General features: G+C 44.2%; 3 protein-coding genes across 4 annotated transcripts; all 3 read right to left on the bottom strand.

The window, feature by feature from the left end:
• Positions 1–10,392: 10,392 nt before the first annotated feature.
• On the bottom strand, positions 10,393–21,408 carry LOC139001976 (leukocyte elastase inhibitor-like). The gene is made up of 8 exons (XM_070403458.1): positions 21,359–21,408; positions 20,703–20,776; positions 19,958–20,132; positions 17,656–17,793; positions 17,005–17,122; positions 12,581–12,723; positions 12,327–12,494; positions 10,393–10,885 (listed from the first exon to the last, which is right to left on the bottom strand). The coding sequence occupies exons 3-8, from the start codon at positions 20,123–20,125 to the stop codon at positions 10,478–10,480; spliced, it is 1,143 nt and encodes a 380-aa protein (XP_070259559.1). The 5' UTR covers positions 20,126–20,132; positions 20,703–20,776; positions 21,359–21,408; the 3' UTR covers positions 10,393–10,477.
• A 16,348-nt stretch (positions 21,409–37,756) lies between these two features.
• LOC139001975 (leukocyte elastase inhibitor-like) lies at positions 37,757–47,394 on the bottom strand. The gene is made up of 8 exons (XM_070403457.1): positions 47,326–47,394; positions 46,730–46,803; positions 45,986–46,160; positions 43,677–43,814; positions 43,026–43,143; positions 40,333–40,475; positions 40,079–40,246; positions 37,757–38,662 (listed from the first exon to the last, which is right to left on the bottom strand). The coding sequence occupies exons 3-8, from the start codon at positions 46,151–46,153 to the stop codon at positions 38,255–38,257; spliced, it is 1,143 nt and encodes a 380-aa protein (XP_070259558.1). The 5' UTR covers positions 46,154–46,160; positions 46,730–46,803; positions 47,326–47,394; the 3' UTR covers positions 37,757–38,254.
• A 12,967-nt stretch (positions 47,395–60,361) lies between these two features.
• On the bottom strand, positions 60,362–70,253 carry LOC139003674 (leukocyte elastase inhibitor-like). Of its 2 annotated transcripts, XM_070405817.1 has the most exons (8): positions 70,230–70,249; positions 69,617–69,690; positions 68,874–69,048; positions 66,349–66,486; positions 65,702–65,819; positions 63,354–63,496; positions 63,101–63,268; positions 60,362–61,305 (listed from the first exon to the last, which is right to left on the bottom strand). In XM_070405817.1, the coding sequence occupies exons 3-8, from the start codon at positions 69,039–69,041 to the stop codon at positions 60,898–60,900; spliced, it is 1,143 nt and encodes a 380-aa protein (XP_070261918.1). In that variant the 5' UTR covers positions 69,042–69,048; positions 69,617–69,690; positions 70,230–70,249; the 3' UTR covers positions 60,362–60,897. The 2 variants fall into 2 exon arrangements, with proteins under 2 accessions (XP_070261918.1, XP_070261919.1); XM_070405818.1 differs by lacking the exon at positions 69,617–69,690 and having other exon boundaries at positions 70,230–70,253.
• Positions 70,254–70,948: the final 695 nt, after the last annotated feature.

Below are 70,948 nucleotides of genomic sequence, written 5' to 3'. Positions count from 1 at the left end.
TGGTTCTGTATGATAGGTGTTTGTCCGATAGTTGGCAGTTTCGATGTTGTTGTGTGAGGTAGCACGCACAGGTCTCTTCCTTAGCCGCCATCCTGGTTCTCCTGGGTCTGCTTCTTGAGTGTGTCTCCCATGGCTGCGAGCAGTTGAAGTCTGCAATTTGTTGGGTTAGGCTGCAAAAGCGCAGGTGGGTCTTTTTGTGCACCTGGCACAGCTTGGATGGGGATGTAAATTGATTAGGGCTGGGTCTCAGGGAGTCGCCTTGGCGGAGCAAATAGCACTGGCTGGGTCTCCGCGGCCCCTTGCCTCTCTGCTGGGGCTTTGTGTCCCCGAGTGCCGGCGAGCGACAGGGCCTCCCTCGCTTTCTGATGGCTGCAAGGCCATGCTGCCTCTCCCCATAGGGTCTGGTGCCTCATGATCCCGCCCGAACCAGCTCAGTGGATTTCTTACTACAATTCTTATGTCCTTTTGCATAAATAATATTCTCTAGAATTTTTTTCAGTCTCTCTCAGTTTTTGTTTGAGTGAATAAATCTTAGGGAATATTTTTCCTGGGTATAGAATAATTCTAGATTGGTGGGAGTTTTGGGTGATGTTGTTACAGCATGTTAAATCAGTCTGTAATCTCTGGTTCACATAATTTCTGTTGATTTATATACTGTCCTGCTAACTATTGCTCCTCTGAGGGTACTTTGTCTTTTTATATCTTTCATGATCATCTCTTTGGTTTTCTGAAATTTCATTGGAATGTGAGTAGAGATGGATTTCATTGTAGTATTCTGCTTGGTGGTTGAGTAAGATTTCTAAAATCTGTGAATTGATGTTTTAACAAATAAGTTTTAGAATACACATTTTGAATGTTACATCTTTAAATATTATTCTGCACCATATTGTCTCTATTCTTATCTTTTCCTGTTAAACATCTACTTACTGACTATTTTAACTATTCTTATCCTTCCTTTTATATTTTCCATTCTATTGTCCTTCTTGGGTTTACTCATGATAGTTGTCTTTCTGGAAGAAATTATGGGTAATTTTTTCTGGTCTGACAATTCACTTTTTTCTATTTAAATTTTTGATAAATTTATCTATTTAGTTTTTCCTGTGTTATATTTTTGAGTTTTAGAGTTCTATTTCATTTTTGATCTTTTTAAAAAATATTTTAAAATTATTTCAGAGATAGAAGGAGAGGGAGAGAGAAATAGAAACATCAATGATGAGAGAGAATCATTGATTGGCTCCCTTCTACACAACTGCAACTGGGGGTCGAGCCCATAACCCAGGCATGTGCCCTGACTGGGAATCGAACTGTGAACTCCTGATTCATAGGTCAGCGCTCAACCACTGAGCCATACCTGGCTGGGCTCTATTTAATTTTTATTAAATAATGTAGTATCTTTTAAATTTTTAGTTATCTGCTGAAATATTTAACCTTGGTTTTTATCAACCTGATAAAAAAGTGTTGTTTTATAATTTGTTTGTGATTATTGCAATATTTAGAGCCCCTGTACTTATATGTACTAGTTGTTTTTTCATGCTGATTTATATTCATGTTGTCATAGTTCTTCATCCATCCCACTTATCTTTGATTATGTGTGAAATAGTGTACTTAGAAAAGCTGATTATAAAAATAACCAGCGGCCCCGTGCACAGATTCGTGCACATTGAAAGAGAAATAATTAGAAGAAATACTTTAATATTGCTTTGTGCTTTCACCCTCAGCACTTAGGAGCTGAGTGGCACCCCATTGTCCCCCACCTCAGCTGGTCACACCAGCCTTGGACTGGTGCTGCCCACTCACTGCTCCACCCTCCCACCATGGTCCTGCTCTTTCTCGAGTTAGAGCCCTTTGGGGCAGCAGCCCCTCCACTGCTGCCTGCTGCCAGGGCCACATGGCCAATGCCCACCATGTTCCATGCCGCCCCCTGGTGGTAAGCACACGTCATAGTGAGCAGTCAAACTCCTGGTCTCCCTGTTGAACTCCCAATACTGAACTACCTCTAGAGGGGACAATTTGCATATTTGACTTTCATTATGTAGGATTTGAGGTGTAAGGGTAATCTTCTTCAGGGATGATTTTTGTTTGCATCTTCCATATGTCTCTGGATAGTAGCAAACCAGAATAGATGTAATCCAATCCCAGGGATTGGAATTGGGGGGACTGTCCAAGGACTTACATCAGGGCTGCATTCTGAGCTGCTGCACTCATATTCCTAGAGTGTAGTTCTAATGTTGCCATGTGAAATCACAGGGTCACAATTGGGCCCCCATAATTGACAGCCCAAAATTCTGCCTGCCTGACCGTGAACATCATCAAAATGGATGCTTCATGCCCTATTACCTCAGTTGGATTGGGAAATGACCCCAGGGTAAACGTGGCCCCAGTTTCCATAGTCACCAATTTACCCAGGATTGCTGAGTATTTCATAATCATGGCAGCTCCCTTGCCTTTGGGCTCAGGGTTGCTTGGTTTGGTTTTTTGGTTGTGTTAAAAGGTCTGAGTTACCTAGTTCACATTGCAGTAAAGAATTAGATGTTCTCCAAGTAAAATATTTATTGAATTCTAGTTTCTGCTCTGAAATTTACTGCTTGTTTTAACCTTCAATAATTTATTTGTAGTCCATGAGCCTGCTCCCTCATATATAATAAGGATATGAGCAGAGTTGCATGGGGCCCTGCAATTCAGTTTCTACCTGATTAGCACAATTTACTCTAAATCACTGTGTAGATTTTAGCATAAGATCCCAAAGAGAAGGATTACAAAAGGCAGTGACTTTCTTTTTTTGTTTTTCCTATGACTATGAGAACCTTCAATATTGAAGCTGCCAGTAAGCATTTTGAAGGAAAAAAGGAAGGAAAGCTTGCCAACAGATTTGCTAAAATCTTCTTTTTCTTTCATGGAGCCACTGACTATCATCATGGATATCAGTATTGTCAGTCCAAGAACCCCATTAGTCCTGTCTTTTCTGAGATCAGATAGAAACAAGAAGAGGACTGAGATCAGTCTGGCTAGCAGAATCTTAGGAAACGTTATTAGCCAGCCCACCAGCTTTGTGGGAGCAAGAAAATGCAGCATTTCCAGCCCCATTCCAAGGAGTGCATTTGACTAAGGTTTATATTGATCACAGAGCCCCTCCCCCATCCAGCATTGCATAAAGCCATCCCATTGCTATCAGTATCTGGACTAGATGATGGAAATCAAGAGCCTTTATCAGAAATCACATAAGAAGCTGGTAACAGTGTGATCTTTGCACCCCCACCTAGCTTAACAGTCTCTCCTACTTCACTTCTCTGTTGTAGTTTCATGGCATCTTTTAAGGTAAGACACTTACTTCTTCACTCCTTGTGATCCCACACAAACTACAAACCAGGTAGATAAAGGATAATAAGCTCTTTAATCGTTTTAAGTCAGAGGGACTATAATAGAAGACTAATCCTGTAGAACAAAGGGTCAGAAACCCTGGCCAAGGCAAATTTATCTTCATAATCCAACCCTTAATTGGGCTGCTCTCTTATATTTCAATTGAATGTCTGTTTTTAAGCCTCCCTTCAACAATGACTGTCTCTCTGTCATAGCTTCCAGAAGTCTATCTGTGAAACGAATTACAGTTCTATAATTTTTCTCATGGCTTTCAAGAGAGTATATCAGTTTCTTAGTTTACTACACTGTCAAGAGTCTACATATCTGCTTGGTGCATTCAAAAGCAATCACTCAATTTTGCAATATAAAGAAAGGAAAATAGATACATCTGCCAAAGTTAATTGGTGTCAACAGCCAACAGAGTGGACATTACAAAGGAAGTTACAGAGGAGAAAAAAATGGCGGAGGCTTAGACGGACGTGTTGGTCCTTCGTCCCGGAGCAGATAGGGGCGAGCAGCTGAAACGGGTAACAACCAGCCCGATCAAGCTGGGGAGGTTCAGCTGAGAGACAGTCTGCAGCCAGGAAAGACAGAGAACTCCTGAAAAATGCGGATGGTTAGAGATTGAGGCTGAAACTTCCCCCTGGGCGCCAGCGCAGCGGCGAGACCACGCCATCTTGGGAAGCGGTTACCTACCGGCATCCAGAGATCGGCTACTAACCCAGCGGCTACTAACCCGGAGGCGGCGACTTGCGGGCAGCGCGACTGCGGGAGCCCAGAGGAGGCCTGCGCCCCTCCACGGAGGGGCAGACACTCCTGGGCGGCCAGCAGAGGCACAGCGACCACGCCATCTTGGGAAACAGAGCTGCTTGAGACTAGGATCCTGGCCTCAGCACCACCCAGTCTGATCTCAGACGCATACCAGGACCCTGCAGCCACTGGGGACAGAGACCTGTGACCACAGCTACAGACCTGCAGACACGGAAAGTTCGGAGATCCCTGCTGCAGATCCGTGAGTAGCAGAGCCCATCCCCCCTTCCCCCAGGATCGCGGGCAGTGCCAGAGTAACTAACTGATAGACCTACCCCTTGCCGGGGCCTCAGCGCTGCAGAAACTTTGGCCTGAAAGTGCGCGAGCACCTTAGAACTGATCCTATGCGCACTTCGGGCTTCAGAGCCCTGGGCTGGGAGCAAAAACGCGCACAGCACCAGGAACTAATCCTGTGCGCACTGCTGGCATCAGAGCCCTGGGCTGGGAGCAAAAACGCGCACAGCACCAGGAACTAATCCTGTGCGCACTGCTGGCATCAGAGCCTGGGGCTGGGAGCAAAAACGCGCACAGCACCAGGAACTAATCCTGTGCGCACTGCTGGCATCAGAGCCCTGGGCTGGGAGCAAAAACGCGCACAGCACCAGGAACTAATCCTGCGCGCACTGCTGGCATCAGAGCCCTGGGCTGGGAGCAATCGCGCGAACGGGAGTTTGTCCGCCTAGCACAGGCCCAGAAACCCCGTTTCTCAGGGCAGGAGGCAGCACCAAGCACCAGTGACTTGACTGTGTTTCTTATCACCTGCGCCTGAGATCCTGATTTCCTGTGCATTCATACTAAGAGCCAGTGAATCCAATTCCTGGTGCAAGGGCACACAGGGACCCTGATTCTCAAGGTGAGGTTGCGCGAAGCAACAGAGACTCTGATACTGAACTCTTGGGGAACTCTGACTCCTGGCGCAAGCTAGGGGGCTCTGCTCTGGTGCTAAACACGCGTCAGGGGGGCCTCTATTTCAGCACAGTGCAGGCAGGGTCCCTAATTCTAAGGGCACGCGCGAGGCCACATTGAGTGTTGGCAACACTGACACAGAGCGAGCCTGGTTCCCACCAACCAACAACAACCACACATCTTAGTGTCAGAGCTCTTCAGTGACACTAGGGTGGTGGGAGCCTCCCACTGCGCACGGCCCAGGCCCACGCAACTCAACCTTTGAACCATCAGGAGATAATCAGAATGAAGAGACGACACAATACCCAGAGGAAAGACAATGAAGAATCACCAAGAAAGGAAATTAATGAAGCTGAAGCGTGCAACATGACAGAAAAAGAATTCAGAATGATGGTTGTACAATTCATTCACCGGATGGATGAGAAAATCAACAACCTATGCAAGAATCAGGAAGAAATGAAAAGTGATATAGCTACAATCAAAAACACCATGGAAAGTTTCAACAGCAGACTAGAAGAAGCAGAAGACCGAATTAGTGAGTTAGAAGATAAGGCAGAGAAACAAGCTCAATCTGAACAGCAACTGGAGAAAAGAATTAAAAAACAGGAGGAGAGCCTAAGGGAGCTTCAGGACAACATGAAACGAAGTAACATACGCATAATAGGGCTGCAAGAAGGACAAGAAGAGCAGCAAGGATTAGAAAATCTATTTGAAGAAATAATGACAGAAAACTTCCCAGATATGGGGAAGAAAAAAGTTACACAAATACAGAGAGTCCCAGGCAAGATGAACCCCAAAAGACCGACACCAAGACACGTCATAATAACGATGGCAAATGTACAAGACAAAGAGAGAATCTTAAAGGCTGCAAGAGAGAAACAGAGAGTTACCTACAAAGGGTCCCCCATCAGATTATCAAACGATTTCTCAACAGAAACATATCAGGCCAGAAAAGAATGGACGGAAATCTACAAAGTGATGCAAAGCAAAGGACTGAATCCAAGAATACTCTATCCAGCAAGGCTATCATTCAAAATTGAAGGGGAAATAAGAAGCTTCACAGACAAAAAAAGGCTAAGGGAGTTCATCACCACCAAGCCAGCAATGCAAGAAATGCTAAAGGGACTGGTGTAAAAAGAAGAAATAAAAAGCCCAGAAAGAAAGCAGCCACAAAAAAATAGAAATGGCTACAAACAAGTACCTTTCAATAATAACTTTAAATGTAAATGGACTAAATGGTCCAATCAAAAGATATCGAGTGGCTGAATGGATAAAAAAACATGACCCATACATTTGCTGTCTACAAGAGACCCACCTCATTAGAAGGGACTCACACAGACTGAAAGTGAAGGGATGGAAAAATATCTTTCAGGCAAATGGAAATGAAAAAAAAGCTGGGGTAGCAATACTTATATCCGACAAAATAGACCTCAAAGTGAAGGCCATAACCAGAGATAAGGAAGGCCACTTCATAATACTAAAGGGATCAATACAACAAGAGGATATAACCCTGGTAAACATATATGCACCCAATGCAGGAGCACCCACATACATAAGAAAACTCCTGGAAGGTATCAGGGGAGAGATCGACAACAATACAATCATAGTAGGGGACTTTAATACACCACTAACATCACTGGATAAATCCGCTAGACAAAAACTCAGCAAAGAAACAGCAATCCTAAATGACTCACTAGATCAGATGGACTTAATTGACATCTTCAGAACACTTCACCCCACAGCTGCGGAATATACATTCCTCTCAGGTGCTCATGGGACATATTCAAAAATAGACCACATATTGGGTCACAAGCAAAGTCTCCACAAATTCAAGAAGATTGAAATCATAAAAAGCATCTTCTCAGACCACGATGGCATAATGTTAGAAATAAACCACAATAAAAACAACCCAAAATACTCAAACACTTGGAAGCTGAATAGCATGTTATTAAATATTGATTGGGTTACCGATGATATCAAAGAAGAAATTAAAAACATCCTGGACACTAATGACAATGAAAACACAACAATCCAAAACCTCTGGGACACAATGAAAGCAGTCCTGAGAGGGAAGTTTATAGCTCTACAGGCCTACCTCAAAAAACAAGAAAAAATGGTAGTTAATCATCTAACTCTACAACTCAAAGAATTAGAAAGAGAGCAACAAGAAAAGCCCAGAGTGAGCAGAAGGAAGGAGACAATAAAGATTAGAGCAGAAATCAATAAAATAGAGACCAAAAAAACAATACAGAAAATCAATGAAACCAAGAGCTGGTTCTTCGAAAGGATAAACAAGATTGACAAACCCCTAGCCAGGCTCACCAAGAAGCAAAGAGAGAGGTCCCAAATAAACCAAATCAGAAATGATAGAGGCGAAATAACAACAGACCCCAAAGAAATACAAATGATTGTTAAACAATACTACGGACAACTCTACTCCAACAAACTAGACAACCTGGAGGAAATGGACAAATTCCTAGAAAAATACAACATTCCAAAACTCAATCAGGAAGAATCTAAAAATCTCAATAGGCCAATAACGATGGAAGAAATTGAAGCAGTCATCAAAAAGCTTCCAGCAAACAAAAGCCCAGGACCAGACGGCTTCTCAGGGGAGTTTTACCAAACTTTTAAGGAAGAACTGAAACCTATCCTCCTCAGATTACTACAAAAAGTCCAAGAGGATGGAACACTTCCAAACACATTTTATGAAGCTAGCATCACCCTAATACCAAAACCAGGTAAAGACAACACAATGAAAGAGAATTACAGGCCAATATCCCTCATGAACATAGATGCCAAAATCCTCAACAAAATCTTAGCAAATCGGATCCAGCAGTACATCAAAAGGATCATACACCATGACCAAGTAGGATTTATCCCAGGGATGCAAGGATGGTACAACATCCGTAAATCAATAAACGTGATACATCACATAAACAAATTGAAAGAAAAAAACCACATGGTCATATCAATTGATGCAGAAAAAGCATTTGACAAAATCCAACACCCATTTTTGATAAAAACTCTCAGCAAGGTGGGAATAGAAGGATCATACCTCAACATAATAAAAGCCATATATGACAGGCCCACAGCCAACATCATACTCAATGGACAAAAACTAACACCATTTCCCCTAAGAACAGGAACAAGACAGGGATGTCCACTCTCTCCACTCCTGTTCAACATAGTCCTGGAAGTATTAGCCATTGCAATTAGACAAGAAGAAGAAATAAAAGGCATCCAAATTGGAAAAGAGGAAGTAAAACTGTCCTTATTTGCAGATGACATGATATTATACATACAGAACCCTAGAGACTCCATCAAAAAACTACTAGACTTAATACATGAATTTGGCAATGTAGCAGGATACAAAATTAACCCCAAGAAATCCGAGGCATTTCTATATACCAATAGTGAACTTTCAGAAAGAGAGATTATAAAAACAATCCCATTTACCATCGCACCCCAAAAATTAAGATACCTAGGAATAAACTTAACTAAAGAGGTAAAAGACCTCTACTCAGAAAACTATAGGACGTTGAAAAAAGAGATAGAGGAAGACATAAACAGATGGAAGAACATACCATGTTCTTGGATTGGTAGAATCAACATCATTAAAATGTCCATATTACCCAAAGCAATCTATACATTCAACGCACTTCCCATTAAAATACCAATGGCCTTCTTCAAGGATCTAGAACGAACTCTCCAAAAATTCATCTGGAATAAAAAAAGACCCCGAATAGCTGCAGCGATCCTGAGAAAAAACAAAGTAGGTGGGATCTCAATGCCAGATATCAAGCTGTATTACAAAGCCACTGTTCTCAAAACTGCCTGGTACTGGCACAAGAACAGACATATAGATCAGTGGAATAGAATAGAGAGTCCAGAAATTAGCCCGAACCAATATGCTCAATTAATTTTTGACAAAGGAGGCATGAACATACAATGGAGCCAAGATAGTCTCTTCAATAAATGGTGTTGGGAAAATTGGACAGATATATGCAAGAAAATGAAACTAGACCACCAACTTACACCATACACAAGAATAAACTCAAAATGGATAAAGGACTTAAATGTACGACAGGAAACCATAAAAATTCTAGAAGAATACAAAGGCAGCAAAATCTCAGACATATGCCAAAACAATTTCTTCACTGATACAGCTCCTAGGGCAGTTGAAACTAAAGAGAAACTGAACAAATGGGACTACATCAAAATAAAAAGCTTCTGCACAGCAAAAGAAACCATCAACAAAACAACAAGAAAACCCACCTCGTGGGAAAACATATTTGCCAACGTCATATCTGATAAGGGCTTAATCTCCAAAATTTATAGGGAACTCATACAACTTAACAAAAAGAAGATAAACAATCCAATCAAAAAATGGGCCAAGGATCTAAATAGACACCTTTCAAAAGAGGACATTCAGAAAGCCAAGAGACATATGAAAACATGCTCAAAGTCACTAATCATCCGAGAGATGCAAATTAAAACAACAATGAGGTACCATCTCACACCTGTCAGAATGGCCATCATCAACAAATCAACAAACGACAAGTGCTGGAGAGGATGTGGAGAAAAAGGAACACTTGTGCACTGCTGGTGGGAATGCAGACTGGTGCAGCCACTATGGAAGGCAGTATGGAGGTTCCTCAAAAAATTGGAAATGGAACTCCCATTTGACCCTGTGATCCCACTTCTAGGAATATATCCCAAGAAACCAGAAACACCAATCAGAAAGGATATATGCACCCCGATGTTCATAGCAGCACAATTCACCATAGCTAAGATCTGGAAACAGCCTAAGTGCCCATCAGTAGATGAATGGATTAGAAAGCTGTGGTACATCTACACGATGGAATACTATGCTGCTGTAAAAAAGAAGGAATTCTTACCATTTGCAACAGCATGGATGGAACTGGAGAGCATTATGCTAAGTGAAATAAGCCAGTCAATGAAGGAAAAATACCACATGATCTCACTCATTCATGGATAATAAAGACCATTACAAACTTTTGAACAATAATAGGTACAGAGGCAGAGCTGCCTCAAACTGATTGTCAAACTGCAGTGGGAAGGCCAGGGAGGGTTGGGGGGGAGGAGGGAGGGGATTAAGAGATCAACCGAAGGACTGGTATGCATCCATATAACCATAACTAATGGACATAAGACACTGGGGGGTAAGGGAGGGCAGGGGTCTGTCAAGGGCGGGGGGGAAAAAAGGACACCTATGTAATACACTTTGTAATACTTTTAGCGAAAAAAAAAAAACAACAAAAAAAAAAACAAAGGAAGTTACAGATTTTTTGGGGGGTGATAGATTTATTATAGAAGACATATAATTTTCATATATTTTTGAAAGGACCAGTGATACAGCTCTGAGCTCGACCTTGGGTTTCTAAGGGGAAGAAAGTCTGCCTAAGAACAGGATGTTAGTTGAGGGATTGTGTCGAATGAAAAAAATGAATGGATGGTCGGCCACAAAATTTTCAACAGTTGCTGGCATAGGCGAGAAACCCTTTACAATTAGGGCTGTGGCAGCTGCTGCCTCTGTGCCCTCCTCATTAACTTCCACAAAAGACTTGTGGATAATTTTTGATATAAAAAGACCTCTGTCTCTTGACATGCCTGACAGATCAGCCTTGCTATCAAAGAGATCCTCTATACCCAGACTGGTCAGGTGAGAGTTGAGGTTGTAGCTCTCTTCCAGCTTGAACCTGGGCAGGTGCACGTTGACTTCAAAGGATCTGAGATTCATAGGTTTGGTCCACTCATGCAGTTTTTCCAGAGTCAATTGTTCTTCGATCTGAAATGAGAAAGGGCAAAAGAAGTGGTGAGAACTATTTCACGTAAGCAAGGCAATACACATTATTTACATGGATGGACTCATGTTATCAGTTCCTAATCAGTTTCCTTTATGTTTTTTGCCAAAATAGATTCCATTTGTAGGATTTCATTGCTTTTCAGCAATTGGTGAGAATAGATCAGAGCTGTGGTCCAAGCCATCTAGGGCCCAAGTAACAGGTATTTTGGACATCAGAGGCTTCAACTACCCATCCATCCACCCAGCCAACCATCCATCCACCCAGGCTTTCCTAAACCCCTACCACACTGGATTACTGTGGTAGGCCAAGATGACTGTTATTATTTTAACTGGTTCATTGGTGCAACGCAAAATTAAAAAGTTTTCTTCTATTTCTTCTATTCTGAACCCTACTGATCACTGTGGTTATTTGTGTACTCACTGTGCTGAAGTAATCTCTAATAGATTTAGCTTGTGGGTAAAAAAAGAAAAGGGACTAGTTCCTCATCTAAAATTGGGAGAGGGTTAATAATAGTACCTACCTTATAGCATTGTTGTGAGCATTAAATGATTTAATGTATGCAAAGCACTTGGCACACAGTACTAGTAAGTGCCACAAGATTGTCAGCTATTATCATTACCATATTACTACTACTATTGGACTAGAATGGACCCATCATTCCCCTTGTTCTACTGATGCAAATTATCTCTTTTTTGAGGCTGGAGAATTTCTCTTTAAATCAGAGAAGAGACAAATAATAAAATACAATTAAAAGAAGGAACATTCTGATTTTATTAGGTACTTTATACATGTCAATAATTAATATTGGACCTCTTCCTGATAACAAGTTTGGTTAGGGAGAGGGTAGAGAAAAACCACACAGCAGGCTAGAGACACTAAAGAAAAACCATAATCTTCACAGTTTTGCCTAGTCCTAGCCTGACAAGAAATGTCTTCGCTTTAACTGAAATAAAATAGAAACATCATACAAAGTTCATATGAGAAAATAGACTTAGCTTTCAAGCTAGTGTGTCATATGGGTCTTTTCTACCACGTAGCTGTTAGAAATTTAATTCACAATCTATATGAATTGTGATGAGAAGGAGCAGTGTAATAATGGGATCTCATTGTATAAGGTGAAGCTACCTAGTAAAATGTTTTGAGGTTTTTAATTTTAATAAATTTGTTTCAATAAAACAATTCTAGTTTTCCTGCACTTTTCCCTAAAGTTTATTTAAGAAAATTCCTGTGAGCTGCCACTGACATGTTACATTTAATATAGACTCTTATGTCCCCACCAAAATTGTTCACTGACCGTCCCTGAAAAGGTAATCTTAGGGTTTCAGAGTAGCAAACATTGATGACCTACTACCACACAACACACACACAGTCTGAACGGATCTGTTAGAAGGAAACATGAAGCATGAGAGTGGGAGCCGTTACCTTCTTCAGACCTGTGGCTTCGTCCTCGATGTCATCTGGCAGCAGGATGACCATGCTGAGGTCCCAGCCTTGGTATGGCAGCTCCAGCACCCGGCACTTAAGGTCCTCGATGTAGCCAAATGGAAATGTGCTCTTCTGATACATCATTTTCACTGTTTTTGTGTCTTTCTGAACCGTTGAAGAAACCAAGTCACTCACATTATTATCTGCATTCTCTTAGAGCAAGGAGCAATTTTATAATTACATCACCTCACCTTATTCAATCTGAACGGTGTATCAGTTGTGGCCTCTTTACGGAATATCTTCTGCCAGTTTCCATCGAAATAGATGGCATTAACTAGCACAAGTTTGGTCATATTATCAACCATGCCTGCAGCCAACAATTCTGGAATTTTCCCTAAAGAAATAAGGTAAGTTTTTTTTTTTTTTAAATTCACATATTTGTATCCTATTCTTGAACTGCATTTAAATGCAACTCAAATTCATACTTTTTATTTAATACCCATTAATGTGTTAAGTTAGGGAAGCCCCACCAGTATGTCTTGACTGTAAATAAACCAACTAAAGGGTTTAAAAGCTAAAAACAGGACAATCTTTTCTGCATTGTATGAAAAACAATGAGCCTTCTTTTGTGAATGGCTATTCTTTGGCAGGCATGAAAAATGTTTTCTCATGAAAACGATCTATACTAATAAAAGGGTAATAAGCTAATTAGACCGAATATCTTCCAGATGACCTTGCGGACGTTCTTTGCTACAAAACCATGGTGGCCGGGCTGAGGCAGAGGCAGTTAGTCATGATCAGGCAAGCAGAGGAGAGCAGTTAGGTGATCAGGACAGAAGGGGAGAGCAGTTAGTGGGCTCAGGATGGCAGGGGAGAGAATTTAGGGGGATTTTGCCAGCAGGGGAGAAGAGTTAGGAGGATCAGGCCAGCAGGGCAGAGCAGTTAGAAGGATTAGGCCAGCAGGGCAGAGCAGTTAATGGGATCAGGCCAGCAGGGGAGAGCAGTTAGGGAGATTATGCGGCAGGGAACAGTAGTTAGGGCGATCAGGCCAGCAGGCAGGTCAGCAGTTAGGAGACAGTAGTCCCGGATTGCAAGAAGGATATCCGAATGCTGCAGGGATCTGGCCTAAATCAGCAGTTGGATATCCCCCGAGGAGTCCTGGATTGAAGATGGTACAGGCCAGGCTGAGGGACCCTACCCCACGCACCTATTTCATACCCGGACTTCTAGTTGTTAAATAAGTCACTTCTTCAAAGCCTCCAAGTGGAAGCTGCTCCCATAGAAAATATTTTAACAGGTATCTGAAGGCTAGGACAGTTAGTTTTCTGAACAGAAGTTCCCATGTGACTGCAGCATGGCCATGAAGAATGCCTTGGATGGGAGACAGGTGTTGGGTAGGTGCCTTGTTTCAGACCTAGACAAGGTTAGAGAGAGTGGTGGTGGAGAAACAGATGAGATGGAGCCATCCCTGACAGCTTGGACAAGACATTTGCCAAAATACTTATGGCCACAGCAGTTTGTGTCACAAGTATGAGAATATTAGAGGCCCGATGCATTACATTTGTGCCAGGGGCTCAGCCTCCATCACCACAGCTTCATCCTGAAGGTCGTCTAGAAGGTGTCAGGTCTAATTACATATTATGATTTTATTATTATAGACTAGAGGTCCAGTGCATGAAATTTGTGAACTTGGTGGGGGGTGGGGAGCCCTCAGCCTAGCCTGCACCATCTGGTAGTCTGAGAGCCCTCGGGTTATGTCTGACTGGTCCCTTAGAGACCACTGACCTTCAGTGGGGAAAGGGCCTAAGTCATCATTCAGACATCCCTAGCACTGCTGATGAGGCTGGAAAGGCTCCTGCTACCACTGCTGTGCTTGCCAGCTGTGAGCCCGGCTTCTGGCTGAGTGGCATTCCCCTTGTTGGAGTGCACGGACTACCAAGGGGAAGCTCCTGGGTTGAGCAGGGTCAGGCCTAAAGTGGCTCTCTGACATTCTCTGAGTGGTCCCAGATTGTGAGAGGGTGTGGTCAGGGGAAGGGCCCCCACAGGTGCATGATTGTGGCCAGGAGTGATGTGGGAGGTTGGCCAGCCAGGACGGGACTGTGAGAGGGTGCAAGGACATGTCTGGCCCATCTCACTCAGTCCCGATTGGCCAGACCCCAGGAGCAAGCTAACCTACTGGTCGGAGTGTCTATCCCCTGGTGGTCAGTGCACATCATAGCGACTGGTTGACCCGTTGACAGTCTTCCCCTTGGTGAACAGTGCACGTCATAGCAAGCGGTTGAGTTGCCTTAGCATATTACTAGTATACTAGGGGCCCGGTGCACGAAATTCGTGCACGGGGAAGGAGGGGTCCCTCAGCCTGATCTGCACCCTCTCCAATCTGGGAGCCCTCAGGGGATGTCCTACTGACGGCTTAGACCTGCTCCCCATGGTCCTCTGCTCTCTGCGGACCTGCCTGCTTGAGGCCACCGTAGGCCTGGTGTCTGCTCTCTGTAGGGGCTTTCCTATCCTTCGCCACTGGGGTCAGAGGCAAGCAGCGCCCTGCTGTCTTCTCTCTGGCTCACCCCCGCAGGGGCAAGCAGGGCCCTGGTGTCTGCTCTCTGTGGGGGCCCTGCAAGGCACTGCTTGCCCCTCGCTGCCACAGCCAGTGGCAAGCAGGGCCCTGCTGTCTGCTCACTCGCTGCAGGGGACATTCCCACCCCGTTCCTGGCCGCTTGGGTGTGCGCCAGCTTGGAGTGCCTGGGTCCTAGGGATGTTCCCACCCCAACCCCAGCCGCTTGGCACCTGCAAGCGTAGGCCGGACATTCCGGACTTCGGCCGCTCAGGGGCCTATGCACGGGCCTACAGGCTCAAAGCGGCCTGGCTCCAGAGGATGCCTGTCCCTGTGACAGGGCTGTGGCCAGTTTCCCCTCCTGCTCCCGGGCGCTGTGGCCGGTTTCCCCTCAGCTCCCAGCCACTCCTGCTGGGTTTCCCCTCAGCTCCCAGGCGCTGTGGCCGGTTTCCCCTCAGCTCCCAGCCACTCCTGCTGGGTTTCCCCTCAGCTCCCGGGCGCTGTGGCGGGTTTCCCCTCAGCTCCCAGGCGCCGTGGCAGGTTTCCCCTCAGCTCCCAGGCGCCGTGGCAGGTTTCCCCTCCCGCTCCCGGGCGCTGTGGCGGGTTTCCCCTCAGCTCCCAGGCACTGTGGCGGGTTTCCCCTCCCGCTCCCAGCCACTCCTGCTAGGTTTCCCCTCAGCTCCCAGCCACTCCTGCTGGGTTTCCCCTCAGCTCCCAGCCACTCCTGCTGGGTTTCCCCTCAGCTCCCAGGCACTGTGGCGGGTTTCCCCTCCCGCTCCCAGCCACTCCTGCTAGGTTTCCCCTCAGCTCCCAGCCACTCCTGCTGGGTTTCCCCTCAGCTCCCAGCCACTCCTGCTGGGTTTCCCCTCAGCTCCCAGGCGCTGTGGCGGGTTTCCCCTCCTGCTCCCGGGCACTGTGGCCGGTTTCCCCTCCCGCTCCCGGGCGCTGTGGCCGGTTTCCCTCCCACTCCCAGGCGCTGTCCATTCACCTCCCACTCCCAGGCGCTGCTCATTCCCCTCTTAGCCACTGCCCCTCCTCACAGCCGCTGTGGCTGGGCTTGCCCTCCCACCTCCCACCTCCCACCTTCCACCTCCCACCTCCCACCTCTGCAGCCTTGGCTCCGTTTCTGTCCTCGAGGCCTCTACTTAGCTCCTTTCTGTACCTCTTGGCCTCAATGTTGTCCTCAGTCTTCCCTCGCAACTGGTATATGCAAATTAACCGCCATTTTTAGCTTCTATATTTGAAACATTGTATCTTTTGGAGCTGTTGCTTCAGGAGCTCAGAGCCAGGCGGCAGCAGGCCTGGGAACCTTGGCTTCCTCCGTCACTGGAGCAAGCAAGCCTCCTGTTCCGCTTCCAGCTGCCTGGCTGCCGGCCGCCATCTTGGCTGACAGTTAATTTGCATAAGGATACGCTGATTAGCCAATGGGAAGGGTAGCGGTCGTACGCCAATTACCATGTTTCTCTTTTATTAGTGTAGATTGCCCTCTGATTGTTTGAACAGACAACCGCCCAGATAACCTGACACTTAGCATATTAGGCTTTTATTATATAGGATTCTTTTCCATAATCTGGGCCAGGATGGATTTTCCTCAAAGCTTTATCTTTTTTATCCTACATTCAATGTTACTTTTAATTTTAAAATGTGGTTTTGTGAATTTATGGGGGACATATTTAGCTACTTCAGTGAAAGCCTGTTGAAGTTCCCACTTTGAGGAATTTCCACATTTAAAAGCTGTCTGGGATGCCCTAACTGGTTTGGCTCAGTGGATAGAGCATCTGCCTGCAGACTGAAAGGTCCCAGGTCCGATTCCCATCAAGGGTATGTACCTTGGTTGGGGGCACATCCCCAGTAGTAGGTAGTGCAGGAGGCAGCTGATCGATGTTTCTGTCTCATCAATGTTTCTACCTCTCTATCCCTCTCCCTTCCTCTCTGTAAAAAATCAATAAAATATATTCTAAAAAGAAAAGAGCTGTCTGGCACTGGACACTGGCAGAGTTTAGCCCCAGCACGAGGTTGAGGGCAGAGGAAAAGGGCAGGGAATCATCTGCAGGCTGGGAAAGTGGAAAGAGGAAAGGCACGGCCAATGTGTAATGAATGCCTACATTCGGCCCACTCTCTTACCTTCAGTCTGCCCTTTGACCCACTCATTTATCACCTTTCTTGCATCTTCAGAGGCTCGCTGAAAATCTACACTGGCCAGTTCAGCACCATAAAATTTCTTGGTTGAAGCTAAGAACTCCTGTTTAAGACAAAAATGGTAAAATAAACCCAAAACACAAATAAGTCCTACTACATACAGAGATGGTTTTCTAAAATCCTCAAAAGCAGTAGAAATTGTCCTAAAAAACATAAATTTCATTGTAAGAGACAAATTCTACCCCTTACACTTTTTGCATTATGGTAAAAAACAAATAACACTAAATTTACCACCTTAATTAATTTACCTGTACAGTTCAGTAGTTTTGGTGTCACATAAAATTTACCAATTCTTTTCTGACCTTTCGCTAACATTTTCATAAATAAGTATACACTGGTTGTTCTTGGAAGTGAATTATGGAATTCACTCTTGCTTTAGTAACACAGCCAGGGGCAATATTTTCCTGTGAAGATTAGCAAAGAAATCAAAAAATTAATGGGGATACTTTCTCTGTTTAAATTCTGTATTTTATTTCTGAATGTTTATAAAATAAAAACTGACATCTGTGACTTGATTGTGCTGGAAAATGTCTGCACTGTTTCGTGAGTTTTAGCATGTGAAGGTAAAGTACTCACAGGGAGGAACTCATAGGTTTTCTCTCCATATAACCTATTAGCAAGTTTCAGAATATAGGGAGCTCCCCGCTTGTTGATATCAGCATTCAGACTCTGAAAACTTGAATGAATCTCCTTAACTGCATCGAAGTATAGAATCTAAAAGAGAAAAAACATTCCTTCTATAGCCATTTATTTTGAAACAAATTCCTTGACATTTGCTTCTATCAAATAATTTAATGCTTTTATTATTAATTATCAATAATCCCCAGCCCAATAATTTATTAAACTTTCATTGAAGAACAAAAGAATAGAGAATCTAAAATTAATAGGTTTTTTAGACATAATTACATTAGAAGCTCTTTTTATACCAATTTTATAATTATAGTCCCATGAATGTAAGCGGTTAATAGTTAAAATATTTATCTAAGTCAGCTTTTTCTCCAGAGAAAATCATAACTGGTATATTCATATATAAATTCTGTATCAAATGGAGTTTTACTGAAAGTTCTCAGAAATTAACAGTAAAATTAAGAATCATCCCCTATGTGGGAGCACAAAGATATTATAGAATTGAGGGGTTTTTTAAATTATACTATCAGCACCAGTAACTTATAAATAACTCCTAAATCCTTATTTCAACACAAAAAGAATAAACCTACACAATGTAGAAAGTCCACTTACACACCAAGATATGGAATGTTTGCACAGTTGCTATGATAGATCTGCTTTAATAGAAAAACAGGGGAAAACTTAAAACGACTTTTTGCTGAGGTAATACAGTCCCCTGATAAACCTCAAAATAGAAGCTGACTTTACCCTTCAGGAAGCTACTAACTATTATTACCAGGGGATAAAATTAAAAGTGGTTTTTGAAATAGAAAAATGCTTTCATGTCTGCAGCAGAAAAGACCATTGGATTTTCATAAAATTCAATATAATAAAGAGGTAGTATGAAAATTGACCATCATGTCCTCGCACAAGATGCCTGCCCCCATGTGGTCACAAGATGGCCACACCCAAGTAGTCACAAGATTGTTATGCCCATGTTGTCACAAGATGGCCTGCAAGGGAGGGTAGTAGGGGGCGTACTGGCCAGCAGGGTAGGGAAGTTGAGAATGATACGACTGGCAGGGGAGGGGAGTTAGGGGCGACCAGGTCAGCAGGGGAGGGCAGTTGGGGAGAGACCAGGCCTGAGCAGGAGGGCAGTTAAGGGTGATTGAGCCCACAGGGGAAGGCACAGAGGGGGCAATCAGGCTGGCTGGGAAGCAGTTAGGAATCAAAAAGTCTGGGAGGCTGAAGTTGTTAGAGGAAATCATGCAGGAAGGAAGGCTAGCAGTTGGGAGGCAGCAGTCTCCTATTGTAAGAGGGATTTTCCCTGTGGGATGGGCCTAACCCAGGATTTGGACATTCCCTGAGGGGTCCCTGATTGGAGAGGATGCAGGCTGGGCTGAGGGACAAACCCCACCCCGCAACCGCCCAGTGCACGAGTTTTGTGCACCGGGCTCTAGTGTGCAAATAAAATATTTGCAGCTAGAACAGATGGATAAACTTGAATCCAAAGCAGGACCTTCCCCAGTTACTGGCACCTTGTAAACTTTCCCTTATGTCAGGGAGAGCGGGAGTTCCCTCTCAGAATTCAGCAAAGTCCACACAGCACAGTGGTGCGCCCCACACCCATGAAGGCCAGGTGGAAGGCCAGGCATTACTGCTGCTTCTCCCTATAACAGGGACCTGCCATACCACCCAGGGCTTGGCCCTGTCCCTGCAGCTACCACACCTCACTTTTTTCCTCTGCTTCAGGCCCCCCTACCCACACAGGCACTTGTTCCAGGCACATGACTAGTTCTCCACAATATAACCGCATGATCTCCTGTTCCCTCAAAAAGGCAACAACGCCAACTTCCTCCATAACTTGTGTTATTTTGTGCTGAAAGGTAACATTACATAGCAGATATCTATTAATGAGTAGTGGATTACATGTAAAGCAAAAACTGGAAAATCTGAAGTGAGAGGAGACGCCTTCAAAGATTTGCAGATGGCAAGAGAATTAGGGCTTTCATAGCTTTCTTCACCGCTGTATCCTCAGCCAAACAAAAAGCAGTGCCTGGCACATAGTATGTACTCAGTAAAAACTCATCATGAGTGGAAGCCTGCATATAATTGAACTGCTCTTGGGGCTTTTCTGAAAGTCTGACCTCATCGTGTGTAGTTGTGGAACACACAAGCACAGTGTTTAAAACTCCCTGTAAGAGCTCAAAGGCACAGCTTTTTAGGAGGGACTTTCAGGGAACCCAGACTCCTTTTGTTAGTTTCTGCTGACCTTGGACATCTGTGCCTCGGTAGTGCCTCTGGCCCCCAGAAAGACCATGGCCAGCGCTGAGGAAATGCTCATGGGGGAGATGAAGATGTTCCCAGAGGGGTTGTTGTCCTTCAGGGTGCGGAAGAGGTCCACTGCGAACCGGGTGTTGGCCAAGCTCAGCGGCTCCATGGTGAGGCTACAACACAGGACAGAGGCCTAGCACACCAGCAAATATGGCAATGACATTTCTCCATGGCTCCCTCACTCAGAAACACCTGGAAAACTTGTACTTCCTTTTCTTTTTCCAGGAGGGCAAGGGCACTGTCTCATGAGCACACAGGTGGGAACTGGACAAGGATCCATCAGCGACCCAGGGCCAGGACCCAGGGAGCTAAGAGGGCTCTAACTTGCAGACTCAGCAGCCAGCACTGGGCCTTTTCTACTCACTTGGGGAGCACACACACTTCCCACCCTTTACCTGAAATGATAATTTTCTATTAGAAAATCATAGCTACCTACACTGCATTAAAGCAAATTTCAGCAAAGTGGTCGATTTTCCTCATTTTCAAGATTCAGTTGCTAACGTTTAGAGAGGTGAAGTGTCCCAAGTCCTGAGGTTAGTGTAGGATGTGAGAGTTTGAAAACCCAGCACAGGCCTTAGGGTCATGGTGCAGCCCACCAGGAGCAGGGGCCAAGCATCCTCTCTGACACCCACCCCTCAGGTGCAGGTGACTGGCCCTCCACCTCAGCTCAGAAGCCTGCTTACCAATGCTGCCTCCTCTCAGAGCTTGTTTCCACAGCGATGGGCAAGGAAGAATAACAGTGGTGCCAGCTGCTCCCCTGTCAGTAATACATTAGATTATCACTGTTGTTATTGGAAATTAACCTCTAGGATCACATTCGCCTCCTCTCGATCTTTCCTTCCCTCCTTCCCTCCCTCCCTCCTTCCCTCCCTCCCTCCTTTCCTCCCTCCCTCCCTCCCTCCCTCCCTCCCTCCCTCCCTTCCTCTTCAGCATTGAAAAGCTATACCCCCCTGGGCTGCCTAAAAACTGTCACAAACTGCTCAGGGAGGCAGGGAGTTGAGAATGGAATAAAAATATTATGATCTCAGGCTTGGTTCTGGCTTCAGGCCAAAGGAATAGTCCAGTCCATCACAGGCCAGCTGGCCCTCTCGCCCCCTGCCCCCCTCGCATTAGGGTGTTGGGTGGAGGTTTTTTCCAGTGTTGCTCCCACTCAGATGAGCAGTGTAGGTAGCAATCCCAGGGGTGCAGGCAGCCATCCCAGGGAAAGGGCAGGGGCTGCTGGTACCCAGACCACTGATGGCCAGGGCGGAGCCAGAAGTAGGCAGCTGGCAGATCCCAGCCCTGGGAGCCCCACTGGCTCAGTCCCACTTCCCTAATGGGCCTGGTGCCCAGATCTCACCCTTTGCTGGTTGCTCCTGGGAGGGGCTGTGGATCTGAAGATGCTGCAGCCTCAAACACCCCCCTTATATAGTCCCTGAGATGGGTGCAGCCTGGGAGGGGCTCAGGATCTGTTGATGCCTGCAGTGCAAACACATCCCTGAGGTTGATGCAATTATTGGCCTGCAGGAGGAGGAAAGGGGTGGGGTTTAGGGGGAGAGAAGGGTGGGGCTGAGGCAGGGTGATGTGGCAGAGCTGCAGAAGGAATACATGGGCAGCAGGGCCCTCACAGCAGGAGTCTGGGCACTGGCAGCAGAATCCTAGATGAAGGTGGATTACTCAGGAGATGAGCACCTTTTTGAGTCTGGGCGAACTCAGATGTCTGGCAAGGACCTGATGGCCTAGATCTTGCCTAAGTGTGAATCACTGTGATGACATAATGTATCACCTCTTACAGGGCAAATCAGTCCCTCGGAATCTCATCTGTATGCTCCAAAATGGTTTTGTTTTTCTGTGTTTTTGTTTTTGTTTTGTGGGGTGGGGAGCGACCTCGTGTATAAGATAAAACAGTCCTGTCAGCTGATGGTCATTTGTGCCAGAGCAATGCCACCAGGAATCCCCAATTTAGGGTGCAGTGAAGAAGGAAACTTCATTCAGTGCAAACAGTTCAATTGTGATACAGCTCAGTTAGTAGCACAAAGCAGCAGGTGGCAAGGTGGCCCTCTCTGGCTAGCCAGCTCTGCTCTTCTCTGGTCTGCTCCACCTGCTCCATTCCCATCTCCCTCTTCCTGTTTCTCCAGGAAACAATCTTGAGTGGAAAGAGAAAGTGTGCTCCCAGAGCCAGAAAGAAGCTGGCTTAAATAGAGAGAAGTTCCCACCCCTGGTCTCTGATTGGTCCATCCTTATGCAAAGGAAGACTCCAAGTCCTCAAAGTTTCATTGCTCCAAAAAGCACTGTCCTGATTGGTCAGAATGGAGCTGCTCTGATTGGTTAGTGAAAATGCAGATAAGGATATAAGTGCACAGTTTCAATTAAATGGGGAAAGCCTCAGTCTTAAAGATTGAAATATATTTTCGGGACCCCTTTCTATGGGCTGGCTCAGATGCAAGAACACAGTGCAGGCAGGCAGCTCAGTGCAGTCTTCTCCTTGAAGTGCCCTTCTGTTGAGCATCCTCCCCTTCTCCTCCCATAGCAATGGCTGCAAGGGTCTGTCTTATAAATTTGAGTCTATTTAGCCAGCAGGAGTCCTCCTTGGTAGTTATCCTCCAGGGTCCCCAGTTCCAAACAACCTTGATGTCACTATATTTAGAGCCCAAAATGAATTTACCCCAGTATTCTTCTCACGGTGATGGCTACACCACAATTTCTGTGGGTTCTTTGTTTGTTTCCCACTTTAAATGCCTGGGAATGTAACTTCACCAAAATTTATAGTAGTTGAGGATCTCAAATAATTCTGCATTCATGAAACTAGTCACCTGTTTTCTTACAAATCTCAACATGAAACAGCAACAAAGAAAAAGTCCTATTTTGTATGTGTGTGTGTGTGTGTGTGTGTGTGTGTGTTAGTATGGATAATAGAGTGTGAAAGGGATTGTAGATTTTTGTTTGTTTGTTTTTTACTCTGAGAACTTGTTTATCATGAAAAAGGTCAAGGAAGATCCAATAATGAGTGACAAAAATATTCTCCACAGATTTTTTTAAGCAAGGAAGAGTCTCATAGCCCTGACAAGTTTGGCTCAGTGGATGGAGTGTCGCCCTGCGGACTGAAGGGTGCCAGGTTTGATTCCAGTCAAGGGCATGTACCTTGGTTGCGAGCACATCCCCAGTGGGGAGTGTGCAGGAGGCAGCTGATCGATGTTTCTCTCTCATTGATGTTTCTAACTCTCTATCCCTCTCCCTTCCTCTCTGTAAAAAATCAATAAAATATTTTTTTTTAAAAGAAAGAGTTTAATAATGAAGATTTTAGACTGATTTACAGTTTATAAAATAAAGAAACAAACATTTACTGAAAGTCACTTATTGCTAAATTCAAGTGGTTTGATCAGATCTGGTAAGCTCTCCACCATTTCTCACAGAACCAGAGCACCAACACTGGCTTCTTCAAAGAGGCCAATGTGAGAAAGTCAAGAAAGAGAGGCTGCACTGAGAAGTGGATAAATTAAAATCTGAGACACATTAATTGAAGAAAAAAGTTTTCTGAATTTTATTTTTTCTCCTGCCATGTTGTATTTGTGCTTACCTGGAGTTAGCAATCTGGGTTAAATTGAAAACAAAGCCATTTCCTAAGTCAATGTGTATACTGCATATATGGTTCAGAGAAAATTGATCATTATACATCAATCAATCCATACATTTACTCTCTAGTGTGGAGGCAAAGTAACTGTTCTGTCAAATAACATTGGAGTGTTCTCCTTGTGAATTTAAAATATAAATGACCACAATCAAAGCTCAGAGATACTTACACACTCAGGAAGGTACGGTGTTTGGTATATCTACCAAATGAGCACATGCTTACCCGAGCTCCCATCCAGGAATGTTCCCCCAGAGTGAAATGTGTGTGAGCACGTGCACCTGCAGACATGTACAAGAATGTGCATAGCAACGTGCTGTGTATTAGACCCACATTTGGAAAACGCATAAATGCCCATCAGTAGAACACACTAATAAATACAGAAGAATAATATACAGTAATAAAAATAAGCAAACTACAGCAATGCACAGCAACATGGTTACATCTCACAGCTGCACTGTTGAATGAAAGAACAGACACAGGAAGCTGTGTGGTTTGGTTATACAAAGTTCAACAACAGGCAGAACTAACACTTAGGGTTTGAAGTCAGGGGAGAGTTCTCTTTGGAGAGCAAAGGGCATTGTACTAACTGTATTTTCTTATTTTCTGTGTTCTCCATGCTCTGGTTGTTGGGGCCTTGATCTGCTAATTCCTAGAGATAGCGAATGGCCCCCTGATGCCCCTGCGAGTGTACCTTTGATATAAATTCAGTGACCACACTCTCAAATATCTTCTTTATCAAACTCTTAGAGGCCAAGTCCATAGTCCCCCTACTCGAAACTATCCCCGCACAGGTACCAAACCACTAGAGACTGCTTTTTATAGACAGCTCATAGCCCAAAATTATTTAAACTGTCTAATTTAAACCTAGTGAACCTATCCTGCCTTGCCCATTACTACCTGCAAGAATTCCAGAAGGCTTCACCTTCACCCCTGCGTGCCTCCTGGCAGACTGGGTGCTTCCCAGGTCCCATGTGGTGTGGTATCAAATGCTTCCGATTTCTAGGGATCTGTAACGGTTAATAATGCAGATTTTATAATGAAATAAAACACCATAATTTCAAGAGAAACATCAAAAGTGCTTCATTCAAAGTAATGTCCATCACTAGCTACACATTTCCCCCATCTTTCAGGTAATTTGTGGATACTGTCCCAATAGAACTTTTCTTGTTTTGAGGCAAACCATTCAGAGACCCAATTATCTACTTCTTCGTATGTTTTGAAGTGCTGTTCAGAAAGTGAGTGTGCCAAGGATCAGAACAAGTGATAATTTGAAGGAGCAAGGTCTGGTGAATATGGCGGTGGGTTAATACTTCCCAGGCACAATCTTTTAAAATGTCTTTAACTGGTTTTAAAGTGTGTGGTGGTACGTTATCATGAAGCAAAAGTATTTTTCCGTGCCTTCTGGCCCATTCTGGTCGTTTCTTAATAAAAGCATGGTTCAAATTGATTATTTGTTGTAGGTAGCGATCAGTATTAATGATTTCTCCTGGTTTTAGAAGCTCATAATACACCACACCTTCCTAATCCCACCAAAAGTACAGCATTGTCTTCTTTCTGCAGCTATTTGGCCTTGCAGTGGATGTTGATGTTTGACCTGGATCAACCCATGATTTTGTGCATTTGAGATTCTCAAAATAAATCCACTTTTCATTGCCAGTCATAAATCGATTCAAAAAAGACCTTCTTTCATGCCATTGAAGCAACCTTGTACTGATGACTTTTTTTCCATTTGTCTTTCGTTCAGTTGATGTAGCACCCATTTTCCTTCCTTTAAAGTCTTTCCCATTGCTTGTGAATGATTGGAAATTGTTTGTTGAGCAACATTTAATTTTTCTGCAAGTTGTTTTTGAGTTTGACATGCTTTCTCACCCAATAATGTGTGCAATTGTTGGTCTTCAAACTCTTCTGGTTGACCTAGACTTTCTATGTCGTTCGAATCAAAATCATCACTTTTAAAGCATTTAAACCAGCGTTCACAAGTATCTTGAAATGGAACATGTTCACCATAAGCTTTCCAAAGTGTATGATAACTTTTTCTTCAAAATAAAGTAATGAATTAAAACTTCTTCAAATGCTTTTTTTTTTGGCACAAAATTCAATACTTTTAAGCATAAAAAAAGCTATGATGTTATCACCTTCAGCAAATTTGACATATGAAGTTTTGAAGCTTGCTGTCAATATCACAAAAGAGCATACATATCAAATTACATATATATCAACATTTGTGTAACTCCATCTATTGAAAAAAACCTGCCTTGTTAACTGGTACACCTAGTAGGTAACCTAAGGCTGTGATTCTGGTATATAAAAAATCTGAAAATATTTGGAAACCAATTCTCCCAAACTGTGACTTCACAAAGTCTGGCTGCCTTCCATATGTATTTTTCAGTGGTACCCTGAGTCATCTGACAGGCATTGGTGCCAAGACAACACCAACAGGAATCTCCAATATGGGTGACATGAAGAAAGAAGCTTTATTGTGACACAGCAATCAGTGAAGTGAGCACAGCAGCAAGGACCAGGCAGCTCTCTCCCTGTGGGTAGACAGATCTGTTCTGCCTCTTGCTTCTTTACTCCTTTTGTTATTGTTATTTTTTTTTTAATTTGAGCCCTTTTTAGTAGGTATCTTTTGTCTCAGAAGTCACACTTGGGAAATAACGAGTGGCAAATGCTCTAGAATGGCAGTCCTGCCTTTGAGGACATTGTCTCAGGTGTCACCCTTCCTTGGGTGGCTGGTTTACATTGACTGTCCTGAAGCTTGACTTTCCTTTCTCTTCACGATCTGTTCTGCAGAACTGAAGTTCTTACAAATTTTTTGGTTCAATTTACATAAAAAAGATCAAATGTTTACAAACAAACCTAACAAAAAATGTGTGTGTGTGTGTGTGCCCTGCTAAGAAATCATTCTCTCCACAAGTACATGAAGATATCTTATCTAATAAAGAGGGTATATGCAAATTGACTGTCACACCATAATGGTCAAGATGGCTGTGCCCAGAACGAAGGCAGGGATTCCATAACACAAGAGGGCTGTACCCACAGTGGAGGTCTAGTTCCTATAACGGGCCTTACTGAGCAATCATCAGGGACCTGAGTGCGTGGCAATGGGCCGGGACAAGGGGACTGAGGCTGCACCCCCTACCTGGTGGGGCTTGACAGGAGACATCAGGCCACACCCCATACCCCGGGACTGGGCCAGGGGACTTCAGGCCATGCCCCACATCCCGGCATCAGGCAGTGGGGCCTGAGTCTGCAATCTTGCCTGGCAGGACTTGTCAGGGGAACTCAGGCGGAACCCACTGCCTGGTGGGTCTTAACGGGGACCTCAGGCCATGCCCACCACCCTGTGGAGCTTGATGGGCGACCACAGTCCGCACCCTTACCAGAGTGCAGGGCCAGGAAACCTTAGGACTTGCACCCGACACTGGGCCGTGGACGTTAGGATATGCACCCGCCTGGCGGGGCTTGATTGGTGACCTCAGGCTGCACCCCATGTCCCAGGCCAGGGGACCTCAAGATGAAACCCCCTGCTTGGTCCTTGGCCCGGTGATCTGAGGTCATACCACCCTCTCAGCATGGCTTTATAGGGGTAGGGCTCCCCGGGTCAGGATCTAGCCCAGTATGTGTGGGACCGGCCGGGTCTGGATCTAGCCTAATGGGGGTGGGCCAGCCCGTTCTGGGTCTCCCATGATTTGGAGGCACATTTGGGTGGGTAGGGACTTGACTCTGATTCCTGTAGCATGCCCCAAACTCAGACAGGAGGCAGATTTTCATATACATTTTACTAATCTTCTTTCATCTCTGACACTTCTATTATAGAGAAAGGGCAAATAGAAATACTAAAATATTTCCTCTAATTAATTCCCTTAATATGTGCATGATTTTCTTGCACCAGGTCACTAGCATTTTTATATTTTCTTCTAAAAGCTTACTGTTTTGCTTTCACAATTAAGTCTACTGTCCATCTGATTGGTTTAATGCAGAAATCAACTTTAATATTTTTTTCATATGGTTCCCAAAGGTTCCAGAACAATTTATTGAAAATTTCCTCCCTTCACTTCCAACTTTGGAGACTACATTTGTCAGAAATATGATGGCCATTAGATTTATTATTCAAATTGATTAGATTTTGAGATTAAAAAGGGGCATTGCTAATTACTGGAGTAGACCAAGAGACTTAAACAGGCTGTTTTGAGCAAACTGGGATGATGCTCATCAGAAAGCAGGGTTTATATTCCTGGGATCTCTGTTTTATTCCATTTCTAACCAGCTTTGCACAAAAACCCACTTTATCTTATTTCCACAGCTTTAGAATAAGTTGTTATTCTATTAAGTATGTCCTTTCATCTGATTCTTCAATATTTTCTTGAATATTCTTGGCCTTCTACTTTGTTATATAAGTACTAGTGGCCCCGTGTAGAAAATTTGTGCACATTAAAAAAGAATTAATTAGAGGAAATATTTTAATATTGATATTTGCCCTTTATAATAGAAATGTCAGAGATGAACAAAAATTAGTAAAATGTATATGAAAATCTCCCTCCTGTCAGAGTCTGGGGCACGCTGCAGGACCTAGAGTCAAGTTCCCACCACCCGCACGTGCTTAGAAAACACAAGAGACCCAGACCCGGCCGGCCCCACCCCTTGTCAAGCTACTCCTGGCAGAGAGCAAAACCTCAGGTCCCCCATCCTGGCACCAGGTGGGGGTGCAGTCTCAGGTCCCCTGTCTGCCGGGAGCCAGTCCATCCTTGCTGCTTGACACATTTGCTGCAGGGAAGAAACACCTGCACAGTGTATGTTTCAAGGGATCTGGCATATATGGCATACTGTTCTTAATATGTTTGCTCCTCTTCTTATTGCTATGTGTTTTAACCAAGGTCACCTCTCCGAGAAAGGTTGTTTCCCCAGGTAGGGATTTTCCCCTGAAGTTAGGAAGGAAGTGAAACCCCTTAACTAAGTGCCAGGTGGGTAGTTAATCACTTTAACTATGAACAATCATGCTTAAGCTACATAATCTTTACTCCCTGGAATGGAGATAAGAAACGCCCTAACCTTTGGAATAGAAATTGATAGGGTTAAAATCAACTGGTATAAATACAGATGTAACAAGACAGCAGAAGACAGAACCTAGAGACAGAACCCAAAGACAGAACCTAGTGACAGAACCCAAAGACAGAACCTAAAGACAGAACCTAGAGATAGAACCTAGCGAGAGAACATGGCAAAAGATCCTGGACAGAACCTGGCTACAGAACTTGGCTGGAGAACCTAGACAGAACATGGCAGGAGAACCTGGATAGAACCTGGCTGGAGAACCTGGCTAGAGAAACTGGTGATCGAACCTGGCTGGAGAACTTGACCAGAACTTGGCTGGATCCTAGCCAGAACTTCGCTGGAGGTCCTGACTAGAACTTCACTGGAGATCCTGACCAGAACTTGGCTGGAGATCCTCGCCAGAACTTGAATGGAGATCTTAACCAGAACTTGGCTAGAGATCTTAGCTAGGCTGCTGATCAACTGAACACTGTCTCCATGTCATTCCTTCTTCGCCGACCTCATCCACACCTTTGGGGACCCCAGGACCTGCTGGGGTTGGACCCCAACATCTGTCAATCCCTGTCGAGCAGTGGGCATGGCCTGATTTTCCCAGACCTGGCTCTGGGGTGAGCGTAGGGTCACAGCCTGAGGTCCAGAGTCAAGCACCCTGGGGTAGGGGGCGCGGCCTGATGTCCCTGCTGTTTGGTCATGATGTTACAGCATCCCGGCTATTTTACATATTCTTCCATTATATAGAGAGATTAGAATCACTTGCCATGTTTCACCAAATAAAAAACAAAACAAAGAAAACCTGTTTTATAATTGAAATTGCATTGATTATGGAGATCAATTGACATTTCAATAAGGAATCATGACCATGGTATAAATTTCAATTTATTCAGAACTACTTTATTTTCTCTCAATAATGATTACAGTTTTCTGTATAGAATTTCTTAACATATTTTGATGAATTTAGTCCTAGGCATTTGGACATTTTTTTTCATCATTATAAATGCTTTTTAAAACTTTGTAACTCATAGAAATACAAATTAGCTGTGTAACTTCACTTGTAACCAGCAACACCTTACTTAACTCACTTTTAAGTTCTAGTAATTTAGACTTTAGATGAAAATATTCATATGAAATATTATAAGATTTGGTTTTACTTTCAAATTTTTATATATTTTGTTTTTCTTGAGTTATCATATCACCTAGGATCTTCATTAAATTTTGAGTAAGTGATGGCAACATACATTCTTACCTTGTCAAATTGCTAACTAATTTATCCTTTTATTTATTTTTTGTATAATTTTGAGGGCTTATTATTGGGTGCATACAAATTAAGACTTATTATATTTTCCTAAGGATCTGAATCTTTTTACCATATGAAGTGTCTGTCATTATCACTAGAATAGGAAAACCTACTTTACATAATAATCACAGCTACATCTACTTTTATGGTTAGTATTTGCATCATATAGCTTTCCATTCTTTTTTCATAATTCTATTTTTTTATGTTATAGATATATTTTCTGTAGACACCATACAATATTTTTTCAATCTAGCCTAACCATTTTTGTCTTTTATCTGAAATATTTAGTCATTTCACATTTATTTTTTAAAACTATATTGATTTAACAGAGTAAGGGAGAAGGAGAAGGAGAGAGCTAGAAACACCAATGATGAGAAAATCATTGATCAGCTGCCTCCTGCAGACCCCCTGCTGGGGATCAAGCCCGCAACACAGGCAAGGTCCCTTGACTGGAATCGAACACAGGAACATTAAGTCCACAGGCCAGTTAAGTCCACAGGCCAATACTCTATCCACTTAGCCAAACTAGATAAGGCTAGTCATTTCACATGTAAATAATTACTGAAATATTTGAGATTTAATGTGATATTTTGCTATTTTTCATTCCTGTTCTGTGTATCTTTTTTCTTTCCCCTTTTTGGATTGGTTGTGTAAATTTGTTTTTGTTTTCTTTTTTCTCTTTTGTTTATGATGGAAGTTATAAATCCTTTCTCTATTCATCTTTTGGTTACTTAGTACGAAATGCATCCTTGACTTATCAAAATCTACACTAATAAAAGAAAAAGATTCTAATTAACCATACGTTCACTATGCCATAAGCCACACCCACCAGTCAATCAGAAAGATTATATGCAAATTAACCCAAGTAAGATGGCAGATGGCAGCCACAGAGCTGGAGCAAGCAGGGGACTTGGCTGCCTAGGCAATGGAGGAAGCCAAGCTTCCCGCCTGCTTTGAGCCAGCTGTGGCCTCTGCTCATGGCAACAAAGTTTCAATTATAGAAGACAAATAAACCCCAGATACCTGCTGCCAGTCAGCCTCCGCTGGGAGCTTGGGTGGCTGGGGGTTGTGGCCAGCCTGCAAACAGCCATCGGCCCCTTACCCAGGCTGGCCACACCATCATGAGTTGAGTGTCCCAACTGGGGGGCTTAGCCAGCCTGAAAATGGCCCTCAGTCCCTCATCCAGACTGGCCAGGCACCCCAGCAGGACCACCCACCCTGAAGGGCTGTGGCCAGCCTGCAAACTGCCATCAGCCCCTCACCCTGGCTGGACAGGCTCCGAAGCGTGGATCCCCATGCTGAACGGGCTGTGGCCAGGAAGCAAACAGTCATCAGCCACTCACCCAGGCTGGCCAGGAAGCCCAGTTGGGACCCCCACCCTGAAGGGGCTGCGGCCAGCCGGCAAACTGCCATCTACCGCTCACCCAGACTAGTGAGGCAGCCCAGCAGGACCTCCCCCACCTGAAGGGAGTGTGGCCAGCCTGAAATGGCCCTCAGCCTCTCACCCTTGCTGGCCAGGTACTCCTATATAATAAAAGGGTAATATGCAAATTGACCCATCAGCACAATGACTGGGAATGACTGGTCACTATGACACACACTGAACACCAGAGGAAGATGGTCAATAAAGGAACTGCCCCCTGGTGGTAAGTGGGCTCCCACAGAGGGAGCTCTGCTCACCCACAAGCCAGGTTGACATCTGCCAGTACAGCGGTCATGGTGGGAGCCTCTCCCGACTCTTCAGAAGCACTAAGGATGTCCAACAGCAGCTTAGGCCTGCTCCCCGAAGGCAAGTGGACATCCCCTGAAGGCTCCCAGGCAGCTAGAGGAATGTCTGACTACCAGCTTAGGACCAATACCCCAGGGAGCGGACCTAAGTCAGCAGGTGGTCATCCCCTGAGGCATTCCACACTGCGAGAGGGCACAGGTCAGGCTGAGGGACCCCCTGCCCCAAGTGCACAAATTTTTGTGCACTGGGCCTCTAGTCTATATATATAAAAGCTTAAATGACCATTACTACTGGATAACTGGATGATAGGACCACTGCCTGGTAACTATGATGCACACTGACCACCAGGGGGCAGACTGACCTGGTGCTCAGTTCACTCACACAGCCAAATTTTTGTGGGAGCACAGTACCTCCCTGCTTCTGGTCCCAATTGGGACTGGGTGAGACGGCTCCAATTGGCCAGGAGGGACCCCACCCATGCAGGAATTCATGCACTGGACATCTATCTAGTCTAATATAATTGTACAGATATGTGATACCTACCTTTGTGATATGTTTTAAGAATCATGTTGTTAGGCAAGATTGTTGTAGAGCAAACATCATAAAGTGCACTTACACACACCCAGATAGTACAGTGTAATCTGGGTTTCGGCAGTGTGATATATCCTATTTTTCCAAAGCTAAAACTCTGTACAGAATTGAACTGTAAAAAAAAAGCATGGGATTAAGTCCAGCACAAGAGAAAATGATTCAATCAAGAAACACAACTCAAAATGTATGCGGCTGCTGCCATTGTAATATTTCATACTGTTTTAAGCACATTGTTTTTTCATAAATAGAAAAGTTATCCATTCTAAAATAATGATAAAAGTTATACTATAATAACTAAATTTACTATCATTATCAAATACTATGTACTGTGCTTAATTGTATATGCTACACTTTTTTCTATGACTGGCAGTGCAGTAAGTTTGTTTATACCAGTGTCACCACATAAGTAATGCCTTGCACTATAGTGCTATGGTGTCTACAATCACCAGACAATAGGAAATTTTCAGCTCCATTATGATCATGTGGGACCACCAAGATAGATGCACTCTGTTGTTGACCAAAATGTCATTAAGCAGGTAGTGATGGTAATTGTACTTTTATTCTCATCATGGAAAATTCAAGGACTCCAGAAATGTTACCTCTATTTTTCTTCCCCAACATCTTTGATATAATTTATTTTAATTTTGTGTATGTTTGAAATTCTGCAGACATTATTACTATTATTTTATACAGTCAATATTTATTTGAATTTATATTTAAATATTTTCTTGCTCTTATTCTTTCCCTACAACTCTTATGTTCCTTTTGCATAAATAACATTCTCTAGAATTTTTTTAAGTCTCTCTCAGTTTTTGTTTGAGTGAATAAATCTTAGGGAATATTTTTCCTGGGTATAGAATAATTCTGGATTGGCTGGAGTTTTGGTCGATGTTGTTACAGCATGTTAAATCAGTCTGTAATCTCTGGTTCACATAATTTCTGTTCATTTATATACTAGAGGCCTGGTGCACAAAAATTTGTGCACTGGGGCAGGGGGGGGAGGGTGTTCCTCAGCCCGACCTGTGCCCTCTCACATTCTGGGACCCCTCTGGAGATAATGACCTGCTGGCTTAGGCCTGCTCCTGGGTGGCAGAGGGCAGGCCCAATCCCTAGGTGTAGCCCCTGGTCGGGCTCAGAGCAGGGCCGATTAGGGAGTTGGGGTGCCGCCCCCTGTCATACACAGAGCAGGGAGGATCGGGAGGTTGTGATGCCACCCTCAGTCACGCTCAGGGTAGGGCTGATTGGGGGGTTGGGGCACCGCCCCCTGTCACACTCAAGGCAGGGTCCATGGGGAGGTTGCAGTGCCACCCCCTGTCATGCACAGAGCAGGGCCAATCAGGGGGTTGGGGCGCTGCCCCCTGTCACTCACAGAGCACGGTCGATCAGGGGGTTGGTGAGCTCCCCCCGTCACGCACAGAGCAGGGCCCATCAGGGGGTTGGGGAGCGCCCCCCTCTCACACACAGAGCAGGGCCGATAGGGGAGTTGGGGCACCACCCTCTGTCACAGACAGAGCAGCGCGGATCAGGGGGTTGGGGCGCTGCAGCCTGTCACACTCAGGGCAGGGCCAATGGGGAGGTTATGGCTCTACCCCATCACACACAGAGCAGGGCCCGTGGGGGGTGGTTGGGGCGCCACCCTCTATCACCCACAGAGCAGGGCCGATCAGGGGGTTGGGGCACCGCCACTGTCACACTCAGGGCAGGGCCTATGGGGAGGTTATGGCTCTACCCCGTCACACACAGAGCAGGGCCCGTGGGGGGGTGGGGGGTGGCTTGGGGCACCGCACACTGTCACACACAGAGCCGGAGGGTGATCAGGGGGTTGGGGAGCTCCCCCCTATCAGGCACAGAGCAGGACTGATCAGGGGGTTGGGGTGCCTTCCCCTGTCATGAACAGAGCAGGGCGGATAGGGAGGTTGTGGCCCCGCCCCCTGTCACACACAGAGCCACAGGGTCATCAGGGGGTTTGGGCACTGCCCCCTGTCACACTGATCCCGGTGCCAGGAGGCCTCGCGGCTCCACTGATCCCGGTGCTGGGAGGCATATTACCCTTTTACTATATAGGATAGAGGCCTGGTGCACGGGTGGGGGCCGGCTGGTTTGCCCTGAAGTGTGTCCTGGATCATGGTGGGGGTCTCGCTTGGGTGCCTGGCCAGCCTGGGTGAGGGGATGATGGCTGTTTGCATCTGGTCACACCCCCTTCAGGGAGGGGGTTGGGGGTCCCCACTGGGGTGCATGGCCTTTCTGGGTGAGGGGCTGAGGGCTGTTTTCAGTCTGGCGGGTGACTGAAGCTCCCAACCGCTCCTTTTTTCTTTCTCTTTTTTTATTCTGGGCCAGCTTTAGTTCTGAGGCTTGGCTCCAGCTCTTAGGCCTGGGCTGCTGAAACCAGGTATCTGGTTTGTTTGGGTTCTATAATCGAAACACTGTTTCAACTCCAGCTCTGAGGTCCCGGCTGGCTGAAAGCAGGTTTCTGGGGTTTTGTTTAGCGTCTATATTTGTAACAATGTTTCAAACTGCAAGCTCAGAGGCCGGCAAGGCAGGCGGGGAACTTTAGCTTCCTCCGTCACTGAAGCAAGCAAGCCTCATGTTCGCTTCAAGCTGCCTGGCTGCCGACCGCCATCTTGGCTGGCAGTTAATTTGCATATTGCCCTGATTAGCCAATGGGAATGGTAGCGGTGTGAAACCAATTTGCATGTTTCTCTTTTATTAGTGTAGATTGTCCCTCTAACTATTGCTCCTCTAGAGGGTACTTTGTCTTTTTATATCTTTCATGATCATCTCTTTGGTTTTCTGTAGTTTCAGTGGAATGTGAGTAGAGATGGATTTCTTTGCAGTATTCTGCTTAGTGGTTGAGTAGGATTTCTAAAATCTGTGAATTGATGTTTTAACAAATAAGTTTTAGAATACACATTTTGAATGTTAGATCTTTATATACTATTCTGCGCCATATTGTCTCTTGACTCTTTTCCTGTTAAACATCTTCTTACCGACTATTTTAATTATTCTTATCATTCCTTTTATATTTTCCATTCTTTTGTCTTTCTAGGCTTTATTCATTATAGTTGTCTTTTCTAGAAGAAATTATGGGTAATTTTTCTGGTCTGACGATTCACTTTTTTCTATTTAAATTTTTGATAAATTTATCTATTTAGTTTTTCCTGTATTATATTTTTGAGTTATATAGTTCAATTTTATTTCTGATCTTTTTTAAAGAAATATTTTTAAAATAATTTCAGAGAGAGTGGGAAAGGGAGAGAGAAATAGAAACATCAATGATGAGAGAGAATCATTGATTGGCTGCCTTCTGCACACCCTCAACAAGGGGTCGAGCCCATAACCCAGGCATGTGCCCTGACTGGGAATCGAACCATGACCTCCTGGTTCATAGGTCAGTGCTCAACCACTGAGCCATACCTGGCTGGGCTCTATTTCATTTTTACTCAAAAATGCAGTATCTTTAAAATTTTTAGTTATCTGCTGAGATGGTTAACCTTTGTTTTTTATCAATCTGTTAAAAAAGTGTTGTTTTATAATTTGTGTGTGTTAATTGCAATATTTAGAGCCCCTGTACTTATTTGCATTAACTGTTTTTTCGTGCTGATTTTTTTTCATGTTGTCATAGCTACTCACCCATCCGACTTATCTTTGATTATGTGCAAAACAGGGTACTTAGAAAAGCTGACTATGAAAATAACTAGTGGCCTGGTGCACAGATTCGTGCACATTGAAAGGGAAATAATTAGAAGAAATACTTTAATATTGCTATTTGGCCTTTCACCCTCAGCACTTTGGAGCTGGGCAGCGCCCCTTTGTTCCCCATCTCAACTGGTCACACCAGCCTTGGACTGGTGCTGCCCACTCACTGCTCTACCCTCCCACCATGGTCAAGCTCTTTCTCGAGTTGGAGCCCATTGGGGCAGCAGCCCCTCCACTGCTGCCTGCTGCCAGCACCACATGGCCAATGCCCACCATGTTCCATGCCGCCCCCTGGTGGTAAGCACACACCATAGTGAGCGGTCAAAATCCTGGTCTCCCTGTTGAACTCTCAGTCCTGAACTACCTCTTGAGGGGACAATTTGCATATTTGACTTTTATTATGTAGGATTTGAGGTTTATGGGTGATCTTCCCCTGGGATGATTTTCGTTTGCTTCTTCCATAGGCCTCTGGATAGTAGCAAACCAGAATAGATGTAATCCAATCGCAGGGACTGGAATTGGGGGGATTGTCCAAGGACTTACATCAGGGCTGCATTCTGAGCTGCTGCACTCATATTCCTAGAGTGTAGTTCTAATGTTGCCATGTGAAATCACAGGGTCACAATTGGGCCCCCATAATTGACAGCCCAAAATTCTGCCTGCCTGACCGTGAACATCATCAAAATGGATGCTTCATGCCCTATTACCTCAGTTGGATTGGGAAATGACCCCAGGGTAAACGTGGCCCCAGTTTCCATAGTCACCAATTTACCCAGGATTGCTGAGTACTTCATAATCATGGCAGCTCCCTTGCCTTTGGGCTCAGGGTTGCTTGGTTTGGTTTTTTGGTTGTGTTAAAAGGTCTGAGTTACCTAGTTCACATTGCAGTAAAGAATTAGATGTTCTCCAAGTAAAATATTTATTGAATTCTAGTTTCTGCTCTGAAATTTACTACTTGTTTCAATTTATTTGTAGTCCATGAGCCTGCACCCTTATATATAAAAAGGATTTGAGCAGAGTAGCATGGGGCCCTGCAGTTTGCTTTCTACCTGATTAGCACAATTTACTCTAAATCACTGTGTAGATTTTAGCATAAGATCCCTAAGAGAACTATTAAATAATGCAATGACTTGCTTTTTTTGTTTTTCCTATACATAAGAGAACCTTCAAAATTGAAGCTGCCAGTAAGCATATTAAAGGAAAAAAGGAAGGAAAGCTTGCCAACAGATTTGCTAAAATCTTCCTTTTCTTTCATGGAGTCACTGACTATCATCATGGATGTCAGTATTGTCAGTCCAAGAACCCCATTAGTCCTGTCTTTTCTGAGATCAGATAGAAACAAGAAGAGGACTGAGATCAGTCTGGCTAGCAGAATCTTAGGAAACGTTATTAGCCAGCCCACCAGCTTTGTGGGAGCAAGAAAATGCAGCATTTCCAGCCCCATTCCAAGGAGTGCATTTGACTAAGGTTTATATTGATCACAGAGCCCCTCCCCCATCCAGCATTGCATAAAGCCATCCCATTGCTATCAGTATCTGAACTAGATGATGGAAATCAAGAGCTTTTATCAGAAAACACACAAGAAGCTGGTAACAGTGTGATCTTTGCACCCCCACCTAGCTTAACAGTCTCTCCTACTTCACTTCTCTTTTGTAGTTTCATGGCATCTTTTAAGGTAAGACACTTACTTCTTCACTCCTTGTGATCTCAAACAAACTACAAACCAGGTAGATAAAGGATAATAAGCTCTTTAATTGTTTGAAGTCAGAGGAACTATAATAGAATACTAATCCTGTGAAACAAAGGGTCAGAAACACGGGCCAAGTCAAATTTATCTTCATAATCCAACCCTTAATTGGGCTGCTCTCCTATATTTCACTTGAATGTCTGTTTTTAAGCCTCCCTTCAACAATGACTGTCTCTCTATCATAGCTTCCAGAAGTCTATCTGTGAAACAAATTACAGTACTGTAATTTTTCTCATGGCTTTCAATAGAGTAGAGCAGTTTCTTCGTTTACTACACTGTCAAGAGTCTACATATCTGCTTGGTGCATTCAAAAGCAATCACTCAATTTTTCAATATAAAGAAAGGAAAACAGATACCTATGCCAAAGTTAATGGGTGTAAGCAGCCAACAGAGTGGGCATTACAAAGGAAGTTACAGATTTTTGGGGGGTGGTAGATTTATTGTAGAAGATATATAATTTTCATATATTTTTGAAAGGGCCAGTGATACAGCTCTGAGCTCGACCTTGGGTTTCTAAGGGGAAGAAAGTCTGCCTAAGAACAGGATGTTAGTTGAGGGATTGTGTCGAATGAAAAAAATGAATGGATGGTCGGCCACAAAATTTTCAGTTTTTGGCATACGCGCACAAGTCACTCTAATTTCTTCTAGGGTAGCCGCTGTTGCCTCTGTGCCCTCCTCATTAACATCCACAAACGACTTGTGGATAATTTTTGATATAAAAAGATCTCTGGCTCTTGACATGCCAGACAGATCAGCCGTGCTATCAAAGAGATCCTCTATACCCAGGCTTTTCAGGTGAGAGTTGAGGTTGTAGCTCTCTTCCACCTTGAACCTGGGCAGGTGGACGTTGACTTGAATGGAACGCAGATTCTCAGGTTTGGTCCACTCATGCAGTTTTTCCAGGGTCAATTGTTCTTCCATCTGAAATGAGAAAGGGCAAAAGAAGAAGTGAGAACTCTTCCACGTAAGCAAGGCAATACACATTATTTACATGAATTGATTCATCTTATCAGTTCCTAATCAGTTTCCTTCATGTTTTGTGCCAAAATAGATTCCATTTGGAGGATTTCATTTCTTTCCAGCAATTGGTGAGAATAGAACAGAGCTGTGGTCCAAGCCATCTAGTGCCCAAGTAACAGGGACTTTGGATATCAGAGGCTTCAACTACCCACCCATCCACCCAACCATACACCCACCCAGGCTTTCTTAAACCCCTACCAACCTGGATTACTGTGATAGGCCATAATGGCTGTTAAAGCTTTAACTGGTTGATTGATGCAAGGTAAAACTCAAAAGTTTTCTTCTATTTCTTCTATTCTGAACCCTACTGATCACTGTGGTTATCTGTGAACTCACTGTGCTGAAGTAATCTCTAATAGATTTAGCTTGTGGTTAAAAAAAGAAAAGGGACAAGTTCCTCATCTAAAATTGGGAGAGGGTTAATAATAGTATCTACCTTACAGCATTGTTGTGAGCATTAAATGACTTAATGTATGCAAAGCACTTGGCACACAGTACTAGTAAGAGCCACAAGATTGTCAGCTATTATCATTACCATATTACTACTATTATTGGACTAGAATGGACTCATCATTCCCCTTGTTCTACTGATGCAAATTATCTCTTTTATGAGGCAAGAGAATTTCTCTTTATAATCAGAGAAGAGACAAATATGAAAATACAATTAAAAGAAGGAACATACTGATTTTATTACATACTTTATACATGTCAATAATTAATATTGGACCTCTTCCTGATAACAAGTTTGGTTAGGGAGAGGGTAGAGATAAACCCCACAGCAGGCTGGAGACACTAAAGAAAACAATAATCTTCACAGTTTTGCCTAGTCCTAGCCTGAAAAGAAATGTCTTTGGCTTTAACCAAAGTTCCTTTGAGTAAATAGGCTTAACGTTCAAGCTAGTGTGTCATATAGGTCTTTTCTACCACGTAGCTGTGAGAAATTTAATTCACAATCTATATGAATTGTGATGAGAAGGAGCAGTGTAATAATGGGATCTCATTGTACAAGGTGAAACTACCCAGTATAAATGTTTTGAGATTTTTAATTTTAATAAATTTGTTTCAATAAAACAATTCTAATTTTACTGCACTTTCTTCTAAAGTTTATTTAAGAAAATTCCTGTGAGCTGCCACTGACATGTTAAATTTAATATAGACTCTTATGTACCCACCACAACTATTCACTGACAGTCCCTGCAAAGTTAATCTTAGGGCTTCAGAGTAGCAAACATTAATGACCTACTACCACACAACTTACACACTCTCTGAACCGATCTGTTAGAAGGAAACATGAAGCATGAACGTGGGAGCCGTTACCTTCCTCAGACCTGTGTCCTCATCCTCGATGTCATCTGGCAGCAGGATGACCATGCTGAGGTCCCAGCCTTGGTAAGGCAGCTCCAGCACCCGGCACTTACGGTCCTCGATGTAGCCAAATGGAAATGTGCTCTTCTGATACATCATTTTCACTGTTTTTGTGTCTTTCTGAACAGTTGAAAAAACCAAGTCACTCACATTATTATCTGCATTCTCTTAGAGCAAGGAGCAATTTTATAATTACATCACCTTACCTTATTCAATCTGAACAGTGTATTGGTTGTGGCTGTTTTACTGAATTTCTCCTGCCAGTTTCCTTGGAAATAGATGGCATTAACTAGCACAAGTTTGGTCATATTATCAACCATGCCTGCAGCCAACAATTCTGGAATTTTCCCTAAAGAAATAAGGTAAGTTTTGTTTTTTTTTAAATTCACATATTTGTATCCTATTCTTGAACTGCATTTAAATGCAACACAAATTCATACTTTTTATTTAATACCCATTAATGTGTTAAGTTAGGGAAGCCCTACCAGTATGTTTTGATTATAAATAAACCAACTAAAGGGTTTAAAAGCTAAAAACAGGACAATCTTTTCTGCATTGCATGAGAAACAATGAGACTTCTTTTGTGAATGGCTATTCTTTGGCCGGCATAAAAATTTTTTTTCATGAAAATGTTCTATACTAATAAAAGGGTAATAAGCTAATTAGACCGAATATCTTCCAGATGACCTTGCGGACGTTCTTTGCTACAAAACCATGGTGGCCGGGCTGAGGCAGAGGCAGTTAGTTGTGATCAGGCAAGCAGAGGAGAGCAGTTAGGCGATCAGGAAAAAAGGGGAGAGCAGTTAGTGGGCTCAGGATGGCAGGGGAGAGAATTTAGGGGGATTTTGCCAGCAGGGGAGAAGAGTTAGGAGGATCAGGCCAGCAGGGCAGAGCAGTTAGAAGGATTAGGCCAGCAGGGCAGAGCAGTTAATGGGATCAGGCCAGCAGGGGAGAGCAGTTAGGGAGATTATGCGGCAGGGAACAGTAGTTAGGGCGATCAGGCCAGCAGGCAGGTCAGCAGTTAGGAGACAGTAGTCCCGGATTGCAAGAAGGATATCCGAATGCTGCAGGGATCTGGCCTAAATCAGCAGTTGGATATCCCCCGAGGGGTCCTGGATTGAAGATGGTACAGGCCAGGCTGAGGGACCCTACCCCACGCACCTATTTCATACCCGGACTTCTAGTTGTTAAATAAGTCACTTCTTCAAAGCCTCCAAGTGGAAGCTGCTCCCATAGAAAATATTTTAACAGATATCTGAAGGCTAGGACAGTTAGTTTTCTGAACAGAAGTTCCCATGTGACTGCGGCATGGCCATGAAGAATGCCTTGGATGGGAGACAGGTGTTGGGTAGGTGCCTTGTTTCAGACCTAGACAAGGTTAGAGAGAGTGGTGGTGGAGAAACAGATGAGATGGAGCCATCCCTGACAGCTTGGACAAGACATTTGCCAAAATACTTATGGCCACAGCAGTTTGTGTCACAAGTATGAGAATATTAGAGGCCCGATGCATTACATTTGTGCCAGGGGCTCAGCCTCCGCCACCACAGCTTCATCCTGAAGGTCTTCTAGAAGGTGTCCAGTCTAATTACATATTATGCTTTTATTATTATAGACTAGAGGTCCAGTGCATGAAATTTGTGCACTTGGTGGGGGGTAGGGGGCCCTCAGCCTGGCCTGCACCCTCTCGTAGTCTGAGAGCCCTCGGGTTATGTCTGACTGGTGGCTTAGAGACCACTGACCTTCGGTGGGGAACAGGCCTAAGTCATCATCCCTAGCACTGCTGATGAGGCGGGAAAGGCTCCCGCTACCACTGCTGTGCTTGCCAGCTGTGAGCCCGGCTTCTGGCTGAGTGGCATTCCCCCTGTTGAAGTGCACGAACCACCAAGGGGAAGCTCCTGGGTTGAGCAGGGTCTGGCCTAAAGTGGCTCTCTGACATTCTCTGAGTGGTCCCAGATTTGTGAGAGGGTGTGGGCCAGGGGAAGGGCCCCCACAGGTGCATGATTGTGGCCAGGAGTGATGCCGGAGGTTGGCCAGCTGGGAAGGGACTGTGAGAGGGTGCAAGGACATGTCTGGCCCATCTCACTCAGTCCCGATTGGCCAGACCCCAGGAGCAAGCTAACCTACTGGTCGGAGTGTCTATCCACTGGTGGTCAGTGCACATCATAGCGACTGGTTGACCCGTTGACAGTCTTCCCCCTGGTGAACAGTGCACGTCATAGCAAGCGGTTGAGTTGCCTTAGCATATCATTAGTATATTGCCCTCTGATTGTTTGAACAGACAACCGACCAGATTACCTGACACTTAGCATATTAGACTTTTATTATATAGGATTCTTTTCCATAATCGGGGCCAGGATGGATTTTCCTCAAAGCTTTATCTTTTTTATCCTACATTCAATGTTACTTTTAATTTTAAAATGTGGCTTTGTGAATTTATGGGGGAGATATTTAGCTACTTCAGTGAAAGTCTTTTGAAGTGTCCACTTTGAGGAATTTCCACATTTAAAAGCTGTCTGGGATTCCCTAACTGGTTTGGCTCAGTGGATAGAGCATCTGCCTGCAGACTGAAAGGTCCCAGGTTTGATTCCCGTCAAGGATATGTACCTTGGTTGGGGGCACATCCCCAGTAGGAGGTAGTGCAGGAGGCAGCTGATCGATGTTTCTGTCTCATCAATGTTTCTACCTCTCTATCCCTCTCCCTTCCTCTCTGTAAAAAATCAATAAAATATATTCTAAAAAGAAAAGAGCTGTCTGGCACTGGGCACTGGCAGAGTTTAGCCCCAGTAAGAGGGTGAGGGCAGAGGAAAAGGGCAGGGAATCATCTGCAGGCTGGGAAAGTGGAAGGGGGAAAAGAACGGCCAGTGTGTAATGAATGCCTACATTCGGCCCACTCTCTCACCTTCAGTCTGCCCTTTGACCCACTCATTTATCACCTTTCTTGCATCTTCAGAGGCTCGCTGAAAATCTACACTGGCCAGTTCAGCACCATACATTTCCTGGGTTGAAGCTAAAAACTCCTGTTAAAGACAAAGATGGTAAAATAAACCCAAAACACAAATAAGTCCTACTACATACAGAGATGGTTTTCTAAAATCCTCAAAAGCAGTAGAAATTGTCATAACAGACATATATTTCATTGTAACAGAAAAATTCTAACCCTTATACTTTTTGCATTATGGTAAAAAACAAATAACACTAAATTTACCATCTTAATCATTTTAAGTGTACAGTTCAGTAGTTTTGGTGTCACATAAAATTTACCAATTCTTTTCTGATCTTTGGCTAACATTTACATAAATAAGTGTACACTGGTTGTTCTTGGAAGTGAATTATGGAATTTACTCTTGCTTTAGTAACACAGCCAGGGTCAGTCTTTTCCTGTGAAGATTATAAATGAAATCAAATCTTTAATGGGGATACTGCCATATGTTAAAATTCTGTATTTTATTTCGGAATGTATATAAATAAAAACTGACATCTGTGACTTGACTGTGCTGGAAAATGTCTGCACTGTTTCGTGAGTTTTAGCATGTGAAGGTAAAGTACTCACAGGGAGGAACTCATAGGTTTTCTCTCCATATAACCTATTAGCTAGTTTCAGAATATAGGGAGCTCCACTCTTGTTGATATCAGCATTCAGACTCTGAAAACTTGAATGAATCTCCTTAACTGCATCGAAGTGAAGAGTCTAAAATAGAGAAAACATTCCTTCTATAGTCGTTTATTTTGAAACGGATTCCTTGACGTTTGCTTCTATCAAATAATTTAATGCTTTTATTATTAATTATCAATAATCCCCAGCCCAATACTTTATTAAACTTTCATTGGAGAACAAAAGAATAGAGAATCTAAAATTTATAGCTTTTTGAGACATAATTACATTACAAGCTCTTTTTATACCATTTTTATAATTATAGTCCCATGAATTTAAGTGGTTAATAGGTAAAATATTTATCTAAGTCAGCTTTTTCTCCAGAAAAAATCATAACTGGTATATTCATATATAAATTCTGTATCAAATGGAGTTTTACTGAAAGTTCTCAGAAATTAACAGTAAAATTAAGAATCATCCCCTATGTGGAAGCACAAAGATATTACAGAATTGAGGGGTTTTTTAAATCATACTATCAGCATCAGTAACTTATAAATAACTCCTAAATCCTTATTTCAACACAAAAAGAATAAACCTACACAATGTAGAAAGTCCACTTACACACCAAGATATGGAATGTTTGCACAGGTGCTATGATAGATCTCCTTTAATAGAAAAACAGGGGAAAACTTAAAACGACTTTCTGCTGAGGTAATACAGTCCCCTGATCAACGTCAAAATAGAAGCTGACTTTACCCTTCAGGAAGCTACTAACTATTCTTACCAGGGGATAAAATTAAAAGTGGGTTTTGAAATAGAAAAATGCTTTCATGTCTGCAGCTGTAAAGACCATTGGATTTTCATAAAATTCAATATAATACAAAGGTAGTATGAAAATTGACCATCATGTCCTCGCACAAGATGCCTGCCCCCATGTGGTCACAAGATGGCCACACCCAAGTAGTCACAAGATTGTTATGCCCATGTTGTCACAAGATGGCCTGCAAGGGAGGGTAATAGGGGGCGTACTGGCCAGCAGGGTAGGGAAGTTGAGAATGATACGACTGGCAGGGGAGGGGAATTAGGGGTGACCAGGTCAGCAGGGGAGGGCAGTTGGGGAGAGACCAGGCCTGAGCAGGAGGGCAGTGAAGGGTGATTGAGCCCACAGGGGAAGGCATGCGGGGGAGGGGGGGCAATCAGGCTGGCTGGGAAGCAGTCAGGAATCAAAAAGTCTGGGAGGCTGAAGCTGTTAGAGGAAATCAGGCAGGAAGAAAGGCTAGCAATAGGGAGGCAGCAGTCACCGAATGTAAGAGGGATTTTCCCTGTGGAAGGGGCCTAACCCAGGATTTGGACATTCCCTGAGGGGTCCCTGATTGGAGAGGATGCAGGCTGGGCTGAGGGACAAACCTCACCCCTGAACCCCCAGTGCACGAGTTTTGTGCACCGGGCTCTAGTGTGCAAATAAAATATTTGCAGCTAGAACTGATGGATAAACTTTAATCCAAAGCAGGACCTTCCCCAGTTACTGGCACCTTGTAAACTTTCCCTTATGTCAAGGAGAGCGGGAGTTCCCTCTCAGAATTCAGCAAAGACCACACAGCACAGTGGTGGGCCCCACACCCATGAAGGCCAGGTGGAAGGCCAGGCATTACTGCTTCTTCTCCCTGTAACAGGGACCTGCCATACCACCCAGGGCTTGGCCCTGTCCCTGCAGCCACCACACCTCACTTTTTTCCTCTGCTTCAGGCCCCCCTACCCACACAGGCACTTGTTCCAGGCACATGACTAGGTCTCCATAATATAACCGCATGATCTCCTGTTCCCTCAAAAAGGCAACAACGCCAACTTCCTCCATTCCCTGTGTTATTTTGTGCTGAAAGGTAATATTACATAGCAGATATCTATTAATGAGTAGTGGATAACATGTAAAGCAAAAACTGGAAAATCTGAAGTGAGAGGAGATGACTTCAAAGATTTGCAGATGGCAAGAGAATTAGGGCTCTCATAGCTTTCTTCACTGCTGTATCCTCAGCCAAACAAAAAGCAGTTCTTGACATATAGTATGTGCTCAGTAAAAACTCAATCATGAGTGAAAGCCTGCATATAAATGAACTGCTCTTGGGGCTTTTCTGAAAGCCTGACCTCATCGTGTGTAGTTGTGGAACACACAAGCACAGTGTTTAAAACTCCCTGTAAGAGCTCAAAGGCACAGCTTTTTAGGAGGGACTTGCAGGGAACCCAGACTCCTTTTGTTAGTTCCTGCTGACCTTGGACATCTGTGCCTCGGTAGTGCCTCTGGCCCCCAGAAAGACCATGGCCAGCGCTGAGGAAATGCTCATGGGGGAGATGAAGATGTTCCCAGAGGGGTTGTTGTCCTTCAGGGTGCGGAAGAGGTCCACTGCGAACCGGGTGTTGGCCAAGCTCAGCGGCTCCATGGTGAGGCTACAACACAGGACAGAGGCCTAGCACACCAGCAAATATGGCAATGACATTTCTCCATGGCTCCCTCACCCTGAAACACCCAGAAACTTGTACTTCCTTTTCTTTTCTCAGGAAGGCAAGAGCACTGTCTCATGAGCACACAGGTGGGAACTGGACAAGGATCCATCAGCGACCCAGGGCCAGGACCCAGGGAGCTAAGAGGGCTCTGACTTGCAGACTCAGCAGCCAGCACTGGGCCTTTTCTACTCACTTGGGGAGCACACACACTTCCCACCCTTTACCTGAAATGATAATTTTCTATTAGAAAATCATAGCTACCTACACTGCATTAAAGCAAATTTCAGCACAGTGGTAGATTTTCCTCATTTTCAAGATTCAGTTGCTAACGTTTAGAGAGGTGAAGTGTCCCAAGTCCTGAGGTTAGTGTAGGATGTGAGAGTTTGAAAACCCAGCACAGGCCTTAGGGTCGGGGTGCAGCCCACCAGCAGCAGGGGACAAGCATCCTCTCTGACACCCACCCCTCAGGTGCAGGTGACTGGCCCTCCACCTCAGCTCAGAAGCCTGCTTACCAATCCTGCCTCCTCTCAGAGCTTGTTTCCACAGCGATGGGCAAGGAAGAATAACAGTGGTGCCAGCTGCTCCCCTGTCAGTAATACATTGAATTATCACTGTTGTTACTGGAAAGTAACCTCTAGTATCACATTCGCCTCCTCTCGATCTTTCCCTCTCTCCCTCCCTTCCTCCCTTCGTCTTCAGCATTGAAAAGCTATACCCCCCTGGGCTGCCTAAAAACTGTCACAAACTGCTCAGGGAGGCAAGGAGTTGAGAAAGGAATAAAAATATTATGATCTCAGGCTTGGTTCTGGCTTCAGGCCAAAGGACTAGTCCAGTCCATCACAGGCCAGCTGGCCCTCTCGCCCCCTGCCCCCCTCGCATTAGGGTGTTGGGTGGAGGTTTTTTCCAGTGTTGCTCCCACTCAGATGAGCAGTGTAGGTAGCAATCCCAGGGGTGCAGGCAGCCATCCCAGGGAAAGGGCAGGGGCTATAGGTGCCCAGACCACTGATGGCCAGGGCGGAGCCAGAAGTAGGCAGCTGGCAGATCCCAGCCCTGGGAGCCCCACTGGTTCAGTCCCACTTCCCTAATGGGCCTGGTGCCCAGATCTCACCCTTTGCTGGCTGCTCCTGGGAGGGGCTGTGGATCTGAAGATGCTGCAGCCTCAAATACCCCCCTTATATAGTCCCTGAGATGGGTGCAGCCTGGGAGGGGCTCAGGATCTATTGATGCCTGCAGTGCAAACACATCCCTGAGGTTGGTGCAGCTATTGGCCTGCAGGAGGAGGAAAGGGGTGGGGTTTAGGGGGAGAGAAGGGTGGGGCTGAGGCAGGGTGCTGTGGCAGAGCTGCAGAAGGAATAGGTGGGGCAGCAGGGCCAGCACAGCAGGAGTCTGGGCACTGGCAGTAGAATCCTAGATGAAGGGGGATTACTCAGGAGATGAGCAACTTTTTGAGTCTGGGCGAACTCAGATGTCTGGCAAGGACCTGATGGCCTAGTTCTTGCCTAAGTGTGAATCACTGAGATGACATAATGTATCACCTTTTACAGGGCAAACTAGCCCCTCTGAATCTCATCTGTATGCTCCAAAATGCTTTTCTTTTCCTGTGTTTTTGTTTTTGTTTTGTGGGGTGGGGAGGGACCTCGAGTATAAGATAAAACAGTCCTGTCAGCTGATGGTCATTGGTGCCAGTGCAATGCCACCAGGAATCCCCAATTTAGGGTGCAGTGAAGAAGGAAACTTTATTCAGTGCAAACAGTTCAATTGTGATACAGCTCAGTTAGTAGCATGAAGCAGCAGGTGGCAAGGTGGCCCCCTCTGGCTAGCCAGCTCTGCTCTGCTCTGCTCTGGTCTGCTCCACCTGCTCCATTCCCATCTCCCTCTTCCTGTTTCTCCAGGAAACAACCTTGAGTGGAAAGAGAAAGTGTGCTCCCAGAGCCAGAAGGAAGCTGGCTTAGAAAGAAGTCCCCACCCCTGGTCTCTGATTGGTCCATCCTTATGCAAAGAAGGACTCCAAGTCCTCAAAGTTTCATTGCTCCAAAAAGCAGTGTCCTGATTGGTCAGAATGGAGCTGCTCTGATTTGTTAGTGAAAATGCTGATAAGGATAGAAGTGCACAGTTCCGATTGAATGGGGAAAGCCTCAGTCTTAAAGATTAAAATATATTCTCGGGACTCTTTTCTAAGGACTGGCTCAGATGCAGGAACACAGTGCAGGCAGACAGTTCAGTGCAGTCTTCTCCTTAAAGTGCTCTCCTGGTGAGCACCCCTCCCCTCCTCCTTCCATAGCAATGGCTGCACTGGTCTGTCTCATAAATTTGAGTCTATTTAGCCAGCAGGAGTCCTTCTTGGTAGGAATCTTCTTTCTCAGGGTGCCCAGGTCCAAACAGCCTTGATGTCACAATCTTTAAAACCAAAATGAATTTAGCCCAAGTATTCTTCCCACAGTGATGGCTATACCACTATTTCTGTGGGTCGTTTGTTTGTTTCCCACTTTAAATGTCTGGGAATGTAACTTCACCAAAATTTATAGTGGTTGAGGGTCTGAAATAATTCTGCATTCATGAAACTTGTCCCCTGTTTTCTTACAAATCTCTACATGAAATGGCAACAAAGAAAAAGTCCCACTGTGTGTGTGTGTGTGTGTGTGTGTGTGTGTGTGTGTGTGTCTGTGTTAGTATGGATAATAAAGCGTGAAAGGGATTGTAGATTTTTGTTTGTTTTTTACTCTGAGAACTTGTTTATCATGAAAAGGGTCAAAGAAGGTCCAATAGTGAGTGGCAAAAATTTTCTCCATATATTTTTTTAAAAAGCAAGAAGAGTTTAATAGTGAATATTTTAGACTGATTTACAGTTTATTAAAAAAAGAAACCAACACCTATTGAAAGCCACTTATTGCTAATTTCAAGTGGTTTGATCAGATCTGGTAAGCTCTCCACCATTTCTCACAGAATCAGAGCACCACTCACTGGCTTCTTCAAAGAGGTCAATGTGAGAAAGTCAGGAAAGAGAGGCTGCTCTGAGAAGTTGTTAAATTAAAATCTGAGACACATTAATTGAAGAAAAAAGTTTTCTGGATTTTATTTTTTCTCCTGCCATGTTGTATTTGTGCTTACCTGGAGTTAGCTATCTGGGTAAATAGAAAATAAAACCATTTCCTAAGTCAATGTGTATACTGTATATAAGGTTCAGAGAAAATTAATCATTATACATCAATCAAGCAATACATTTACTCTCTAGTGTGGAGGCAAAGTAACTGTTCTGTCAAATAACATTGGAGTGTTCTCCTTGTGAATTTAAAATATAAATGGCCACAATCAAAGCTCAGAAATACTTCCACACTCAGGCAGGGACGGTGTTTGGTATATCTACCAAATGAACACATGCTTACCTGAGCTCCCATCCAGGAATTTCCCCCCAGAGTGAAATTTGTGTGAGCGCGTGCACCTGCAGACATGTACAAAAATGTTCATAGCAACGTGCTTTGTACTAGACCCGCATTTGGAAACCACATAAATGCCCATCAGTAGAAGAACAGACTAATAAATACAGAAGAATAATATACAGTAATAAAAATGAGCAAACTACAGCAATGCACAGCAACACGGCTGCATCTCACAGCTGCACTGTTGAATGAAAGAACAGACACAGAAAGCTGTGTGGTTTGGTTATAAAAGTTCAACAACAGGCAAAACTAACTGCCAGGGTTTGAAATCAGGGGAGTGTTCTCTTTGGGGAGCAAGGGGGATTGTACTGACTGTATTTTCTTTTTTTTTTTTTTTTTTTTTTTTTTTTTTTTTTTTTTTAAATATATTTTATTGATTTTTTACAGAGAGGAAGGGAGAGGGATAGATAGTTAGAAACATCGATGGGAGAGAAACATCGATCAGCTGCTTCCTGCACATCTCCCACTGGAGATGTGCCCGCAACCCAGGTACATGCCCTTGACTGGAATCGAACCTGGGACCTTTCAGTCCGCAGGCTGACGCTCTATCCACTGAGCCAAACCGGTCCCGGCAGACTGTATTTTCTTATTTTCTGTGATCTTTATGCTCTGGTAGTCTGGACCTTGATCATGGAGAGATTGCTTCTACCAGCGCTAATTCCTGGAGATAGATAATGTCCCCCTTTATGCCCCTGTGAGTGTACCTTCGATATAAATTCAATGACTACACTCTCAAATATCTCCTTTATCAAACTCTTACAGGTCAAGCCAATAGTCCCCCTACCTGAAACTACGCCCCCAAAAGTGCCAAGCCACTAGGTACTCCATTTTTAAAAATATATTTTTATTGATTTCTGAGAGGAAGGGAGAGGGAGAGAGAGAGATAGAAACATCAGTGATGAGAGAGAATCATGGATCAGCTGTCTCCATCACGCCCCCTGGTGGGGGTTGAGCCAGCAACCTGAGTATATGACCTTGACCTAATGGAACCTGGGACCCTTCAGTCTGCAGTCTGAAGCTCTATCCACTGAGCCAAACTGACTAAAACTAGAGACTGCTTTTGTGGCCAGCTTCTGACCCCTAATTATCTAACCTGTCTAATTTAAACCTAGTGAACGTATCCTGCCTTGCCCATTACTACCTGCAAGAATTCCAGAAGGCTTCGCCATCAGCCCTGTGTGCCTCCTGGCAGACTGGGTGCTTCCCAGGTCCCATCTGGTGTGGTATTGAATGCTTCCGATTTTTAGGGATCTGTACCAGTTAATAATGCGGATTTTATAATGAGAAAAAACACCATAATTTCAAGAGAAAAATCAAAATTGCTTTATTCAAAGTAATGTCCATCACTAGCTACACATTTCCCCCATCTTTCAGGTAATTTGTGGATACCGTTCGAATAGAACTTTTCTTGTTTTGAAGCAAACCATTCAGAGACCCAATTTTCCACGTCTTGGTATGTTTTGTAGTGCTGTTCAGAAAGTGCATGTGCCATGGATCAGAACAAGTGGTAATCTGAAGAAGCAAGGTCTGGTGAATATGGTGGGTGGGTTAATCCTTCCCAGGTACAATCTTTTAACATGTCTTTAACTGGTTTTGAAGTGTGTGATGGTGCGTTATCATGAAGCAAATTACTTTGGCGTGTCTTCTGGCCCATTCTGGTCATTTCATGATCAAAGTGTGGTTCAAGTTGATTATTTGTTGTTGGTAGCTATCAGTATTAACAGTTTCACTTGGTTTTAGAATCTCATAATACACCATACCTTCCTGATCCCACCAAACACATAGCATTGTCTTCTTTCTGCAGCTATTTGGCCTTGCAGTTGATGTTGATGGTTGACCTTGATCAACCCATGGTTTTGTGCACTGGGGAATCTCAAAATAAATCCAATTTTTATTGCCAGTCACAATTCAATTCAAAAAATACTTTCTTGTTATTGAAGCAACCTTTTACCGATGACTTTTCGGCTTCCATTTGTCTTTCGTTCAGTTGATGTAGCACCCATTTTTCTTTCTTTAAAATCTTTCCCATTGCGTGTGAATGATTCGAAATTGTTTGCTGAGCAATGTTTAATCTTTCTACAAGTTGGTTTTGAGTCTGACATGCATCTTCATTCAATAATGCTTGCAATTGTTGGTCTTCAAACTTTTTTGGTTGACCTGGACGTTCCTTGTCTTTCACATTGAAATCATAACTTTTACAGCATTTATACCAGCGTTCACAAGTATCTTGAGATGGAACATTGTCACCGTAAGCTTCCCAAAGTGTATGATAACTTTTTCTTCAAAATAAAGTAATGAATTAAAACATCCCGCAAATGCTCTTTTTTTGGCATGAAATACAATATTTTTAAATGTAAAAATATCTATGATGTTAACACCTTGAGTAAATTTGACATATGAAGTTTTGAAGCTTGCTGTCAATACAACAAAATAGCATACATATCAAATTGCATATATATCAAAATATGTGTAACTCCATTGATTGAAAAAAATCTGCATTATTAACTGGTACACCTAGTAGGTAACCTAAGGTAGTGTTTTGGTATATAAAAATTCTGAAAATATTTGGATAGCAGTTCTCCCAAACTGTGACTTCACAAAGTCTGGCTGCCTTCCATATGTATATTTTAGTGGTAGACTGTGTGAACTGATGGGCTTTGGTGCCAAGTCAACGCCAACAGGATTGTCCGATTTGGGTGAAGTGAAGAAGGAAGCTTTATTGTGACACAGCACTCTGTGAAGTGAGCACAGCTGCAAGGGCCAGGCAGCCTTCTCCCTGTAGGTAGACAGCTCTGTTCTGCTCCTCGCTTGTTTGCTCCTTTTGTTGTTGTTTTTCTAATTTGAGCCCTTTTTAGTAGGTATCTTTTGTCTCAGGGTTCACACCTGGGAAATAACAAAGTGGGAAATGCTCTAGAATGGCAGTCCTGCCTTTGGGGACATTGTCTCAGATGTCACCCTTCCTTGGGTGGCTGGTCTACCTTGACTATCCTGAAGCTTGCCTTTCCTTTCTCTTCACGATCTGTTCTGCAAAACTGAAGTTCTTACAATTTTTTTTGGTTCAATTTACATAAAAAATGTCAAATGTTTAGGAACAAATCTAACAAAAAATATGTGTGTGTGTGTGTGTGTGTGTGTTAGTGTATGTGTCCTGCTAAGAAATCATTCTCTCCACAAGTACAGGAAGATATCTTATTTAATATAGAGGGAATATGCTAATTGACCATCACACCGTGATAGTCAAGATGTCTGTGCCCACAGCGGATGCAGGGATTCCGTAACATAAGATCGCTGTACCCAGAACAGAGGCCAAGTTCCTGTAACAAGCCTTCAAGGCAATCCGCAGGGACCTGAGGCTTTTTGGCACTGGGCTGGACCAGGGGACTTGTGGCTGCATACCCTGCCCAGCAGGTCTTGATGGGAGACCTCATGCTGTGCCCCCTGTCCAGCGGGGCTTGCAGGGGAACTCAGGCTGCACCCCTGCCATGGTGCCGGGCCAGGGGCCCTCAGGCAGTGACTTCCACCCTGGTGCATGGCCAGAGGACCTGAGGCTGAAATCCCTTCCCCAGTTCCAGGCCGGGGACCTGAGGACGTGCCCCCGCCATGCAGGGCTTGACGGAGGACCTCCGGTCATGCCTTGCACCAGGTGTAGCTTGAAGGGGATCTCAAGGTGTGCCTCCTGTCCCAATCCGGGCCGGGGACCTCAGGCTATACACCTCACCCTGGGCCAGGTTACTGAGGCTGTGCCCCCTTCCTGTCAGGGTTTGATGGGGGCACTGATGCTGTGCCCCCTGCCCCAAGCAAGGGGACCTCAAGGTGCATCCCCTGGTCTTACACCTGGCCAGGCGACCTAAAGACACACCCCTTACCAGGCAGGGCTTGACAGGGGTTGGGCGAGCCAGGTCTGGATCTAGCCCAATGGAAGTGGGGCTGGCCGGGTCTGGGTCTCACGTGAATTCGAGGCACATGTGGGTGGACAGAAACTTGACTCTGGTTCCCATTGTACATCCCAGACTCTGACAGGAGGAAGATTTTCATATACATTTTACTAATTTTCTTTCATCTCTGACACTTCTATTAAGGAAGAGATGGCAAAGAGCAATATTAAAATATTTCCTCTAATTAATTACTTTTAATGTGCACAAATTTCATGCACCTGGTCACTAGTATTTTTATATTTTCTTCTAAAAGCTTACTGTTTTGCTTTCACAATTAAGTCTACTGTCCATCTGATTGGTTTAATGCAAAAATCAATTTTAAAATTTTTCCATATGGTTCCCAAAGGTTCCAGAACAATTTATTGAAAATTTCTGGCCTTCATTTCCAACTTTGAAGTACCACATTTGTCAGAAATATGATGTCCATAGGATTTATTATTCAAATTGATTAGATTTTGAGAGTAAAAAAGGGCATTGCTAATTATTGCTGTAGAACAAGAGACTTAAACAGGCTGTTTTGAGCAAACTGGGATGATGCTCATTATAAAGCAGGGTTTATATTACTGGGATCTCTGTTTTGTTCCATTTCTAACCATATTTGCACAAACACCCACTTTATCTTATTTCCACAGCTTTAGAATAAGTTGTTATTTATTAAGTATGTCCTTTCATCTGATTCTTCAAGATTGTCTTTGATATTCTTGGCCTTTTACATTATTATATAAGTACTATTGGCCCCATGCACAAAATTCATGCACATTAAAAGGGAATTAATTAGAGGAAATATTTAATACTGATATTTGCCCTTCCTCTATAATAGAAGTGTCAGAGATGAAAGAAAATTAGAAAAATGTATATGAAAATCTCCATCCTGTCAGAGTCTGGAGCACACTGCGGGACCTAGAGTCAAGTTCCCTCCCACCACCCACACGCACTTAGAAAATGCAAGAGATCCAGACCCGGCTGGCCCCACCCGCATTGGATAAGACCCAGCCCACCCACGATCAAGCTACTCTTGGTGGAGAGCAAAATCTCAGGTCCCCCATCCTGGCACCAGGTGGGGGGTGCAGTCTCAGGTCCCCAGTCAAGTGCCACCAGGTGGGGGTAACATATTCAGGTCCCCTGTCAAGTGCTGTCCAGCTGGGGGCATGGCCTGAGGTCCCCAGGCCTGGCACTGGGGTGGGGGTGTGGGGCACAGCCCGAGGCCCCCCCGTCAACCACCATGGGGCAGGGGGAGCAGCCTGGTGTCCCTGCTCTTTGGTCATAACATTACAGCATCCAGCTATCTAATCTAATAAAAGAGAAACATGCAAATTGACCATACCTCTGCTACACCCACAAGCCACACCCACAAACCACACCCAGCCACCAATCAGGAGCGAGTATGCAAGTTAACCCAACTAAGATGGCAGCGGCCATGGAGCTGGAGTGAGCAGGAGGCTTGGGTTGCCCCTGACAATGGAGGAAACCAAGCTTCCCGCCTGTCCTGCAGGCCCTGAGCTCCGCTCAAGGCTATAAAGTTTCAATTATAGAAGATAAATAAATCCCAGATACCTGCTTCCAGCCTACGGCCGTGGCACACCTGAAAACGGCCCTCAGCCCCTCACCCAAGCTGTCCAGGCACCCCAGCGGGAACCTCCACTCTGGAAGGGGTGTGGCCAGCCTGCAAACAGCCCTCAGCCCCTAACCCAGGCTGGCCAGACACCCCAGCAGGACCCCCACCCTGATCCAGGACACCCTTCAGGGCAAACCAGCCGGCCTCTACCATGCACCTGTCCTCTATTCTATATCTATATAATAAAAGGGTAATATGCAAATTGACCCTAACAGCAGAACAATTGGAAATGATTGGTCACTATGACACACACTGGCCACCAGAGGGCAGATGCTCAATGCAAGAGCTGCCCCCTGGTGGTCAGTGCACTGCCACAGGGGGACCTCTGCTCAGCCACAAGCCAGGCTGATGGCTGCCAGCACAGCGGTGGTGGCAGGAGCCTCTCCCACCTCCTCAGCAGTGCTAAGGATGTCCAACTGGAGCTTAGGCCTGCCCCCAGCTGGCAAGTGAACATCCCCTGAGGGATCCCGGGCTGCCAGAGGGATGTCTGACTGCCAGCTTAAGCCCCATCCCCCAGAGAGTGGGCCTAAGCCAGCAGGTGGACATCCCCCGAAGGGTCCCAGACTGCGAGAGGGCACAGGCCCGGCTGAGGGACCACCCGAGTGCACAAATTTTTGTGCACCGGGCCGCTAGTCTAATCTAATAAAAGACACATAGGGTAATTATCCATACTTCCGACACACTTCCCATTGGCTAATCAGGGCGATATGCAAATTAACAACCAACAAATATGGTGGCCTGCAGCCACGCAGCTGAAGCGAACAGGAGGCTTGGTTGTACCTGCAATGGAGGAAGCCAAGATTCCCCGCCTGCCGCGTCGGGCTCTGAGCTGCACTTTAAGCAACTATGTTGCAATTATAGAAGCTAAACAAACCCCAGATACCTGCTTTCAGCAGCCGAGGCCTCAAGCTGGAGCCGGCTCTCAGCTCCAGTGACAGCCATAGAAGGTAAATAAATCCCAGAATAAAAGAAAAAAGAAAAAAAAGGAGAGGTTGGGTGCTTCAGTCACCCACCAGCCTGAAAACAGACCTCAGCCCCTCACCCAGACTGGCCAGGCACCCCAGTGGGGACCCCCACCCTGAAGGGGGTGTGACCAGCTGCAAACAGCCATCAGCCTCTCATCCAGGCTGGCCAGGCACCCAAGCGGGACCCCCACCCTGATCCAGGACACCCTTCAGGGCAAACCAGCCAGCTCCCACCCATATACCAGGCCTCTATTTTATATAGTAAAAGGGTAATATGCAAACTGACCCTAACAGCAGAAAGACTGGGAATGACTGGTCACTATGACACACACTGACCACCAGGGGGCAGATGCTCAATGCAGGAGCTGCCCTCTGGTGGTCAGGGCACTCTCAAATGGGGAGCTCTGCTCTGCCACAAGCCAGGCTGATGGCTGCCAGTACAGCAGTGGTGGTGGAAGCCTCTCCCGCCTCCTCAGCAGCACTAAGGATGTCTGACTGCAGTTTAGGCTTGCTCCCCGCTGGCAAGTGGACATCCCCTGAGGGCTGCCAGGCTGCCAGAGGGATGTCTGACTGCCATCTTAGGCCTAATTCCCCAGGGAGCAGGCCTAACCCAGCAAGTGGTCATCCCCTGAGGGGTCCCAGACTGCGAGAGGGCACAGGCTGGGCTGGGGGACTCCTCCCCCTCTCCCCCCCAATGCACAAATTTTTGTGCACTGGGCCTCTAGTTTTACGTATTCCTCTATTATGTAGATAGATTAAAATCACTTGCCATGTTTCACCAAATAAAAAACAAAACAAAGAAAACCTGTTTTTTAAATGAAATTGCATTGATTATGTAGATCAATTGACATTTTAATAAGGAATCATGACCATGGTATAGCTTTCCATTTATTCAGAACTACTTTATTTTCCCTTAGTAATGATCACAGTTTTCTGTATAGAATTTCTTAACATACTTTGATGCATTTATTCCTAGGCATTTGAACATGTTTTACATCATTATAAATGCTATTGAAAACATTTTTTAAAACTTTGTAACTCATAGAAATACAAATTAGCTGTGTAACTTGAACTTTTAACCAGAAACACCTTACTTAACTCAATTTTAAATTCTAATAACTTAAGACTTTAAATGAAAATATTCATCTGAAATATTATAAGATTTGCTCTTGCTTTCAAATTTTTATATATTTTGTTTTTCTTGAGTAACCATATCAGCTAGGATCTTCATTCAATTTTGAATAAGTGATGGGAACATACATTCTTATCTTGTCAAATTGCTAACTAATTTCTTCTTTATTTTTTTATATGTTTTTTTTTTATACTTTTGAGGGCTTATTATTGGGTGCATACAAATTTAGAATTGTTATATTTTCCTAGGGATCTGAATCTTTTTACAATATGAAGTGTCTGTCTTTAACACTAGAACAGCAAAACCTACTTTACCTAATAATCACAGCTACATCTACTTTTATGGTTAGTATTTGCCTCATATAGCTTTCCATTCTTTTTCCTAATTCTATTTTTTAATGTTATAGATATATTTTCTGTAGACACCATACAATATTTTTTCAATCTAGCCTAACCATTTTTGTCTTTTAACTGAAATGTTTGGAGGTTCTAGCAGGGGAGCGCAGCTACTCGTATACCCTTGACTGAAGACCGGTCCTCTCCTGGCGGGGGGGGGGGGGGGGGGGGGGGGAGGGGGGTCGTCCTCTTCTACCGAGTGCGCAGCTTCGGGAGGAACACACATGGATCAGTGAGGGAGGAGGGGGACACCCGCCTAGCCAGCCAGATCAGCCGAATCAACCCTGGCGATCAATGGGGTGACAGATGTCGCAGCCAGATCGCCCTCACATCCTGAAATGTTTAGTCATTTCACATTTATGTTTTAAGAGTATATCTTTATTGATTTCACAGAGTAAGGGAGAGGGAGAAGGAGAAAGCTAGAAACATCAATGATGAGAAAATCACTGATCAGCTGCCTCCTGCAGACCCCCTACTGGGGATGGAGCCCGCAACCCAGGCAAGTGCCCTTGACTGGAATCGAACACAGAACCTTTAAGTCCACAGGCCAATACTCTATCCAATGAGCCAAACTAGATAAGGCTAGTCATTTCACATTTAAATAATTACTGAAATATTTGGGATTTAATGTGATATTTTGCTATGTGTCATTCCTGTTTTGTGTATCTTTTTTCTTTCCCCTTTTTGGATTGGTTGTGTAATTTTGTGTGTTTTTTTTTCTCTTTGGTTTTTTATGGTAGTTATAAACCCTTTCACTATTCTTCTTTTGGTTACCTTAGACAAGTGGTCGGCAAACTGCAGCTCGCGAGCCACATGGGGCTCTTTGGCTGTTTGAGTGTGGTTCTTCCAGAAAATTACATTTGCAGGCGCACACATACAGTGCGATTGAAACTTCGAGGACCATGCGCAGAAGTTGGTATTTTGTGGAAAAGCCACACTCAAGGGGCCAAAGAACTACATGTGGCTCACAAGCCACAGTTTGCCAACCACTGCCTTAGACATTACAAAATGCATTCTTGACTTATCAAAATCTATATATATAAAAGCCTAAATGACCATTACGACTGGACAACTGGATGAATGGACAACTGGCCAGTAACTATGGTGCGCACTGACCACCAGGGACAGACTGACCTGCTGGTCAGTTCACTCACACAGCCAACTTTTTGTGGCTGGCCAACCTCCCACAGTCCCTCCCTGCTTCTGGTCCCAATTGGGACTGGGAGAGACAGCCCCAATTGGCAGGGAGGGACCCAACCCATGCATGAGTTCATGCACTGCGTGCACTGAGCTTCTAGTCTAATATAATTGTACAGATATGTGATACCTACCTTTGGGATATGTTTTAAGAATCATGTTGTGCCCTATCCGGTTTGGCTCAGTGGATCTCTAGAGCATCAGCCTGTGTACTCTAGGGTCCCAGGTTCAATTCCGGTCATGGTCATGTATCTTGGTTGCGGGCACATCCCCAGTGGGGAGTATGCAGGAGGCAGCTGATCAATGTTTCTCATCGAAGTTTCTAACTCTCTATCCCTCTCCCTTCCTCTCTGTAAAAAAATCAATAAAATATATTTTTAAAAAAACAATCATGTTGTTAGGCAAGTTTGTTGTAGTGCAAACATCATAAAGTGCACTTACACAAACCTAGAGAGTACAGCCTAATCTGGATTTCAGCAGTGTGGTATATCTTACTGTTTCTAAGATAAAACTCTGTACAGCATTTTATTTTTAAAAAAACAACATGAGATTAAGTCCAGCACAAGAGAAAATGATTCAATCAAGAAACACAATAAACACAAAATGTATGCGACTGCTGCCATTGTAACATTCCACACTGTTTTAAGCACATTGTACTTTTAAATAGAAAAATTACCCAGTCTAAAATAATGATAAAAGTTATAATATAATAAGTACATTTACTATCATTATCAAATATCATGTACTGTTCATAATTGTATATGCTACACTTTTCTATGACTGGCAGTGCAGTAAGTTTGTTTATACCAACCTCACCACAAACACATAAGTAATGCCTTGCACTATAGTGCTATGGTGTCTACAATCACCAGGCAATAGGAAATTTTCAGCTCCATTATGATCTTGTGGGACCACCAAGGTAGATGCACTCTGTTGTTGACCAAAATGTCATTAAGCAGCTAGTGATGGTAATTGTGCTTTTATTCTCTTCACAGAAAATGCAAGGAATGCAAGAAATGTTACCCCTGTTTTTCTTCCCCAACATCTATGGAATCCTTTATTTTAATTTTGTGTATGTTTGAAATTCTGCAGACATTGTTACTATTGTTTTATACAGTCAATATTTATTTAAATTTATATTTAAATTTTTTCTTGCTCTTGTTCTTTTCCTACAAGGCTTATGTTCCTTTTGCATAAATAATATTTTCTAGAATTTTTTAAAGACTCTCTCAGTTTTTGTTTGTCTGAATATATCTTAAGGAATATTTTTCCTGGGTATAGAATAATTCTGGATTGGCAGGAGTTTTGCTTGATATTCAGCATGTTAAATAAGTCTGTAATCTCTGGTTCTCATATTTAATAGTTCCTCCTACTTCACTTCTCTTTTCTTAGTTTCATGGCATCTTTTAAGATAAGACAAATACTTCTTCACTCCTTGGGATCCCACACAAACTACAAACCAGACGGATAAAGGAAAATAAGCTCTTTAATTTTTTGACATCAGAGGGGCTATAATAGAATACTAATTCTGTAGAACAAAGGGTCAGAAACACTGGCCAAGGCAAATTTATCTTCATAATCCAACCCTTAATTGGGCTGCTCTCCTATATTTCAATTGAATGTCTGTTTTTAAACTTCCCTTCAACAATGACTGTCTCTCTATCATAGCTTCCAGAAGTCTATCTGTTTAATAAATTACAGTTCTATAATTTTTCTCATGGCTATCAAGAGAGTACAGCCATTTCTTTGTTTACTACACTGTCAAGAGTTTACATATCTGCTTGGTGCATTCAAAGCAATCACTCAATTTTTCATATAAAGAAAGGAAAATAGATACCTATGCCAAAGTTAATGGGTGTAAACAGCCAACAGAGCTGACATTAGAAAGGAAGTTACAGATTTGTTTTGGGATGGTGGCTTTATTGTAGAAGACATATAATTTTCATATATCTTTGAAAGGGCCAGTGATACAGCTCTGTGCTCGACCTCAGGTTTCCACAGTCTCTAAGGGGAAGAAAGTCTGCCTAAGAACAGGATGTTAGTTGAGGGATTGTGTCGAATGAAAAAAATGAATGGATGGTCGGCCACAAAATTTTCAACAGTTTCTGGCATAAGCGAGCAACCCAATCCAACTACGGCTGTGGCAGCCGCTGCCTCTGTGCCCTCTTCATTAACTTCCACAAAAGACTTGTGGATAATTTTTGATATAAAAAGATCTCTGGCTCTTGACATGCCAGACAGATCAGCCTTGCTATTAAAGAGATCCTCTATACCCAGGCTTTTCAGGTGAGAGTTGAGGTCGTAGCTCTCTTCCAGCTTGAACCTGGGCAGGTGGACGTTGACTTGAATGAAACGCAGATTCTCAGGTTTGGTCCACTCATGCAGTTTTTCCAGGGTCAATTGTTCTTCGATCTGAAATGAAAAAGGGCATAGAAAAGGTGAGAACTATTCCACATAAGCAAGGCAACATACTTTATTTACATGAATGGACTCATTTTATCAGTTGCTAATTAGATTCCTTCATGTTTTGTGCCTAAATAGATTCCACTTGGAGGATTTCATTTCTTTTCAGCAATTGGTGATAACAGAGCAGAGTTGTGGTCTAAGCCATCAAGGGCTCAAGTAACAGGGACTCCCCATCCATCCACCCACCCAACCATCCATCCACCCAGGCTTTCCTAAACCCCTACCATACTGGATACTGTGATAGGCCAAGATGGCTGTTATTACTTTAACTGGTTGATTGGTGCAAGGTAATATTCAAAAGTTTTCTTCTATTTCTTCTATTCTGAACCCTACTGCTCACTGTATTTATCTGTGAACTCACTGTGCTGAAGTAATGTCTAATAGATTTAGCTTGTGAGTCAAAAAAGAAAAGGGACTAGTTCCTCATCTAAAATAGGGAGAGGGTTAATGTAGGGCTTGGCTATAGGGCAAAGCCACAAACAAGTCTCAGCTTAGAGGGCACAGTCCTGTTAGCATAATTAGGCTTGACATTATCATGCTCCCTAGATTTTATCTGGGTAGCTAATGGACTGTGGGAGATACAGCAAGTGCTTCCAAAACAAGTGAAACTGACAAGAACATTGTAACTATGGTGACCACTACTTTTTTACCTCTGGCTATAAAATAAAGTCTTAGCTTGCCTCTGGATCTCTCTCTTGTGGCCTCAGCCAGGCACAGGAAGATCCACCTAGACCCAGCTTATTCTCTTTGTCATTTCTCCATCCTTCACCACTCTCACTCAGGCTTGTGGAACCCTTGGCTGAGCTGGCTCGGCACAGGTTAATAATAGTACCTACCTTATAGCATTGTTGTGAGCATTAAATGATTTAATGTATACAAAGCACTTGGCACACAGTACTAGTAAGTGCCACAAGAATGTCAGCTATTATCATTACCATATTACTACTACTATTGGACTAGAATGGACCCATCATTCCACTTGTTCCACTGATGCTGATTATCTCCTTTATGAGGCTGGAGAATTTCTCTTTATAATCAGAGAAGGGACAAATATGAAAATACAATTAAGAAAAGGAACATACTGATTTTAATACACAGTTTATACATGTCAGTAATTAATATTGGACCTCTTCTTGATAACAGGTTTGGTTAGGGAGAGTGTAGAGAAAAAACACACAGCAGGCTAGAGACACTAAAGAAAAACCATAATTCACAGTTTTGCCTACTTCTAGCCTCACAAGAAATGTCTTTGCCTTTAACTGAAATAAAATAGAAACATCATAAAAAGTTCATATGAGAAAATAGGCTTAGCTCTCAAGCTAGTTTGTCTTATGGGTCTTTTCTACCACGTAGCTGTGAGAAATTTAATTCACAATCTATATGAATTGTGATGAAAATGAGCAGTGTAATAATAGGGTCTCATAGTAGAAGATGAAGTTACCTATTCTAAATGTTTTGGAATTTTTAATTTTAACAAATTTGTTTCATTAAAACAATTCTAATTTTTCTGCACTTTCCTCTAAAGTTTATTTAAGAAAATTCCTGTGAGCTGCCATTGACATGTTACATTTAATATAGAGTCTTAGGAGTCCCCACCACAACTGTTCACTGAAAGTCCCTGAAAAGTTAATCTTAGGGCTTCAGAGTAGCAAACATTGATGACCTACTACCACACAACTTACACACAGTCTGAACCGATCTGTCAGAAGGAAGCATGAAGCATGAGAGTGGGAGCTGTTACCTTCCTCAGACCTGTGGCCTCGTCCTCGATGTCATCTGGCAGCAGGATGACCATGCTGAGGTCCCTGCCTTGGTAAGGCAGCTCCAGCACCCGGCACTTAAGGTCCTCGATGTAGCCAAATGGAAATTTGCTCTTCTGATACATCATTTTCACTGTTTTTGTGTCTTTCTGAACAGTTGAAAAACCAAGTCACTCACAGTATTATCTGCATTTTCTTAGAACAAGGAGCAATTTTATAATTACATCACCTCACCTTATTCAATCTGAATGGTGTATCGGTTGTGGCCGTTTTACTGAATTTCTCCTGCCAGTTTCCTTTGAAATAGATGGCATTAACTAGCACAAGTTTAGTCATCTTATTAACGTTGCCTGCAGCCAACAATTCTGGAATTTTCCCTAAAGAAATAAAGTAAGTTTTTAAAAAAAAAAAAATTCACAAATCATCATTCCATTTTTGAACTGCATTGAAATGCAATTCAAATTCATACTTTTTATTTAATTCCCTTCAATGTCTTAAGTTAGGGAAGCTCTGCAAGTATGTTTTGACTGTAAATAAACCAACTAAAGGGTATAAAAGCTAAAAACAGGACAATGTTTTCTGCATTGTATGAAAAACAATGAGCCTTCTTTTGTGAATGGCTATTCTTTGGTAGGCAGAAAAATGATGTATAGATCACTGTGGCGGCTGCCACAGTGTATACATACATCTATACTTGTATAGATCACTGGCCCTTTCCATGCAGATCATAAATGGGTAATATGCTAATTAGAACAAACTTCTTCTGGATGACCTTTCGGACGTCCTTCCAGACAAAGCCATGGTGGCGGGGCCGAGGCAGAAGCAGTTAGGAGGATCAGACCAGCAGGGGAGAGCAGTTAGGGAGATAAGGTGGCAGGGAAGATCAGATAGGGCGATCAAGCCAGCAGACAGATGAGCGGTTAGAAGCCAGCAGTCCCAGATTGTGAGAAGGATGTCCGACTGCCACAGGGATCTGGCCTAAACTGGCAGTTGGACATCACCCGAGGGGTCCTGGATTGAAGAGGGTGCAGACAGGGCTGAGGGACTCTACCATCCCCACCAACCCCCATGCATGAATTTCATACACTGGGCCTCTAGTTTTTAAATAAGTCACTTCTTCAAAGCCTCCAAGAGAAAGCTGCTCTCATATAAAATATTTTAACAGATATCTGAAGGCTATGACAGTTACTGCTCTGAAACACCAGTTCCCTTGTGACACAGCAGGGCCATGAAGAATGCCTTGGATGGGAGAACAGGTATTGGGGAGGTGCCTTGATTGAGACCTTGACTAGGTTAGCAAGAGTGGTGGTGGAGAAGTAGCTGAGATGGAGCCACCCCTGACAGCTTAGACAAGACATTTGCCAAAATACTTATGGCCACAGCAGTTTGTGTCACAAGTATGAGAATATTAGAGACCCAATGTACGAAATCATGCAAGGGGCTCAGCCTCAGCCATCGTGGCTTCCTCCTAAAGGTCCCCCAGTAGGGCGTCTGGTCTAATTAGCATATTATGCTTTTATTATTATAGACTAAAGGTACCAGTACATGAAACTTGTGCACTCGGGGTGAGAGAAGGTCCCTCATCCCAGCCCACACCCTCTCCCATGCTGGGAGCGCTTGGGGGATGTCTGACTGGTGGCTTAGGGACCACCAACTTTCCATGAGGAGCTGGCCTAAGTCGTCAGTAGGACATCCCTAGCACTGCTGGGAGGCGGAAGAGGCTCCTGCTACCATTGTTACGCTCGCCAGCTGTGAACCCGGCTTCTGACTGAGTGGCGTTCCCCCTGTTGGAGTGCACTGACCACCAAGGGGAAGTTCCTGGGTTGATCAGGCTCATGCCAAAAGTGGATCTCCGACATTCCCTGAGTGTTCCCAGATTGTGAGAGGGTGTAGGCCAGGCCGAGGGACCCCACTGGTGCATGATCGCAGCTGGGAGTGATGAGGGAGGTTGTCCAGCCAGGAAGAGACCGTGGGAGGGTGCAAAGGCAGGTCGGCCCTTATCACTCAGTCCTGATCAGTCAGAAACCAGCAGCAAGCTAACCTACCAGTCATAGTTCCTATCCCCTGGTGGTCAGTGCACATCATAGTGACTGGTTGACTGGTCGACTATCTGCCCCCCTGGTGGTCAGTGCACCTCATAGAAGCAGTTGAGTGGCCTTAGCATATCATGAGTATATTGCCCTCTGATTGGTTGGATAGACAACTGACCAGATGACCCGACACTTAGCATATTAGGCTTTTATTATATAGGATTCTATTCCATAATCTGGGCCAGGATGGATTTTCCTCAAAGCTTTAACCTTTTCATCCTACATTCAATGTTAGTTTTAATTTTAAAATGTTGTTTGGTGAATTTATGGGGAAAATATTTAGCTGCTTCAGTGAAAGCATGTTGAAGTTCCCACTTTGAGGAATTTCCACATGTAAAAGCTGTCTGGCACTGGGCACTGGCAGAGTTTAGCCCCAATAAGAGGGTGAGGGCAGAGGAAAAGGGCAGGGAGCCATCTGCAGGCTGGGAAAGTGGAAGGAGGAAAGAAATGGCCACTGTGTAATGAATGCCTACATTCGGCCCACTCTCTTACCTTCAGTCTGCCCTTTGACCCACTCATTTATCACCTTTCTTGCATCTTCAGAGGCTCGCTGAAAATCTACACTGGCCAGTTCAGCACCATACATTTCCTGGGTTGAAGCTAAGAACTCCTGTATAAAATAAGAAAGGTAGAAAAAAAAAACACATGAATAAGTCCTACTACATACAGAAATGGTTTTCTAAATTTCTTAAAGGCAGTAGAAATTGTTCTAAAAGACATAAATTTTAATATAACAAAAAAATTCTAACCCTTACACTTTTTGCATTATGGTAAAAAACACATAACACTAAATTTACCACCTTAATCATTTTCAGTGTACAGTTCAGTAGTTTTGGTGTACAGAAAATTAACCAATTTTTTTCTGTTGGCTAACATTTTCATAAATAAGTATACACTGGTTGTTCTTGGAAGTGAATTATGGAATTCACTCTTGCTTTAGTAACACAGCCAGGGGCAATCTTTTCCTGTGAAGACTGTCAAATGAAATAAAAACATTAATGGGGCTATTGTCATCTGTTTAAATTCTATATCTTTTTCTGAATGTTTATAAAAATAAAAACTGACTTCTGTGACTTGACTGTGCTGGAAAATGTCTGCACTGTTTCATGAGTTTTAGCAGGTGAATGTAAAGTACTCACCTGGAGGAACTCATAGGTTTTCTCTCCGTATAATCTATTAGCAAGTTTCAGAACATAGGGAGTTCCCCGCTTGTTGATATCAGCATTCAGACTCTGAAAACTTGAATGAATCTCCTTAACTGCATCGAAGTGAAGAGTCTAAAACAGAGAAAACATTTCTTCTATAGCCATTTATTTTGAAACGGATTCCTTGACATTTGCTTCTATCAAATTAAATTAATGCTTTTATTACTAATTATCAATAATTCCCAGCCCATTGGCGTACAAAAGAATAGAGAATCTAAAATGTATCGGTTTTTAAGACATAATTACATTAGAAGCTCTTTTTATATCACTTTTTATAATTATATTCCCATGAATGTAAGTGGTTAATAGGTTAAACATTTATCTATGTCTGCTTTTTCTCCAAAGAAAATCATAGCAGGTATATTCATATATAAATTCTGCATCAAATATAGTTTTACTGGAAGTTCTTAGAAATAAACAGTAAAATTAAGACTCAATCCCTTTGTGGGAGCACAAAGGTATTACAGAATTGAGGGGATTTTTAAACTACACTATCAGCATTAGTAAGTTAAAAATAACACCTATAAACTTAACATTCAGCAAAAGTTTAATTTTCATGTTACAAATCAAGAATCCCTTTATGGTTTTATGAGAACTGGGAGGGTTCCTTATTTCAGCACGCAAAGAATAAATCTACACAATGTAGAAAGTACAGTTACATACCAAGATACTGAATGTTTGCACAGTTGCTATGATAGATCTGCTTTAATGGAAAAGCAGGGGAACCCTTAAAACTACTTTTTTGCTGAGGCAATTCAGTCCCCTGATAAACCTCAAAATAAAAAGTGGGTTTTGGGAAATATAAAAATGCTTTCATGTCTGCAGTGGTAAAGACCATTGGATTTTCATAAACTTCTATATAATAAAGAGGTAATATGCAAATTGACCATCGTGCCCTCGCACAAGAGGGCCACACCCATGTGGTCACAAGATGACAGCCCCCATTTGGTCAAAAGATGGTCATGCCCATGTCATCACAAGATGGCTGGCAAGGGAGGGCAGTTGAGGGGGCGAGGCCTGCAGGGAAGGAATGTTAGGGGTAACCAGGGCAGTAGGTGAGGGGAGTTAGGGGCGACCCAGCCAGCAGATGAGGGCAGTTGGGGTCGAACAGGCCTGCAGGGGAGGGCTGTTGGGAGCGATTTTGCTGGCAGGGGAGCAGTTAGGCATCGATGAGTCTGGCAGGCAGAAGGGGTAGGAGAAAACAGGCAGAAAGGCAGACTAACAGTAGATAGCCAAAAGTCACCGATTGTGAGAGGGATTGTCCCTGTGGTATCAGGCCTAAACCGGGATTCAGACATCCCCTGAGGGGTCCCTGATTGGAGAGGATGCAGGCTAGGCTGAGGAACAACCCCCTAACCCCCAGTGAACAAATTTCGTGTGCCGGCTCTAGTGTGGAAATAAAAGATTTGAAGCTGGAACAGATGGATAAACTTGAATCCAAGCCTGGACCTTCCCCAGTTACTGGCACCATGTAATCTTTCCCCTACTTTCACGGAAAACTGGAGTTCCCCTTTCAGAATTCATCAAAGACCACACAGCACAGTGGTGTGCCTCAAACCCATGAAGGCCAGGTGGAAGGCCAGGCATTATTGCTTCTTCTCCCTGTAACAGGGACCTGCCATACCACCCAGGGCTTGGCCCTGTCCCTGCAGCCACCACACCTCACTTCTTTCCTCTTTTTTTTTAAAATATATTTTATTGATTTTTTACAGAGAAGAAGGGAGAGGGTTAGAGAGTTAGAAACATTGATGAGCGAGAAACATCGATCAGCTGCCTCCTGCACATCTCCCACTGGGGATATGCCCGCAACCAAGATACATGCCCTTGGCCGGAATCGAACCTGGGACCTTTCAGACTGCAGGCCGACACTCTATCCACTGAGCCAAACGGGTTAGGGCTCACTTCTTTCCTCTTAATCAGCCCTCCTACCCACACAGGCACTCATGCCAGACATAGGGCTAGACATCAATAGTATAACGGCATGGTGGCCTGTTCCCTCAAAAAGGCAACACCGCCAACTCCTCCACTGTGGTGCATTCCTGTGTCATTCTGTGCTGAAAGGTAACATTACATAGCAGGCAGCTATTAATGAGTAGCGAGTTGCATGCAAAACAGAAACTGAAAAAAACTGAATTGATAGAAGATGCCTTCAAAGATTTGCCCACTGCAAGAGAAGCAGCACACCTCCCGGGCTTTCCTAACTTTTTTCACCGCTGTATCCTCAGCCAAACAAAAAACAGTGCCTGGCACATAGTATGTGCTCAGTCAAAACTCATCATGAGTGACAGCCTGCATATAAATGAACTGCTCTTGGGGCTTTTCTGAAAGTCTGGCCTCATCGTGTGTAGTTGTGGAACACACAAGCACAGTGTTTAAAACTCCCTGTAAGAGCTCAAAGGCACAGCTTTTTAGGAGGGACTTGCAGGGAACCCAGACTCCTTTTGTTAGTTTCTGCTGACCTTGGACATCTGTGCCTCGGTAGTGCCTCTGGCCCCCAGAAAGACCATGGCCAGCGCTGAGGAAATGCTCATGGGGGAGATGAAGATGTTCCCAGAGGGGTTGTTGTCCTTCAGGGTGCGGAAGAGGTCCACTGCAAACCGGGTGTTGGCCAAGCTCAGCTGCTCCATGGTGAGGCTACAACACAGGACAGAGGCCTAGCACACAGCAAATATGGCAATGACATTTCTCCATGGCTCCCTCACCCTGAAACACCCAGAAACTTGTACTTCCTTTTCTTTTTCCAGGAGGGCAAGAGCACTCTCTCATGAGCTCACAGGTGGGAACTGGACAAGGATCCATCAGCGACCCAGGGCCAGGACCCAGGGAGCCAAGAGGGCTCTGACTTGCAGACTCAGCAGCCAGCACTGGGCCTTTCCTACTCAGCTGGGGAGAACACACAGTTCCCACCCTTTACCTGAAATGATAATTTTCTATTATAAAATCATAGCTACCTACTCCGCATTAAAGCAAATTTCAGTGAAGTCATCGATTTTCCTCATTTCCAAGATTCAGTTGCTAACGTTTAGAGAGGTGAGGTGTCCCAAGCCTCATGGCTGGTCGATGATGTAAGAGTTTGAAAACCCAGCACAGGCCTTAGGGTCGCGGTGCAGCTCACCAGGAGCAGGGGCCAAGCATCCTCTCTGACACCCACCCCTCAGGTGCAGGTGACTGGCCCTCCACCTCAGCTCAGAAGCCTGCTTACCAATCCTGCCTCCTCTCAGAGCTTGTTTCCACAGCGATGGGCAAGGAAGAATAACAGTGGTGCCAGCTGCTTCCCTGTCAGTAATACATTGAATTATCACTGTTGTTACTGGAACTTAAGCTCTAGGATCACATTAGCCTCCACTCCCTGCTCCCTCCCTCACTTCTCCCTCCCTCCCTTCTTCCCTCCCTCTATCCCTTCTTCAGCATTGAAAAGCTATGCCCACTGGGCTGCCTAAAAACTGTCACAAACTGCTCAAGGAGGCAGAAAGTTGAGAAAGTAATAAAAATATTATGATCTCAGGCTTGGTTCTGGCTTCAGGCCAAAGGATGAGTCCAATCCAGGCCAGTTGGACCTCAGGCCCCCCCTAAAACCCCCCCATTGGGGGGTTGGGAGGAGGGTTTTTCCAGTGTTGCCTCCTGCTCAGATGAGCAGTGTAGGCAGCAAACCCAGAGGTGCAGGCAGCCATCCCAGAGAAAGGGCAGGGGCTGTGGGTACCCAGGCCCCTAAAGGCCAGGGTAGAGCCAGGAGTAGGCACCTGGCAGATCCCAGCCCTGGGCAGCCCCACTGGTTCAGTCCCACTTCCCTAATGGGCCTGGTGCCCAGATCTCACCCTTTGCTCACTGCTCCTGGGAGGGGCTCCAGATCTGAAGATGCCCAGTAGCCACAAGCACTGCCCTTATATAGTCCCTGAGATGGGTGCAGCCTGGGAGGGGCTTGGGATCTGATGATGCCTGCAGTGCAAACATGTCCCTGAGGTGGGTGCAGTTCTGGGCCTGCAGGAGGAGGAATGGGGTGGGGTGGGGTGGGGTGAAGGGAAGGGCGGGCCCCAGGGCTGGGTGCTGGAGCACAGTGGAAGAAGGAGCATGGTGGGGCAACAGGGCAGGCAGAGCAGGAGTCTGGGCACTGTCAGTAGAATCCTAGATGAGGGTGGATTACTCAGGAGCTGAGCAACTTATTGAGACTAGGTGAACTCAGATGTCTGGAAAGGACCTGATGGCCTAGTTCTTGCCTAAGTGTGAATCACTGAGATGACATAATGTATCACCTCTTACAGGGCAAACTAGCCCCTCTGAATCTCATCTGTATACTCCAAATTGGTTTTCTTTTCCTGTGTTTTTGTTTTTGTTTTGTGGGGTGCAGAGGGACCTCCAGTATAAGATAAAACAGTCCTGTCAGCTGATGGTCATTGGTGCCAGTGCAATGCCACCAGGAATCCCCAATTTAGGGTGCAGTGAAGAAGGAAACTTTATTCAGTGCAAACTGTTCAATTGTGATACAGCTCAATATATCAGTTACTAGCATGAAGCGGCAGGTGGCAAGGTGGCCCTC

The sequence above is a fragment of the Myotis yumanensis genome, unplaced genomic scaffold (assembly GCF_028538775.1).
Source record: "Myotis yumanensis isolate MYYU_CA2020_CCGP unplaced genomic scaffold, mMyoYum1.0.hap1 SCAF_2, whole genome shotgun sequence".
In the NCBI taxonomy this organism is placed as follows: Eukaryota; Metazoa; Chordata; class Mammalia; order Chiroptera; family Vespertilionidae; genus Myotis; species Myotis yumanensis.
This window is presented reverse-complemented; position numbering and strand designations above follow the sequence as displayed.

Excerpts from the sequence above, each read along its gene's own strand:
- LOC139001976 (XM_070403458.1), bottom strand. The coding sequence starts at position 20,125 with ATGGAGCCGCTGAGCTTGGCCAACACCCGGTTCGCAGTGGACCTCTTC. Across the intron at positions 17,794-19,957 it reads CCGAGGCACAGATGTCCAAG|ATTCTATACTTCGATGCAGT; the intron begins GTCAGCAGAAAC and ends TTTCTCTTTTAG. Across the intron at positions 17,123-17,655 it reads AAACCTATGAGTTCCTCCCT|GAGTTCTTAGCTTCAACCAA; the intron begins GTGAGTACTTTA and ends TGTCTTAAACAG.
- LOC139001975 (XM_070403457.1), bottom strand. The coding sequence starts at position 46,153 with ATGGAGCCGCTGAGCTTGGCCAACACCCGGTTCGCAGTGGACCTCTTC. Across the intron at positions 43,144-43,676 it reads AAACCTATGAGTTCCTCCCT|GAGTTTTTAGCTTCAACCCA; the intron begins GTGAGTACTTTA and ends TGTCTTTAACAG. Across the intron at positions 40,247-40,332 it reads CACTGTTCAGATTGAATAAG|AAAGACACAAAAACAGTGAA; the intron begins GTAAGGTGATGT and ends TCAACTGTTCAG.
- LOC139003674 (XM_070405818.1), bottom strand. The coding sequence starts at position 69,041 with ATGGAGCAGCTGAGCTTGGCCAACACCCGGTTTGCAGTGGACCTCTTC. Across the intron at positions 66,487-68,873 it reads CCGAGGCACAGATGTCCAAG|ACTCTTCACTTCGATGCAGT; the intron begins GTCAGCAGAAAC and ends TCTCTGTTTTAG. Across the intron at positions 63,497-65,701 it reads GGTCAAAGGGCAGACTGAAG|GGAAAATTCCAGAATTGTTG; the intron begins GTAAGAGAGTGG and ends TTATTTCTTTAG.